Genomic DNA, 72,089 nt, shown 5'->3' with positions numbered 1-72,089 from the left:
CTCATTATTGATTACTTAGACGGAAAATTCTTAATAACATTAAGATAATTTTTCCAAATATAGATATTCTTATCTACCTTCTTAATATATATATTTTAACCCAATGGTATGTTCTTGAATTAACGAGGACATCCATGCGACAAAATCCATGAAAATGTTACTTGAGTTTACTCCCCGCCATCCATAAAATTTCAAATGAGACTATCAAAGGCCTAAAATCTATGACCATCATTTCCCAAACCCCTTTTTTCCATTCAAACAAACAAGAGGAGAATTTCTTCACCTCTTCACCTAAAAAGCAACCAAAAAAGAAAAAAACAAAAAATATCGACAATCCCATCCATAAACAAAGGCAAGTGGGATTAAGATGAAATGAAGAAGTTAAACAATGGCACTGGGCTCAATGCTTTAATCAGTATCAAGCTTTTGAAGAAGGGTCTCAAACCAAGAACCTAAAACACGAGGATCAAAATTTAGAAGTCTCATTAATTTCTACTTGATCATGCTTCTATCTCAAACCTTGAACACTTGATGGAGCCAATGGAAATGTCAATCTCAATCAAGTTCTCTTCCTCATTCACTTCATGAATCTCCGCTAAGAGTTCCTCCAGGCCTTGTTGCTGCAGAATGGACTCCGGCAAGTAATCCGGCAGATTTGACTGAGGCTTTTGCTTTGGCTCTTCTTTGGAGTAAGCAGACTGCTGGCCTGGGAGGGCAATTTCAATGAGGCTATCTTCATCATCCGAGATTGAACAATCAGAGGTGGCTGGGCTCTGACCCTCAAACTCTTCACTTGTGATCGATTCTGGTTCAGTGCTTTCAGACCCAGAATCCAGGGTTTCAACTGCATTCTCTTGAAGCACACCTCCAACTTCAATGGGCTGGGCAGCATTGATCTTCTGTTTTGCATTCTCACCTTGTATTGATCTTTCATTTGGAATCACTCTTCTCTTTGTAAATGTGACTATGGAAACAGTTGATAGAACCAAAACTGAAAATGTAAGAAGCAAAGGAGAGAGCCCTGGGCTCAAGAAACAAGTAAGAGCTAGAGAAGGAATTATTACAGCAGCCCAAAGAAGAGAGGTTCTAGAGAAATATAAAGCGTAGCAGATTTGATTTTCAGCTGAGCTTTCCATGTTCAGAGATCAGAAAGATAACCAAAGACACATGAGAAATGGGTTGGACTACAAGAAGGGGATCTGCCAAAAAGACTATAGTGGATCTAGAAAGTAACAAGAAGGATTCAGTGGTTGCAGAAGAGATTTATAGAGCAAAAAAAATTCCCAGAAAGTTTCTGCATATTCTCATGGTTAAGTGCAAGCAAGAACTCTAGAAAAGAGGAAGAAAGTTGGGTGTATATTAAATTTGAAGAAGGACAAGAACAGAAACCAAACAAATGTCAAGAAATTCACTTGCCTCTTTCTCTCTAACTCAGCTTTACTAAAAGAACTGTGTCTCCTGTTTTCTCCAAGAACAAACAGTTGAATTTCTATCTGCAACCGATTCTCTTGACAAAAGCAAAATTTGATTTTCCTAAGAGTTTTTTTTTTCCACAGTCTCAAAGCTATAAAATGGCAAAATCCATGTGCAAACATCTGAGCTCACCACATGGCACTTTCCCAATTGCAACCCAACTTTCACGCAGAACCCATCAAACTATTACCAATTATACTCAAAAAGGGCCTTTTTCTTTTCTTTTTTTTCTTTTTTTTTCCTTGAAATTTCATCTGCTTTTCCCCCCAAACACCAAAACCCAATGGCCAATACTACAAATTTCTCCCAAGTTCACCTTTTCTTGTTTTTTTCTATCCCATCAAACAAGCATAGTCTCTGACCAAAAAACCAAATGACTTTGCGGCCAAGTTTGAGGAAAGGTGAATTAGATCCAATGCATCTGATAAAAAAAAAAAAAAAAAAAATTGATGCAATTTGTCGGAGACCCAACACTCAAAAAAGAAGGTCTTGAGTCATCATGACCCATTTTCTGTTGTCTGCAATAAAAGCAATAAAACTGTGATGATATCAGTCCATTTTCAATTCCTCCATGTTTTCATGGAAGCCCATTACCTTCAACAAGATCTTTTGGGCAGTAATGTCAGGTACCCCATTCCTTTTCTGTTCTCAGAAGCAAACATAACCGCTAAAAAGGGGCAAGAACAGAGTAATGGACTTGCAAAGCAGAAGCCATGAGCAACCAGCACCCGTTTGAAAAATGTTATTTGAAAAAAAGAACAGTTTCTTAACTCAGAAAATATATGCTACAGATTAAAAACGAAAAACATTTTTTTTTTAGAAATTTGTTTTAAAATAGACTTTTTTTTAAAGTACAAATCGAGCATTTTTAAGTGTTTTGAATAATAATTAAAAATATAAAAAAATTTAAACTTTTTCATTACAAAACTAGTAAACCATGGATTATTTTGTGAAAGAATTTTTGGCCCTATAAAAAGTGGAATTTATGCTTGTAGAAATTATTAAGTAATTGAAGATGAAAAAGATGATCCAAAAATTTGTGTCGAATTTATTCCGATAGAAGATATCAAATGGACTACATCAAATTGGCATGCCCGATAAGACATGGGTGGTATTCGAAACGTCTTCCTATTTATATTGCAAATCTTTTAGATAAATCTTTTAAAGAATTATAAGACATATTATATTGTGATGTATGGTTTGATTTTATAGATTCAAAATGAGAAACTGTCATTCCATTCAATTCGATTGGGATGCATCGACTCTATAATTTTTATAAAGAATAAATTAAGAAAACTAATTTCATATTTAAATTTTCAAACAAAATTTTATTTTTAAAAATAATTCAACTCTATACTCTTAAAAATTATTTTAAAGGATTATCTAAGAGATAGTAGAGTTTATTGGCAATTAAGATTTTATATGTTTGGATGATAATGTGGAACTCCATTCAGTGTGCATTCCAAGAATGGATGATAATTTGGAAGTTCAATCAATGTCTAGTCTTCGAATGAGCTTCACTTGTCCCTTAGATTTAAAATTTTGATGATAAGTGGCATATTTCACCTCAAAATTCATAGTAGGGTTTGCAACAAGAAATCCAATTAAAAAAAAAAATTCTTAAATTTAGGTTAAAAAAACTTAATTTAAACTAATATTAGGTACAAACGAATATCTTTCACAAAACTTAATATTCATTATTTAACGATTTATGTTGACTTTAAGTTTAATTATTCATAAGTTGTTAGTTTAAAATTTATTATTTATTTATTTACGATAAGTATTAAAATTATTTGGTAAAATTAATTTAAATTTTATTCTAAATCATCAAATGGATGTATTTATCCTCATTAATTTTAACTAATATTTATATTTTTACTAATTTTAAGTAATGAACTAATTTGTTAAACATTCATATTTAAAGTATTGTAAAAATAGAAGATAACTATAAAAATATTTACTACAAAAGTGAATTATGACAGTAAAATTATAGTTATAAAATATATTTTTATTTAATATGAGTAAATAAAGTAAAAGAGTTTTGAAATTAATAATAAGTTAATTATTTTGATTTAATACTTAAAATTATTTTTTACTTTAAGTTATGATATTAAGTTATTTTATCAAACACGCTTAATCTACTTAATGACTTAAATTAATTATTAAATCATATTAAGTCATTAAATTGACTTACGAAACACCCACTAGTTGATTTTACCCCCTTAAATAGTTGGCCTAATGTAACCGTTTACACATATTTTCTACTAATCCAATCATAATAGTTTGTCATATCCATGCAACAAATTTGAATTTATCATAAATTATTTATGATTTTGATATTTTTACTAATGGTAGATATTTTTATTGCATATAATATATGAATAATAAAAAAATAGATGAATTGAAATATGGAGTGGAAAAAATTAATCAACCTTGGAAATAATTATAAACTTGAAAGCAAATTTTATTTCATATTGACATCAATTTTTTTTTTCTATTTTATAAAATTAGGATTATGTTAATGCAAATGTTACAAATTTTAGTGCCATATTATAATGTATTTTAACTTACATTTAAACTTGCATTATTTTGTAAAATTTATCATTTTTATGTAGAAATTTATTGATTATGTAATTCATGTTATGTTACAATAAATATAGAGCATTAATTATTTATTAAACTTGTCTAACTTGAAAATTTTGTTTGAAGTACGACAAAATAAGTTTTGAGCTGAAATTTCTAAGATAAGCTGAAGTTAGGTTTAGGGGGTATTTGGTTTTTATTTATTTATTTAATTCTAAATATAACTTAAAACTAAATAGTGTTAAATATTGAGTTGTTTGTTTTTGTAATATTATATATATATATATATATATTAAAAAATAAAGAAAAATCAAAATGCTATTTTTTTCTATTTAGAAAAGCTAAATATTTTGGTTTTTTTCTATTCAACAAAAAATTTATAATAAGTCATAAAAAAAAGTAAAAAAAAAACAACTTAAGGTCTGTTTGGTTGCTATTTTTGAAAAAATGTTATGGAAAATAGTTTCTAAGAACAATTTTTTTTGTTGTCAGAAAAAAAAATTGTGTTTGGGAACTGAATTCTGGAAAACAGTTTTTGTTCTAAAAAAAAACATGTTTGGTTGAGTTAATAAAAAAAATTTTTAGAATAAGTAAAACGAAAAACATGTTTGAAAGTTATTTTTTTAATTAATAAAGTGTTTTCTTCCATTAACTTGATATTATAAATATATAAATAATTTTCATATGTACAATTCATTTAAATTAAAAAAAAAATATTCAATTTTGATATTTTTACACCAGTTATAATTTTCTTAAACAAATGATGACTTTGTCACCATGTGTAGGTATATTAATTTCAATAATTTAAGGAAAAATAAAAGGGTTTGTGGGTGAGGGTATAGTGGTTGGGTGGAGCTCACTTTTGTGGAAATACAAAAAATAGCTAAGAAAACACAAAAAGAAGGAAGAGAAAACACGAAAAACAATCTATTCTTTGAACAGTGAAAAACAATGATAATATATTTTTATTGTTCTAAAAAAAATGGTTTTTGAGAACATAAAAAACACAAAAAACAAAAACACAACTCCTTTCCCAAACAAGTTTTTTGTGTTTTTTGTTTTCAAGAACAAAAAACAGTTTTTGAAAACAGGAACCAAACATGCCCTTAAAGTTTGAAAATAAATTGCTTTTGACAAAAAGCTAAAATAACAAACACCCTCTTAAATTAGTTCCCAACCCAATCAATGGGCTCAGGTTTTGCGACACAAAAATGAAGAGTAAACAAGGAATAATGTAGGAAAATATGGAGGGAAAAAAGAAAAAAAAAAGGCAAAGAAAATTCATTATTGTGGATATTGTTCAATGCACCATGGGTGCCTTCAAATAAAACTTAGAAATTTTTTTATGTAATAATCACCATTAAGATGTGTAAATGGAGGGGGAAAAAAGAAATTTAATTGTGTGACACTCTCTCTTAGATGTCCATTACATTGAAAAAAATGTCTCACCAAAATCCTATTTGAAAAAATTTAGCAAAGAAGAAAAAAAGTAAAATATTCTTGTAACTTTTTTTTTTTTATCTTGGTCTTGGTTTGTTAAGGGTGTCTCGTTAAAAGTCTTGTTAGTAAAACTCAATAAGACAAAATCTGGGTAAAAGGGAAAAAAAAAACATAATACACTAATATTTTATTATTAATATACTCCCTCTCATGTTGATATAAATATGATTATTCTATTAAATCATCATGAAAGATCTTTCAACTGACACATTTATGAATAAACATTTTGAATTATCCTTTAAATGTATTGTCTTGAACATCAACATAAATGTTGTAATTGATTTAACCATCTTTAATATAACCTTCTTTAATTTGTACAAATCATGCAATATTTTCTTCATATAATAGTGTTGCATTGTCAAATTGAGGAAATCCACATTATTCTCAAATATATTGGATCATAACTATTTTCATTCATGACTTGTTTTATGGATTGTAAGTATCATTGAATGATCGGAAGAAATAACAATAATTATTTGTTTTACATATCTCCATGATATAATAATGTTGTTTTATAAGTAAATATATATCTTGTCTAAGATCGAGCTTTATAAAGTTTCAAAAGATAAACCGCTTTTTCATATCCAAGTAATTGTGATTTTGAATTTTTTGAATAAAATAAACTCACATGAATTGTTCTGCAAAGATATCACAATAAATTCTTAACATAATTTCAATGTCTTCTTGTTTGAGTGAAATTGTACTAGTAAATGGATATAAAATGCAATATTTGGTTTGTATACAATTTTCAAGATACATAAGTGAACAAAATTGTACTAAGACATGATATTTTGGGTTTTAATGAATTCTACTTACCTTCAAGAAGGTATTTTTGGTAGTAATGTTGATACCCCACTCCTTGTCTATTTTCAAAAGCAAACATAACTTTCAAACGGGACAAGACCAAGCCAGTGAACTTGTAAAGTAGAACCTGAGCAAATATCGCTAGTTTGAAAATAGTTTTATGTTATAAGATTAAAAAAAAAAAAAAAAAAAGGCTTTTTAACCTATAAAATATATTTGATACATTTTAAAAAATAATTTTTTAAAGAATGTGTTCTATTTTTGTTAACTTAGAAAATATATTTAGTAGATTTTATATATATAAGAATTTGTTCTGAAAATGGATTATATTTTAGAATCAATGTGAATAGTTCAATTGTTTTTTTAGAATATCGAGCAACAATTACAAATATAAGAATATTTTAAAAACATTTCCATTGTAAGTACATATACAATCCTTTACGGAAGATAAGTCAAATAATTTTATATTTGAGTTCCCCACAAAACTTATTTTTAAAAATTCATAATACTGTTTGGTTAATAAGTAAAATGTTATATGCATTCAATGTGTAAATGATAAAATGAAACTCCATTAAATGTGAAATAACCTCCTGTGCATTCCAAGTTTGGATGACAATTTGGAACTCCAATCAATGTATATATGCACATCTTCAAATGAGCTTCACTTGTCAATTAGATCCAAAATTTTGCTGGTAAGTCCTAGGCATATTTCACATCAAAGTTGGTTGCTTGGTTGCATCATGGATGGATAGAGTATAGTCTAGAGTAGAGTCTAAGAAAATGCAAATCCAACCCCCCAAAATCATAAATTTTAGGTTAAACAAACTTAATTTGAACTAAGGTTAGGACTATAAATATGTTACCATTTCACACATTTTTTGTTCATCTAACCATAATAGTTTGTTACACATGAAGCAAATTTGAAGTTATTATAAAGTACTTATGATTTTTTATTTTTTATACTAGTGGTAGATCTATATTTTATTACTTTTATTGCATAAAATATATGAATTAATAAAAAATAATAATAAATGAAGTAAAATATGAAGTGGAAAAATTAATCAACCTTGGAAGTAATTATCAACTTGATAGCAAATTTTATTTCATATTCACATCATTTTTTTTATTTATAAAATTAGGATTATGTTAATGTGGATGTTATAAGCTTCATTGTTATATTTCAACTTACATCCAAACATGCATTATTATGTAAATTTTTTTATCATTTTATAAATTTATTGATAATGTAATCGTTTTATATGCATGTAATTCAGAAAAAATTATTCGAAGTACGACCAAAATCAACTTTGAGTTGAAAGTTTAAGGTAAATGAAGGGTTCTTCCTACATGTCCTAGTTTTGTCATCATAAACTACCAAAAGAAAAAAAAAAAGGAATAGAAGATTGTTAGCCCAAGAATTTTCTAATCAATTTTTTATGATAACAACATGAAATTAATGACACTAATGATTTTATCAAGCTTATCATTTCAGATTCTAAGAAATTAAGCCCAATTAAGTACCAAGATAGGATAAACCATATTAATGAAGACTTGGACATTTTAAAGACCCTAGGAACCTTGTGTAAGATTAGTATATAGTATACTAGGGTTATATGCACTTAACATTTTTAAAGTCATTCATATCATGCCTTAATTTGATTTTAATTTCTCAAAAATGGAGAAATTCATATTTTTCTCAAAACCTAGGCTTAAATATTCTCAAAAACATGTTTAAAGGGTTTATAAAAGGTTTTGGAAGCTTTCTTGTTATTCCCCAACTTTGATTTAGTCTCAAATCTTACAAATTGCTTCAACTAGTTAAGTTGTAAGAAAGCTGGTTGATCTAATTAGGCTCAATTGATTGAGAGGGTTAAATGCTCCTTGGTTGACAAAATGTTTTTCTAATTGGTTGAGGTAGAAGCCTTAACCAATTGAGGACTAGTTGAACCAGTTCCTTGACTGGTCGAGCCCTTGGACCCTAATGGTCACCTATCAAAGCTCAACTAGTGAATTAGTTCACCAATCAATCGAACTTAAATTGTGCATATCGGGTATTTTAAGCCTAATCCATAGGGAATATATGATCACTTTAAGATCTTACTCATAGGTTAAAGTCACTGCTAATTTTCGTACAAACTCAATATTCTCTCAAGGTTGAGAGATAATACCATGCAGCAACTTGGTAAAGTCATGACTACTTGGTAGCCTTATGTCATGACTCACCATAGGTCTTATCTAATTTGTAACTACACAAGCTAGTACACTCACCATGGTAAACTCTTCCTGATGGCCAAACCCAACCATCCTTCCAATTAAGAGGTAGTGCACTATAATCTCTAGTGAATTACTTAAGTTTATGAACTCGGTACGATCAAATCATCTTCTACTTGCAAGGAACCCATGACTTAGATCTTTCGTGCAATTCTTAATGCACCCAAGTCATGTACAATGTAAGAGATGTAGGTAAGAGTGCTCAAAAGGTGTAATACATGGAATAATGATAGATTAAATTGGAAATTTATTAATAAATAATATACTTCAAGTTTGTTACATTATTTCATGACTTTAAGGACTTTATCCTAACAAAATTGACCATCATCTAATTCACTCATTTTCTTAGGTGATTACTTCTATTTGGATTAACTTGATTTCATATGCTAAACTTTTAATTCACATTGATTATTATGATGATAAAAATGAAACAATGTTGGTGCATTTCAAGAAAATTCTTGTATAACTAGTTTTTCTTTGCTTAATGGTAAGAAATTAGTCTTATTAAAATGACAATTTGTAAAGAATGTTGTAAAAACATTACCTATAGGAGGTTTAAGATACCTTATTTTAGATGGAATTATAACCTACAAAAATTTCAAGTCTTTATTGAGGACTCATTTAAGTGCATTGTGTAGGTGCAATTAATCAAAGGTTTGTAAATGCAAAGTATTTGGTTGTTTTTCATTTACGAGTTATGGAAGGTAGTATTCATGGAATGTTGTAGGTTGAATGCAGATTATAGTCACAATAGGCATGATAACATGTACATAGATAGAAGTTGTTGAGAATTCCAAATTATTCCATTCCTTAACCTTGGATCATATAGGTACATGCTTTCTCTATCCTAGGCTTCTTTAGAAACTATTGTAGTGGAAACAATGGCTTCAAAACCATAAAACATAGATTTAGAGAAGTAAAAACCATACCTTTGAATTGGATGATCCTAGACCAATTCCAAGTCAATGGAGATGTCGTAAAAGATTCCATAACCATAGAAAACTTTTAAAAAAATCATTTACCCGGTGCTCTTCTACTCGATCGATACTCACAAGGGTCTGGACAAGAGAAAATGGTGGACTTTTCTTTTTAGAGGAAGACTAGGGTTTCTCTCTTGGAGGCTGTTTGAAATATGATCGAAAAAAGTTGGAGCCTTAACCCTTAAATGGGTATATATAGAGCTCTTTGTGGGCGTAAGTGACTTAAGCCCAAATTAGGCTTGAGTCACCAAATCCTATCCGTCAATTAGATCTAGTGAAACCTTGCATTTTTACGAAAATGCCGTTATGTACACTTATGAACTTGAAACCCAAAATCTTAAAAAAAAAAAAAAAAAAAAAAAAAAAAAAAAAAAAAAAAAAGTGCTTCTTTGATTTAAGAGTTTGAGCAAGGACCATTAGAACCCATAGGAAAATAATAGCTCCCTTAGAATCTAATTTTGAAGTTGACTCAACACTCTATTAAAAAGAATCAACCGTATTCCAGTATCTTATGTAATTACAATAAAGTGAATGCTCGGGTTATTGACTTACTATTTACTGCATGTAGACTCCCTATGAATTGATATTCATAATATAATAAGGTAGTGCTATCACCTATCAAGATTACTTCTCTAAGCCTTGAGTCATAGATTTCACTTATTATGTGATCAATTGACATACTCTAACTTTAATGAGCATATGTCAAATTTTCACAAAAAGAAATGCTATGACCATGACAGAGACCTGAAGCTTACCATGTATTGGCCATTCAAAGTGATTCTAAGGGATTTAAAGCAAAACTTTGGATTTAAAAGCCATTTATGAACTCCAACTACCTGAATTTAATGCACGAGAGTTTTCCACCTTTGCATTTGGACTTTTCACCTAGCTTCCTTCACTCCAAGAAACCAAAAGTTTAGCCTCTCATCCTCTGAGAAAACATCCTCAGAGGTTGTTTGGCTTCCAAGAAAAAAAAATAGTAGAGAGAAAAGGGAAAACGAGAGAGCTCTGTATTTCACTAAGTGTAAAACATAACACATATGATAGATGTCTTCGAGAGGTGATTTCCACCCCTTATATAGTCTTTACAAAAGCAAAGCTTGTGATTGGCTTGTTACAAGGATAAGAAAGGAAATTACATCAAAAAATACATAAGAAAAGATCTAAAGTGGAGTCAGAAAAAACAGAGGAAAATTCGCACCATGCATGGGCTGTGCGAATTTGGAAGGGGGTGTGCGAATTTCGCGCACCGTTCACACAAGCTGAAGGTGTTGTGCGAATTTCACACAAGCCTGGAGCAGTTATCTTCCGAAGGCCATATCTTCCTCATTTCAGCTCCAAATCATACACGATTTGAAGCGTTAGATTCTTGACTTCCTGAGCTTTGAAATGGTATATAGCATGTAGAAAATGGACTTCGGAAAGTGCTCAAAAAGTGCTAAAGAAGACTGGAGTTGTTGTCTTCTATTTTCCTCTTTGCTTCTCTTTGCTTTTCTCCTTTGGTTGGCTTGTCTTAATGATCCAAAAAGCTGTCAAAACACTAAAACTAGCCACAAATATGATTAGAAGTCATTGCTAGGTCCTTAACATGCCAATTGGAATAAAGATGGAGAATTACTACACAAAAGTGCTTAAAATATAATGACTTAAAGGTGTAAAATAACACTTTTTGGGTAGTAATCAACCATGGTCTTCTAGATCACATGTCCTTTAGATCACCTAAAAAGATAGACTGTCTCATTCTCATGAGATACATGGTGTCTCTATTGAAAATACATGTTACCACCAAACTCCATCAATGATGATTCAATCTATGGGATATATGATGATATTAGGGTCTCACCCATAGGTTAAAGTCTCATGTTGATTTCGACACATGCTCACTATCCTCTCAAGGTTGAGAGTCAATGCAATATAGTAGTTTGATGAATCATGATAATCGCTAGCCTTATGACAGGATGCACCATATCATGTTTAGTCTAATGTGTAACCATCATAGGAAATGTTGGAAACCTTGGATTACTTCGTTCTTAAGCCTTGGATTGTTAAGGTACATGAAATCCTATTCTAGTCTTCTCTAAAACTATTGCAGTGGAAAAATACAACTTAAAAAAAAATCATACATCTAGAGATTAGTGCCATACTTGCGACCCAGATGTTCCTGGATCGAATCCTGTTGGTGTAGAATACTTTAAAGCTGTAACAGATCTCATAAACACATTAATTTTCTACACAATGACTTTTGCTTAAGCCTAGGCACTAAGAGGATGGAAATCTTAAGATTGGAGGCTAGAGTTCTCTCTTTGGACTTTAGAGAGAGAATGACAAAACCTTAACTTGAAACCCTAACCCTTAAGAGGGGTGTTTATAGGCTTCCTATTGAGCTTAAGTGACTTAAACCTATTATGGGTTTGAGTCACTTAATCTAGCCCAAAAAGGTTGCTAATTAGTTAATTAACTCAATAGGGTCCAATTAATCTATTAGCTTAGTTTAGAGATACCGCTAACTTATTTCTATGCAATCTTGCGTAATCATCAAAATGCCTTTATGTACATAGGATAGTACTAGCTCTCTTATAATTCAATTCTGAAGTTGACTCAAAATCCCATTACAGAAAGCCAATATATATATACATATATATATATCTTACAACGATACACCAAATGCTTAGGTTCGTAACCTACTATCTACTATATATAGTTTCCTTATGAATTGGTCGATCATAATCTAACAAAGTGAAAACTATTAGCTTTTCAAGACGATCTCTACAATCCTTAAGTTATAGATCTTCTTATTATATGATCTAATGACATACTCTAGCTCATTGAGAGTATATGTCAAATTCCACTAAAGAAATTATTATGGGCCCACGAATTTCATGATCACCCATCTTTAGGACTACCCAAAGGGACATACCATCTCAAAGTCTATGAGATATCATGGTGCCTCTATTGAGAATACTTGTTACTACCGATTTCCATCAACAATGACCCAATTTATAGGAAATATATAATCAACTTACGATCTCACTTGTAGGTCAAAGCCATTGCTAACTTTTGCACAAGCTTAATATTCTCTCAAGGTTGAGAGATGATGCAATATAGAAACTTGGTGAAATCATGACTGCTTGATAATTTTATGTTATGACTCACTATAAGTCCTATCCAATGTGTAAACATACATACTATTGTACTCACCATGGGAACCTCATCCTGATGGTCAAGATCAACCATTTCTCTAATTAGGAGGTGGTGCACTATAACCTTAAATGAATTGCCTAAGTTCATAAATTGATTATAAACAAACCATATATCATCTAGTTTTAATAAACCCTTAATGCACTCAAGTCATATACAATGTAAGAGATGTTAGGTCAAAATACTCATAAAATATAATGCATGAAATAAGAATAAATAAAAGTGAACCTGGAATATCATTAAATGAATAATAAATTCCAAACTATTGCATCATGTTATACTTTTAAGGGCTCTTATTCTAATAGGGAACCTATCTCGATGACTAAGACAACTCATCCCTTCAATTAGGATGTAATATACTACATTCTCTATTGGATTGTCCAAGTCTATGAACTAACTATAAGCAACTTATCTATTTACAAGGAATCCATGACTTTTATCCTCTATGCAACTCTTAATGTACTTAAGTCATGTACAATATAAGAGATATTGATATGTATGCTTAAATAACAAATTAATGCAAATGGGATAATAAAGAGAAACCAATAAACATAAATAAATAAACAAATTTATAAATAAATCTCAAACTGTTACATCATGTTAAAATTTCTAGGACTCGATCCCAAATGGAATTGGTTTGCGTAAGGGTGGAGGCATTTCATGAGAGATTTTGCTTAGCCATTATGGGTATAAGGTGAGAAATAAGATGCTCAACATCAATTACAATTGACATACAATAGTCCATAAACATTTTGTATTTAAATTCACCAAAACTATTAAGAGATAATATCTTAATTGGGTGATCTAGGATTAAGCCCATAATCAGATTATTTAAGTAAGGAGTTTGGAAAATGAAACATTATTTGAGTTAGAATTAAGCCTATACAATATAATTTTTATTTTAATTATTGAAAAATAATATATATTCCATTTTATTTTTTTATTCGTTTTATAAACTAAATATAAACATAATATAATATATCTTATTGGATATGCTATCTTAAAATATCATGTCCACTGGATATAATATTCAAGGATATTATATTCCATTGGAATCAAATGGAATATGATATTGTAGGATATACATATCTTATCCTACCCTATCTTATCTTATTTTGCTAACCAAATGTAGGCTAAGGGATTTATATAGGCTTGCTTGTAGGATTAAGTGACTTGAGTTTGTCTTGGGTTTGAGTTACTTAATTTAACTCATTGAGTCATAATTAATTAATTATCTCTATTGGGTTCTAATGAATTAATCAACCAAATCCAAAAAGACTATTTCTAAGCTTTTATGCAACCTTGTGTTTTTACCAAAAGGCCTTTATGCACACTCATGAATAAGAAACTCACTTATCCCTCAAATGGTGTACCACCAAGGAATGTGAGCTCGAGTAGGGATTGTTGGGACACAGGGAAATATTGGCTCTCTTAGAATCTACTTTTGAAGTTGACTTGACATTCCATTGTAAAGAGTACCAACATTACCACCAAACAACTCTGTATCTGAATCCTACCAAACATTACCACCCACAATACGAATGACTCTCACAACACCTTGTTAGGATCAATTGCTTTTGAATGCGATTACTAGTTCATTGTCTCTTATGATAATTCATTCATTGTCTCAAGTGAAAATTCATTTATTTCATAAGAAAAAACTACATAAGAAGCATGGATAATTTTAGCCACCACATATACCAGTCATCTTGAGGACAAATCAAACAAGTTAAAACCTAACTCAAGAGTCTTACTAAGGGACCTATGAAAGTCACCAAATTCCTTTATACCATCAAAGCTATAGTTGATGAACTTGTAATTCTTGGTGCATTAGTTGACAATGAGGATTTCATAGAAAAAAAAATTATAAATGGTCTTGGAAAAGACTACAAAAAGCTAGTTCGTGTAGTTCAAGCTAGAGATAATCTCATTTCCTGTGAGGAATTGCATGAAAAGTTTTTCAACTTTGAAGCATCTCTCCATGGTACTAAACCCGATTATTCATATTTCCTTATTATTTCTAATCCATCAAGTCTCACCAATAAGAATGGCATAACTTGTTCAACTCTAGTCATACCTCAAGACACACCAACAATAGCTAACATTCATTTTCAACCATTGGTAGTAATAATACGGGTTGTCTCCCATCACCTACCTTTGGTATTTGTTTTCCCACATCAACAAATGTCAAGCCTAACACATCTCACACAACCCGTAATTCTCCATAACCTTATCTTGGCTACTGTCAAATATGTTGAATTGAATAACATACTGCCAAGCGCTACCCCTCATTTTGTCTAACACCTCTAATGCACAAAGGCCACTTGTGAGTGTTTAGCTAGGTTGGCAATTTTGGAAAAAATTCCTAAGTGTCCCCTAACTCGGCTTTCCAATTCCTCTTCGGACTACTTAACTTTGAAGACTAAGACTTTGCTAAGAGGCTGATTTATGTAGCCGAGGGTGTGGTGATTGAATGTGAATCAACCCTGTTTTTAATCTTTAAATGTGTTAGAAAGCTGGGAGAAATGGTTTTTGGTGCAATGCCTTTTATTCCCCTGTTTTTGGATTGATCCAGGTGCAAGGGCAGATTGATTAAACTAATTTGTTTTTAAGATCAAATCTCAACCATTAGATTAAGGGCTTCTTTTCACACTTTAAAAAACAATATTCTCTCATTTTCTAAGTAGAGACTATAGAAAATGTGGAGAAAGTTGCAGCCACTCCATGTGTTCTTCATTTTCTGATATATTTTCCTAATTTTGAGGTTTTTGATTGTAAAGAAAATTCACTTCTCTTAATGCTTTCCAAACTAGTTTTTAATGGATTTTCTTGAGCAATAAATAGGTTGATTCATTCCTTCATTCATATCTCAATCTCTCATTCTATTTGGGTTTGTGCAAAAACCCATTTTCTTCTTGTGTGGATTCAAGAAGAGGTCGAGATTGAGCTTGGTGAGGACTCCAAGTGTGCTTCGGAAGATAAAGGTGAGAGACTGAAAGTGAAGGTACTAGTCAAGTGGTCCGGGAAGGATTGGTTGGCTTAAGCTAGGTGAAACCTTGTACTCAGTTTTTATTCTCCATAGTGGAGTTTTTCAATCGGTGGTAGGCACGTGGTTTTTGATCTCTTTGGAAGTTTTCCACGTTAAAATCCGATGTTAATTGTCTATTTCTCTCACTCTACACTTTGATTTAATTTATGTTTTTGGTCTCATTGATTACTTGGGCAAACATGTTGAATGGAAGAAATATGAGGTGATATAAGTGTGATGATCCATGGAATATCCTTAATAATTTTTCTGCTCATTTTGGTTAATGATATCATGAAGTAAATTGATATGAGTTGAAGAGATATTTGTTTTTTTATATTTATTTTTGAGGATTGTTGAAGCCTTTGCATGTGTACTGCATTTATAAATTGTTGGGAGAGTGTTGGTGCATACATTATTGCTAATGGATATTATGCTTTGTTGAATAATTGTTGGAAGAGAAGTTTCTTGACATTAAAAAAGTCTAAGGTTAGGTAATCTTTGTTGGGAGAATTTTTAAATTGTTCTACAACACCTATTCACCTCCTTCTAGGTGTAGTCCATTATTGAGATTCACCTTTTCAATTGGTATCAGAGTAGGTTTTTAAAGAAAAAAAAATCATTTTTGGTCCTTGAATCTCAATCATGGAACCTCATCAAGAGAGAGCTTCCATTTGGAGACCACCATTTTTAACTGGCGAAAATTATTCTCATTGGAAAATGAAAATGCAATATTTTCTCAAAATGCAAAGTGAAAAAGTTTGGAATGTTGTTGAATTTGGTTGGTCTCCACCTAAGGTGTTGGATAGAGAAAGTAGACCAACTAATGTTATCAAGCCTAAATTGGAATGAGATAGAAGTGAAAATGAAGCAAGTAAGAATAATGTTAGAGTCATGTACTCCATCTTCAATGACATTAGTACAGATGAATTCAGTAGGATTGCTACATGTACTTCGGCTAAGAAGGCTTGGGATATCCTCCAAGTGACTCATGAAGGAACAAATGCCATGAAAGTGTCCAAGTTTCAAATGTTGACATTTAAGTTTGAGACCATTAGGATGGATGATCATGAAACTTTTGGAGAATTTCATGCAAAACTGATGGACATTGTGAATTCTAGCTTCAATCTAAGTGAGCCCATCTCTAACTCTAAGGTGGTTAGAAAAATTTTAAGATCTCTTCCGAAGAGATTTAGAGCTAAGGTCACCGTCATTGAAGAGTCTAAGGATGTGGATTCCTTGAAGATAGATGAACTTGTAGGTTCCCTCCAAACCTTTGAGATGATTCTTGTATCACCTAGAAAAGATAAGGGAATTGCTTTAAAAGCTATTAAAGAAGAGTCCCTAAGTTCCGAAAGTGAGGATGATGAGAAAATGTCGAAGGGTGAGCTTACTAAGTTTGCTAAAAAAATTCAAGAAGTACATGAGATTCAGAAAAGCCAAGAAATAATCAAATAATGGTAAAAAAAAATGGAGGAACTCAATTGGAAAAGAGAAAAAAATGGAGAAATGTGTGAAAAATGAGTTGAAAATTGAGTGCTTTAAATGTGGGGGAAATGGTCACTATGCATTTGAATGTCACTCAAAGAAAAAAGATAAGAAGATACAAGTTTCTTAGAGTGACTCTGAGTCTAATCAATCAAGTGAAAAAGAATCCAATGGAAGTGAGGAATGCACTAACTTCATAGCCTTTGTTGCAAGTGTCAATGAGGAACATCTTTTAAAAGAAGCTTCAAGTGAGTTAAGTGAGTCAAGTGACTCCAATGATGATGACATGAGTTTTGACACAACATATGAGACTTTGTATAAGGAGTGTTTGAGCCTTAAACAAGAACAAGTCAAGTGGAAGACTTCTAAGAAAATTTTAACCAATGAGGATGATGTTTTAAAGGGAAAAAAGAAAGCCTTACTTGATAAAATTGCATTTCTTGAAAATGAACATTTGGAAGTGAAGGAAAAATGTGATGTGTTGAAAAGTGAAAATCAAATGTTCAAGGATGAGTTAAGTCTTAGGAAGGAAGAGTTACATCCTAACTCTTAAAGACTTAATGAGTTGATTAATTTAGGGTGTAAATCTTTTGAAAAAAGAGGCTTAGGATTTCTTGGAGGAAATGCTACTCGAAGTAGTAGTAAAAAAATTTTGTTAAGCCTTATGAAAAAAAATTTCCTAAGAAAACTCAGTCTCAAATCAAGTTTCATTGCAATCATTATGGAAAAATGGGACACACTTTTGATAGATGTTATGCAAGATTGTTTGATAATTTTCAAAGGAAGTTGACCAACCTAATGAATGAAGGTCATGCTTTGAAGAATAGGTTGTTGAATGACAATAAGAGAGTGTCCAAGAAGAGCTCAAAGATCTCTCATAATGGTGAGTTGAAAGGAAGCACTTTGAATGAAAAGACAAAAGTTTCAAATGTTAAACAAATTTGGGTGAAAAAGAATGAGTTGAAGTGTTTTGTTGTCCATACATCACTTAGAGCTAGTGAGTCACACTCATGGTATCTTGATAGTGAATGTTCACATCATATGATTAGAAATAAATCTTTGTTCACTTCATTCACTGAATTTGATGGTAGTTAGGGGGAGATTCTTGTATCTTATATATTTTTTTGGATGTTGATATGAATACTTGATTTTTGGGTATTTGTTTTTTGTTGAAATGTGGATGTTAGTTGATTTGGATGTGAGATATTCTGCTATTGAATTGTCATCCATTTGTTTTTTTTTTTCTTGGATATAAAGGGAGAGATTATGACCTTTTGTCTATTTCTGGGACAAAAAGGGGAAAAGACATTGCAATTATTATTTTGGTGATTGGATATCCACATGTTGATGATTATTTTGGATATTGGATGTTTTGAGATACATGTTGATATGTGATCTTGTCTTATTTGGATTTAAATATACATGAGACTTTTTCTATATACTTGATATATTATGTATATTAAGTTGTTTTACACAGGTGCTACTAATAGTTGCTTCAATTGTAGGTTTTGTAGTACCTATGTTGTGGTTTTAAGTGAGTGAGTGGCCTTGTATGAGAGTTGGGTGGGGTTTACTTGCACTCATTCGTGTTGTAAAGGGTTTTGCCCCAGATTTGCCAAAGGGGGAGATTGTGAGTGTTTAGCTAAGTTAGCAATTCTAAACAAAATTCCTAAGTGTCCCTTAACTCGGCTTTCCAATTCCTTTTCGGACTACTTGACTTTGAAGACTAAGACTTTGCTAAGAGGCCGATGTATGTAGCTGAGTGTGTGGTGATTGAATGTGAATCAACCCTATTTTTAATCTTTAAATGTGTTAGAAAGCTGAGAAAAATGGTTTTTGATGCAAGACTTTTATTCCCTTATTTCTGGATTGGTTGGCTTAAGCTAGGTGAAACTTTGTACTCAGTTTTTATTCTTCATAGTGGAGTTTTTCAATTGGTGGCAGGCCCGTGGTTTTTGATATCTTCTGAGGTTTTCCACATTAAAATCCAGTGTTAATTGTCTATTTCTTTCACTCTACACTTTGATTTAATTTATGTTTTTGATATCATTGATTACTTGGGCAAACATGTTGAATGGAAGAAATATGAGGTGATATAAGTGTGATGATCCATGGAATATCTTTAATAATTTTTCTGCTCATTTTGGTTAATGATATCATGAAGTAAATTGATATGCGTTGAGGAGATATTCGTTTTTTTGATTTATTTTTGAGGATTGTTGAAGCATTTGCATGTGTATTGCATTTATAAATTGTTGGGAGAGTGTTGGTGCATACATTCTTACTTGTGGATGTTATGCTTTGTTGAATAGTTGTTGGAAGAGAAGTTTCTTGACATTGAGAAAGTCTAAGGTTAGGTAATTTTTGTTGCCCCCCTCCCCCCTCTAGGTGTAGTCCATTATTGAGATTCACCTTTTCACCACCCTCTCCAAGGCAACCATGAGCTTATTTCGCTACTAACAATCCAAAATGCCAAAATGACTTTTAGACAATGGTGTTTCTCATCACGTCACCTTCGACTTGAGCAATCTACCACTTCATGTACCATAGAGAGACTCTAATGACATTATAATTGGAGATGGCACATGAGTATTCCAACAACTTACATTGGTTTCATATCTCTCAAAACTCTTAATGCTTAATTTACACTAAATAATGCTCTTCATGTACCTAACAGGAAAAAAAAACTTGATTTCAATTTCCAATTGTTGCATTTCCAACAATGCTTTCATTGAATTTTTATTGTATTCTTTTCTTGTAAAGGAACTTCATATGGGGGGCAACGCTTTTGAAGGGCCAAATTAAGGATGGTGAATATGAGTGACTAATATCCACACCACTCTCACCACTATTTGCTTTCTCAAGTGTCAAAACCACTTTATCTGGGTGGCATCACAAATTAGGACATCCGACCTTTCCTATTTTAAAGTATATTGTTTCTAGTTACAATTTAAATTTATCAACTTCCATGACCTCATATTTTTCATGTAATGCAAGTCATTGCAACAAGAGTCACAAACTCTCTTTTCCACTTCTACTCTTGTTTCTACTTAACCCCTTCAAATAATTTTCTTTGATGTATAGACTTCTCTGGTTATTTCTCATGATGACTTTACATATTATGTTATTTTTGTTGATCATTTTACCAGGTATGTTTGGTTTTATCCCCTCAAACAAAAATCAGACACTAAAGAAATCTTTATTAGATTCAAAGTAATAATGAAAAAATATTTCAATCAAAACATCAACACCTTATATTCCGATAATGGTGGTGAATATGTTGCACTTGTTAATTTTCTTGCTTTTAATGGTATATTTCATCTTACTACACCCCACACACTTGAGCATAATGGTTTCTTCAAGCTATGTCATCTTCACATTGTCGAAACATGTCTCATTTTACTCTCTTATGCCTCTATTCCATTAACTTATTAATTTAATGATTTTGTTACTGTAGTGTATTTGATTAATAGTATGCTAACTCTAATAGTACAACTCATTTCTCTTTATGAAAAGGTTTTTGGTGTTCCTCCTAATTATTCAAAATTCAAAATTCAAAATATTTGATTGCACGTGCTATTCTTGGTTTCGCTCATATACTTCACACAAATTTGACTAACACTCCAAATCATGCATTTTTACTCTTTAACTCAAAGTGCTTATTTTTGTTATGTTCCATTGTCAACAAAAATCTTTGTTTCTAGACATGTGAAGTTCATTGAGTCAATTTGTCCTTTTGCAACCTTATTTACTCAAGCTCCACGTTCAAAGTCTACAACTATTTCTACTTGGTTCCACTAATAAAACTCAATAACTCTCCAACATCTCTCGTGACACCATCTGAAGTTGGTCCTCCATAGGAACTTCAATGTGCAACTCCAACACAATCACCTACCTCAACCAACCAAGTAGACAACCCCAACCAACCCACAATGATTCCCAAACCCAACTATTCTCAATGACCTCCACTACAAATCCCTCACAAATCATCACTCAACCAATCGAGACACGCCCAAACCAACCCATCCAATGCGAACTACGACTAAATCCAACATTCATAAACCTATATAAAAGCTAAACCTTCACACCTAACTATCCCAATCCTTTGACCTTGAGCCCACAACATTGACCCAAGCTCTCAAAGATCTAAAATGACATCGGGTCATATCTCAAGAATATGATGCCTTTATTTGGAATGAGACTTAGGACCTAGTATCATCTAATTTTTGTCACAATGTTGTTGGTTGTAAATGGATTTTTTGTATTAAGCGTAATTTTGATGGTTCCATTGACAGGTTTAAGACCTAATTGGTTGTGAAGGGTTTTTACCAACAAGAAGGAGTTGATTATCATGACATTTTTAGTCTTGTAGTTAAACCTAACATCGTTTAACTTGTTCTTAGTTTTGCAATAAGTTGTGTAAGTCCTTCTCAATGAGCATGTGTATATGAGTCAACTACTGAGATTCATTAATTGACATTTTCCTTCATATGTATGTAAGCTATAAAAAGCTATTTATGGGCTAAAGTAAGCCCCTTGAGCCTGCTATCAAGAACTACATACATTCTTACTTCACTCCAATTTCAAAAATTCACATGCCGATAGATCTTTCTTTGTCTTTAACTTTGGTGGACATATCTTGTATTTGCTTGTCTATGTTGATGATCTAATCATTACTAGGAATAATGCAACAATTGTGAATCAGTTTGTTCATTTATTAGTCAACTGATTTTCTCTTAAGGACCTTGGCTTGCTCTTTTATTTTCTTGGTGTAGAGATTATTCCTAATGAGCATGGTTTTTTGCTTTCTCAACGTTGCTATATGTTAGACCTTCTTGCTCGCACTCACATGTCCGATGCTAAACCAGTGCAAACACCTTTATTGATCAGTTACTTCCTTTCACTACATTATGGGGCTCCTTTATTTGATCCTACAAAATTTCGCATAGTTGTGGGTAGTCTACAAATATCTCCTACTTAACCACCTTGACATAACCTTTGGCATTAATAAGTTGTCTCAGTATATGCATAAGCCAACCACTGACCACTAGGCTTTTGTCAAACGTCTACTAAGATATCTTTGTGGCACTCTTAGTCATGGTCTCCAACGCTTCCGTGAGTCTCCCATATCTTTGCATGCATTCTCCGATACAAATTAGGTAAGAACCATTGATGGTTTATCCTCTATTGGTGCTATTATCCTCTATCTTGGTTGTACCCCTATCTCTTGAAGTTCCAAGAAACAACAAATAGTAACTTGTTCCTTTATCAAGACAAAATACCATTCCATCACTAATATTACTACCAAAATAAATTAGGTGTGCTTCATATTAATTGATCTTATACTTCAAATTTTTGCATGGCCAGTGATTTATTGTGGTGATATTAGAGCAAATCAGTTGTGCTTTAATCCTATTTTTCACTTAAGGATGAAGCACGTTGCTATCAACTTCTATTTCATTACTAACTAGGTATAAAATGAGACTCTCTGGACTGCTCATTTATCCTCTATTGATCAACTCACTGATATCCTAAAAAAGCCACTTCCTTGATCTCGTTTTCTATTTCTTTTGAACAAGATTGGACTCTCTTGTAGAATATCATCTTGAGGGGGCATAATGAAGGACTTCTCTTTCAACTATTTTAGGATTACTATTTCGGGATTTCTTTTTCAAATTCTAGTTCTAATAAGATTTGTTTCTTTTATATTTTAAATTTCTTTGACTTTATCTTCTAGCTACTTCTTGTAGGAGTCTTCCAATTATTCCTTATTTATGACACTTAGTTTAGTTCTGTTGGTTATCTTCTCAACAATTTTATACACACACACACACACGTATCATTTCAATGAAAAATATTTTCCAAAACATCATACCCTGCTAGTGGGTACATGATGGAGAATCCATGCATGTCTGAATAGTGGTGTTTGGTCTTGTGCAAGCCTTTACTACTATGGAAGGCCTAGGACAACCTATGTAATATTTGAATTGTAATATTCAAAAAGTCATAAACTTGGTTGAAGGGGCTGGTAAAGAATATGTGGGCCCACATATTGTGGACCCTTTCAAACATTAATAACTTTATTATTCTGAAGGGTTTTTCATTATATGGTTCATATATTATGTGACATGAATGTTATAAAGGAAGGGTAATGCAAACAAAGCATTAGTAAAAATATAAAAACTGTGTATAATTTATTGTACCTTTAAATTTTTTCATATTTAATAAAAACATTAATATATATAACATAGAACATATAGTTACATGAAATCAATTTAGATATTTAGTTTTGTTTTTTTTCTTACCTAATTCTAAATAGAAAATGGTATTTGTTTTTTTTTTTTAATTTTTTATTGAAAATAATTTATTTTTATATTTTACGTAAGTTATTTTTAATTTTTTTTTAATTTATTATTTATTTTTAAATTTTTTTTAATTGAATAGAAAAAATTAAAATATTTTATTTTGTTTAAATACTAAAAGTGAGCCCCTAGCTATGAGTATAATAGCCTGTCAGACACTCAAAGAGTCACAATCATATTCCCCCACCATAGATCTTAAAAAAAGGGACAATATCATGACTGGACCCACTTGATCAGACCCCAGCATCCATAATGAAGCAAAATCTACGGCCACGATTTCCTCTACACATTATAGATCTCACCTACACACCTACCATATCAAAATCCTCAAATTCGCTCTTCTAAAATGACAAAACTACCCTCAAACTCTCGGAGACCAGAAAGGGTATTTTCGTCATCTAAAAATCACATGCCCTTTGAAATCTCCCTCTGACCGCCCTAGGGTTAGGGTTTTTCCCTGCACTCTCTCCTACAAAGTTTTTAGACATAAAACGCTACGTTTCAGTCTTTTTGATAACTTGAATCACAAAAGTTTTGGTTTTGAGCGGTGGTTATTCGTCAAGTTCTGGGCTTTTGCGCCCGTGGTCGTTCAAATCCATGATCATCTGCATCCCATGGATCAGTCTCCTGGCCAAACCACTCCTCCGATTGAAGAAGACGAGTGGGGTATGATATTTTTCTCATTTTTTCCAACACATGTCTGTTTATTCCTGAGAAAATCGAGAAAAAGAGACAACTTTGATTCTCTGAGGGGGTCCAAGTAGTTAATTCTTTTACAGCGACACTAGGTAAATTTGACCTATTTAGTCATGTATTATGTGGCGTTTCTCTCATTTTCCCCATCAATCCTGTTTGGTTCCCGGGAAAACTAAGGAGACATGGGGTGTGGCATTACCTTCTGTTTGGTTCCTGAGAAAACCGAGGAAATAAACAATTTCTGTTAATCTAGGTCCGTGTTGTTTAAATTTATTCTCTTTTTGTTCTTTTGAAGCTTTTCTGAGCAGCCAAGCTAAGGTTTAATTTCTATATAAAGAGGATTATAGCATCTCTCTTATATTGCACTAACCGTCTGTTTGGTTTCTGGGAAAACAGAGAGAAAGATGGGGATTTATTTTCTCCGATCCTGGATAACTGAAATTTCTTTTCTTTTCATCATTTTACTGAGCAGCCATAAGAAGTGTGAAGTTGTTCTACTAGGATATGGGTTGTTGATGCTTTGATTGAATGAATCTGCAGATTCATTCAATCAAAGCATCAACAAACTATGCATGACACTTTATCAAAAAAAGAGAAAAAATAAAATCTGTAAATCACATGAATGCCACTTTACTGGACAATAATTTTTATGGGTATTTTTGGTATATTAATTGTGATTTGCTTTTATGTTTTCATTATTAATAGAGGTTTTTTTTTTTAATTCCAATAAATCTGTTGTGATGATTATAAATGTGTGGAGATCCTGATTAGGAAATCTTTTGTTAAATGGTTTCATTTTTGCTTTTTGACTTGGGTCACTGTCTTCCAACACATCATTGGTTGGACTTCTAGAAAAATAGAGAACTCGTGTAAATTAAGCCAACGGTTTTCGTTGACACCAACGGAGAAAATTCAATGCTTTCCCATGCTGACATTCTATATCATTTAGAGAGGGTTAGGCTTGACCTTGAAGTAGTGGGGACAACTTTTTAGAGGAAAGAATTGAATTTAGAAACGCAAGTTTTGAGTCAGAAATTGAGAAGAAACTTGAGATGGATCGTGGGCAGTAATAATGGATCATAGTTATTAAAGGTACACCTAGGCCCAAGATGTAGTGACCCCCAGCTATGATGCCTAATTGGACAGGAGGGCCTCATCTTTTGAGACAGAGATTGGGAAGAGACTCAGGATGGATCATGGCCAGTAATAAGGGGTCATAGCTGTTAAAGGTAGACCTACGCCCAAGGTGTGGCAACCCCCCAGCTACGATGCCTTGTTGAAGAGGGGCACCTCATCTTTTGATACAGAGATTGGGAAGAAACTTTAGATGAATCGTGGCCAGGAATAATGGATTAAAGGTACACCTAGGCCCAAGGTGTAGCAACCCCAACTATGATGCCTTTGGGGAGATTTATATATGTTGTGTGCACGCGCGCCTGTGTGTGTGTCAAAACACTGTAATGTTGCCCCTTTTTAAAACCATTTTACCCCTTTGAAAGCAAAAATGGTTATTCCTGTGACGCGTTGAAAAATGCCAACATCCAAAAAAGTGTTTATACTTCTGCCTGATTTATGAATTATGCAGCACTCAGACTGATTTTTGAGTTACTTAGCCCCCAAACAGTGAAAAATAGAAGGGTTTTTCCTCTCTTTTTCCCCTCTCTCTCTCTCTCTCTCTCTTTAAATTTCTGAATGTATTTGAAATTTCATATCGTTGCCTTATTTTTGTACTTGGGATCATTGCATATTGGGCATGGAGTTTTTTCTTGTTCTGGGGTGGGTGTGGGAGGAGGGGGGAAAGTGTAGCAGAGAAAGGACGTGTAGAAAAAGGGTCAGATAGGGAAAAGGCGAGAAGGGCCAAACAGAACAATAGGTTGCAAAGTCAATCGAGATTCTTCCTTGCATGTGAACCAGCTGGGGAGCACTTGAGGAAAGTGGTATGTGCCTATTGTGTGGCAGGGGCCAAGAATCTCAATTTTTATGTGATATGTAACTGATTAAGTTGATTTTTCAGCCCTTGGGGTTTAGAATTAATGGAACCAAACTCTTTTACCTACCAAAAGCACTATATACTTGCCTTATGACAACTTACTTTTTTTTCTAGTATTGAAGGAAAATTATAGTTCTTTTAGCATACATTATTTAGTTTTCATGTAGCAAAACCTGTAAATTTTAGTGGATTTGGTGTTGTTCCATTGTATAACATGTATGTGGAAGTTATTCAAGTATTCAAACATTTTGACATTGTTGTGGTCTGATATGATTTATTAGACAATGATGACTTCGTGATTCCAAGCTTGGGAATAGGAGACCCAGATCACAGTAAAACTGATGTTTCAGAAGTAGAAGTTTCAAAACCATCTTCCCCAAAGGTTAGCTGCAGAACTTTATTTTGTTGACATGAAGAGGATTTATTTATTTATTTATTTTAATTTTAATTTTTTAGTCATCTGCAGATGCTGGACTACTAATACTTTGAAGCTTTTATCCTTTCTTGTTGACATGCTTGTTGTACTTGGACAGGCTAAAAAAGAGGAGAATATTTACCTGGGACCCCACGGAGCTCCTCCATCACAATCAAAGCAGCAAGAGCTGAGCTCTTCCAGTCGTAAGCAGCGGTTCAAGCAGAAACTGAAGGAAGCCGACAGCAGGATCAGTGGGACGGGAAGAGAGAATAAGTTGGAGAATCTGAGAGAACTTGTGGGTGGTGGAAAAGCAGGTGTCAACATGTCAAAGGATTCTACCAAGGATTGGCTAGACCCACATTGTCACGAGGCTCAGTTTGAGAAGTGGTACAACCATTAGGTGGAGTATCTTAGAGCTTAACCTTTATAAAGTCTTTTCTATTTCTCTCAAGGTGGAATATATTTATTAAGGTTATGTATCTTGACAATAAGCCTCTGGTTGGACCTATTGGTATTGCTACTATTGCAGAAGATGCTGTGTTGATGAAATTTATGTCATGTTTGCTATTTCTATATTCCTTTCCGCAATGGCACAACGGTTTTGGTTGCTTGCTCAGAATTGGCTTCACAGCCAACAATATATAGTGATCTTTACTTTATAGTAGGCTTTGGGTCCTGGAATCCCATTTGCCCTCTACTTCGTGCGGCTGGTGCGCAGCTGGATTGTTGACAAGGTTCCTTTCACCAGCTCCCTAACTACATTTTTAGCCTTTTTTTCCCCTGTTGGTTCCATCCATCTTCAGTTTGAAAAGCGATGTTTGCTATAAAAGCTTGAGCCAAAAAGTATACTCTGGAGCTGTGAGACTAGGCATGAGAACAGGCCTTTGCCGAACTCTCTTCCGTTGTTGACATTGATACTTTTTTACGTCAATTCTGTGATTTGGTAGTATGGCAACCGATGTTTTAAAGACTGAATGAGCCGGTTGGGTCGTGGACCAGCAGCCTCTCCAGTCCGGTTGAGTGAAATGGACTGTTTATGGGTTGGGCTGTCGTCCAACTGTTTGAACTCTGTAACTACGTCCAGTTTCCTATGTAGTTGGAGCTGTAAGATTAGGCATGAGAATAGGCCTTGTTGAACCGTTTACAATTGTTGACATTATGGCTCTTTTTCTATGTGAATTCTGTGATTTGATAATATGACAACCAATGTTTTAAAACCCAGACCAAGGATCATCAATCGGTAGCCTCTCCGATCTGATCCGATTGAGTGAAATGAACCGATTATGAGTTGGGCCGTTGTCAAACTGTTTGAACTGTGTCTGGTTTCCTTTGGAGTTCAGCTACAAGACTATGGAGCTGTAAGACTAGGCCTTTGTCGAGCTCTCCATTTTTGACACTGGACACTATGGCACTTTTTTATTGTCTATTTCGTGATAACCGATATTTTAAAAATTGGATCGTCTGGTCCAATCGGCCCGGTTGAGTGAAATGGACCATTTATAAGTTGGGCCGTCGTCAAACCGTTTGAACACTGTCTGGTTTCCTATGAAGTAGTCAACTTTTGTTTGTCCAAAACATTGATGGATTTCCTCTTCTGGCCCAAAGTTTCTTACTACCAAGCTCACCAACCTATAGGCTATGTTTGATTCCCGGAAAATTGAGGGAAAATGTGAGGGAAAGAAAATACAAAGGAAAAGTAGAAGGAAAGAAAAAGTGAAGGAAAATAAAAAAATAGATTAAAAGTTGATAAATTATTTTTTTTGTTATTTCAAACTCATTTTATTTATTTTAACTCATCAATATAAAGATTAAATAATTTAAAAATACATAAGTTTTTAATTAATTTTAATTATATTTGATTTTCTTTTATATTTTTCATAGGATAATCAAACATGAGAAAATCATTTTCCTTAACATTTTTTTTCTTTCTTTTGTACTTTCCGGGACCAAACATATGTGGGATTGGTAATCGGCTATAAAGGAAAAGAAACTCGGTAGACACTGTAGCTAGGGGCCTGCAATTGACAAAATGAACAAGGGCCCACCGAGCTGTACAACTCCTTGGGTGTAAATATTATGGTAAATTTTTATATATTAATGTTATTTTCAAATTGTTATCATATAAAATTATAAAACATTTATGCAGGTATAAATATTTGCATACACATTTATGTATAATATAATATAAATTAATTGATATAATAATTTTTACAATAATAAAATACATATAAAATAAAATTAAATATTATAATTTTCTTCACTTTAAATATATCTTTATAGTTAAATATTACACATATTCTATTTAATAAAATTTAATAATATTACATTTATATTTATTTTTATCATTTGATTTTATATATCCAATATATATAAAAAAATTTATTAAAATTTTTAATTTCTTAAAACTAATGTTAATTTAAAAAAAATAAATAAATTATATATTTATAATGTAACCATTTCGATCCTGATGCAATCATCGGCTGTATTTTTAAAACATTGGTGACAACTCAAACAATGAATATGTAAATGCAAATGGTAGGCATGAAAACCCGTGTAGGGCCAATAATTCATTGCTGAACTCCTGATCCCAAAATCAATCACTACAAGAACGCTCATAATCCCAAAATTGATCTCTAGAGCAACTCACAAGGCGACTTGATTTATTGATTTTTCATAGAAAAATGATAATGAACTTTGTATGCACTTCTCTATGTGGAAGTATGAATGTCCTAGCCCTTACCAGTTACAAATATGGGTCTCTCTGCATCCGCACCATTGCCTTGGTTCAAAAATCAGACCATGGCTTCAGAGGTAGGTGAGAGTTTCACACTCGATCTCACATGAGATGCTTTCTAGTGAGCAGCCAGATCGTGCTACTCCAACTTTAGTAAAACATCTTGCAGCTCAAACTTGGGTCAATAATGTTCAGACATCAAAGAGTTGAATGAGACTGATACCTTTTGGCCAGAAACAAATCTCAGCTGATGCCAAGGAACTCTAACCCGGTTGCTGTGGGTGTCAAACCATGCTGAGACAGATACTGGGAATCGTAAAATTTGCTCAGATGCCTCATCCCACTGTCACACAGAATTGTTACAATTGTGTGACCAGGGCCGATCGACTGTGCCACTCTGACAGCTCCAACGCAGTTCATGGCTGAAGAACTCCCGACAAATAGCCCATCATTCTTGAGAAGATACCTGATGAAAGTTTAAATGGGAACATAGAATAAGAGCCAATTGTCACAGGATGCTTCAAATGACCCTCCCCATGGGCTTATATAGGAGGAGGGAAGCTTCTGGAGACTCCTGGAGCCATCTACACTAAGCCATTGGTGGGAAGAGTGTGGAAGGTTCTAGAAATGCCTAGAGATGTCCACACATCTCTACACTATGGTGGAAGGCATGAGAGAAGTCCAGAGTTTTTTAGAGAATTCTAGAGATTTCTTGTACATAAGGATGTACATAGATTAGTGTAGGGAGTTCTAGAATATTCTTGATTTGTAAGGAACCCTCCAAGGTTCTAGAGAGTTCCCTTGGTGCCTATAAATAGGTGAGGGCCTCATTTGGCCAAGGCACCACCCAAATCACTTCCTAACCAAGCAAGTGAGCATCCAAGCACTTGTAAAAGCTTCTTTGAGTAATAAAGAGCTTCCATTCTTTCAAGGGTTGCCTACCAAGCTTCTTAAGCTTCCGAGTCGCGAGTGTCTTAGCCGAGCAAGCTAAGCATTGGGGATCAAGGCTGACTTAGCAAGATCAAGCATCTTGACTTGCCTAAGTGCCGCACGAGCTTAGTGAACGACTAAGTCCGTGACAAGTGGTATCAGAGCACGGTTAAGAGGTGGGCATATCAAAGGAAGCATGTCGGGCTCTAACGTGGAGGAGAGTAGCGAGCAAACCCGTGGGAGGGAGACCGAGCCTACTGCACGGGGCAGGGGCAAGAAGGATAAATCTCGTGATGCCGTTGCCAACATGGAGGCAAGGCTAGCCAAGGTGGAGCTAGCCATGGCGGACACTCGAGAGGGGTTGGACTTGATCGAGCAAGGCATGGAGAAGGGCTTAGAGGATCTAAGGGAGCAGATCCAAGACCTTCGTGAGGGGGTGCAAGTCTCACAAGTTCAGCCAGTGTCACACGAGGAGTTCATGTCCTTCCAAGGAAAGGTCTTGAGCATGCTTGCTAGCATGGAGTCAAGGATAGAGGCCTTGGCCACTCGGATGGAGTCCCGAGACCAGGAAGTTAGGCAGGAGTTGGCCATCTACAAGGCCGCTGTGTCGGCACGGGTCATGGCCACACATGAGGCATCTAGGGTGGAGGTGTCGAAGCCACATGGGTTTAGTGGCAAACGGGATGCCAAAGAGTTGGATAACTTCTTATGGCATATGGAGCGATACTTCGAAGCTATCGCATTGACGGATGAGGCGACTAAGGTGAGAACTGCAACCCTCTACCTTACTGACACAGCTACTCTATGGTGGCGTCGAAGGTTTGCCGATATGGAGAAAGGCATTTGCACCATAGAGACGTGGGAGGACTTCAAGAGGGAGATCAAGAGGCAGTTCTACCCCGAGGACGTGGCTTACCTGGCTAGGAAAAACATGAGGCGTCTCAAGCACACAGGCTCAATACGCGACTATGTCAAGGAATTCTCTTCACTCATGCTTGAGATTCCTAACATAACTGGGGAGGAATTGCTATTCAACTTCATGGACAACCTGCAAAGCTGGGCCGAGCAAGAGTTGAGGAGGCGTGGTGTCCAAGACCTAGCCACGACCATAGCAGTAGCCGAGTCCTTGGTGGATTATAGAAGGAGAGACTCCTCCAAGGATGAGCCTTTCGAGGGTAGCCACGCCATGGGTGGGGGAGACGAGGTTCCAAGGGACCACAATGCTCCTAAAAAGGGATCAGGCAAGGCGCCTAACGTCCAAGAAGGAAGGGGTAAGGCGGAAAGGAAGGAGTTCACGCCTAAAATCAAATGCTTCCTATGTGACGGACCACATTGGGCACAGGATTGTCCAAAGAGGAAGGCGCTTAGTGCCATGATCGAGGAGAGGGAGCAGGAGGACAAAGCACATATGGGCTCAATGCAGCTACTAGGTGCCCTCCAATTCAACCCGAAGCCTAGTACGCCTAAGACCTCCTTACTAGCAGGGGTGCAAGTAAAGGAGGAAAAAGGGGAGCGAGCTGAGGTAGCCCGCACACACATGGAAGAGGTCACCAAGGGAAAGGTGAACTCAATGGGTAAGAGGAAGCAGCACTCTAAGCATCGAAAGTGCACGGGTCTGCATCCATCTGGAGCCTCACGGGAGAAGGAGGTGAAGAATATCCTGGCTGAATGGGTCACCAGGAGACAAGGGGTCCCTCCTGTGATAGAGTATCTAGTCCGATGGAAAGGACTACCCAAGAGGTAGGTAAGCTGGGAACATGCGGATGCCTTGAGAAAGTTCTGGAAACACATCGAGAGGTTTCAGAACGAGACAACGACGAGGACGTCGACGGCATCGGTGGGGGAGAGTGTCACAGGATGCTTCAAATGACCCTCCCCATGGGCTTATATAGGAGGAGGGAAGCTTCTGGAGACTCCTGGAGCCATCTACACTAAGCCATTGGTGGGAAGAGTGTGGAAGGTTCTAGAAATGCCTAGAGATGTCCACACATCTCTACACTATGGTGGAAGGCATGAGAGAAGTCCAGAGTTTTTTAGAGAATTCTAGAGATTTCTTGTACATAAGGATGTACATAGATTAGTGTAGGGAGTTCTAGAATATTCTTGATTTGTAAGGAACCCTCCAAGGTTCTAGAGAGTTCCCTTGGTGCCTATAAATAGGTGAGGGCCTCATTTGGCCAAGGCACCACCCAAATCACTTCCTAACCAAGCAAGTGAGCATCCAAGCACTTGTAAAAGCTTCTTTGAGTAATAAAGAGCTTCCATTCTTTCAAGGGTTGCCTACCAAGCTTCTTAAGCTTCCGAGTCGCGAGTGTCTTAGCCGAGCAAGCTAAGCATTGGGGATCAAGGCTGACTTAGCAAGATCAAGCATCTTGACTTGCCTAAGTGCCGCACGAGCTTAGTGAACGACTAAGTCCGTGACACAATGCTCAAGAAAAATACAACTATTAAAGATGTTCTTCAGGGTGGCCAAGAAATTTTAGAATTTTACATTTTTCACCATTTGGTTACCACTTCCCTTTCTTGGAGGCTCCCTTTCTTTCATAGAAAGGGTAGAGAAAGAAGCATGTGCCACCATATCATTCCGATGGGATTTTACTTTTTCTTTTTTCTCTAGATTTAGACAACCGCACAGCAATATGAAGAAATACACAAAGGGGGCAAAGTTTGGACCAACCTGGACATTTCAACAGCTTCCATATCTGTGCCGCGGAAAGCCCCATCAAGTTCTGCCATCAAAAAATTCTGGGTCAACCGGTTGATTCCAATGCCTTCAGTAATAGTATCAAATGGATTCTTCAGTCTCCGTCCTTCAGCCTCCTCTCTAGTGTACATTACTCCCCTTGTTATCTTATTGAACAAGCCAGAACCAGGAGGATCAATCAGAAAGCATTTGATATTTGGACTTTTTTCCTGTTGAACATGTAATGACTACAGTGACTTTCCGTGCACAATTGAAGTGCAGAAAAAAGGTTTGATAAAAAGATGGAGAGGAAAAATGACCTGGAGAGACCGGGAAACACCAGCCAGAGTGCCACCAGTTCCTGCAGCTGCCACGAAAGCATGCAGATCACCACCGGTCTGCTCCCATATCTCAGGCCCAGTACCCTCATAGTGAGCTCGGAAATTTGCCAGGTTTTCAAACTGATCTGCAAAGAAACCACCTTTACAATTGCTTGAGAAAACTGAATTTTGTTTCTCTTCCTCAGATATATGACCATTGGCTTGCACTAGGCCATCAGCATCCATTCCTATATATTTTCCATGCTTTGATGCTAATTCATTTGCCTCCAAAGCTCTCCTCCTTGCAACATTGACATAGTGGTCTTTATGTGTAATTGAAACTGGTCTTACTCTTTCAACTGTAGCTCCAAGGGCTTCAAGAATTTGAGACTGAGAAAAGTTGCACAAGTAATTTTTTTTTTAAATGAAATAAAAATAAATAAATAAATAAAAGCGGGGAATTAAAAAGGAAACAAAAAACCTTAATAGTACCTAAACTAGATAATTTCCTTTTTCTTTGGAAGAAGAGAAAAGAGTGCATAATGGTTAATTGGCTATACAAGTCCAGTAAAAGTTTCCAAACTCAACAAGCACAGCTATGAGGTTTACAGAAGAATAAAGTTCATACATACTTTCTCAATGGCAACATCATCTGGGATAACAACATGACATTTGCATCCATATGCAGGAGCCACAGTAGCAAGGCTAATGGCAGTGCTACCAGCACTGCCCTCTGTCACTACTCCACCTGGAGCTAGCTGGCCAGATTCCAGAGCCTTTATATGGCCACAGGTAACAATGAGCAACAAAGAAAACAGAATAGTTAACAAGGACAGCACAAAACAACTAAGAGACTAGGCATGGAATTATCAAAAAACAAAGTACATGAAATATCAAGGGCAAATGAGCCACCAACACTTACCCACATCCTTCAATATTCTTTTAGAATCTAATATTTGCATATTGGGTGATGTAGGACAACCCTTGGATGGTTGTTTACAACCAGATAAGATGGCATTGGCCTTCAATATTTTAAGATTTAAAAAGAGCAATGGAGAATAAAATTATACCAACATGAAAAAGAAAATAAAAGATTGACAGAAAAGAGGAAAAGGATAGAGAAGAAAAGATAGGATAAAACCTTAAAAATTCACTAAGATTTTCTAGGAGTCTCATCTAGAAGGAAAGCATCAGATTCTTACCATTGAAAATTGCAAGGCTTGAAAAAAAATTTCATATTATTCATTATCATTCATCCATTTATAGCAATTAACCTTATTTATAGTCTTTAAAAAAACCTTATTAACTGAATAAAACCATGAAAAAAAGAAACTAAATGTACATAGAACTAATAAGAACTAAATCTCCAAAATCTACCAAATAATGGAGTTAACTTTTTTTTTTTTTTTTTTGGGAATTAGAAACATAAAGAACTTTTTGGAAACTTATTTGTAATAAGAGTTCCTGATAAAGAAGATATTCTAGAAACTTTCTAAATTCCAAATAATATCAACGACAACTAAACTTGACTCTAGAAAACTTGAATCGGTAAAATTTTCTCTCCTTTTTCCTTTTCTTGGATAGATCTTGGAGACTTGTATCCATTGCTAGGTTTATAGTAGTACCAATATAGCAGTATGATTAGATTCTCAAGCATCACAACATAATGAAGCAATCTACAAGTGCTGCTTGACTTTGAGGGGGATGTTTTGTATTTTCCTAGATATAAATAACAAGTATTATCAATTTACAAAATTTATTATAGAATGCCATTCTGATCGTTTAGTATGGCCGTAATTGCTTTGATGTACAAAATGAATTATAGCCTTCAAAGAATATGGAAACAAATAAACTAATTTAATTTCCACAGGACTTGTGTCCTTAGCTAATTCTGTATCCTGTTGGTGACTGATCATGATCACTCAATTTTTCGCAATGCTTGAACACATAGATGACTGATTCCCACTGGACTATATTTATCTGATGGTTGATTTGTATGCCTATAAGGACGGATTCCTTAACATTTAGAGCATATTCAATTTTAAAGAAACCGAATGGCCCACAGCGTTCTGTAGAATTAAGAATTTCAGATGTAGAGATGCCTCATCCTATCCCTTAGAAAAAAAGGGTTCTGTAAGAAATGATTGTAAACTATTAGTAGCCCTAGAAAGAAAACACAAAACTGGTCCCAGAAATCTACTTTCATAAAGACAATCTCTCCCATACAAACATCAAATATGAAGAGTGAAATCAAGGGAATAAAGATGATTGATAGCCATTTGATACCCTAATGTGTTCCATTTTGTTATAAAGAATTGAAAATACAAGACAGGAATCGGATCAACAATGAAAGGAGGAAAGACAAAGTAGTGGGCCACTTCAATGATATTGCATAGGAACATTTGAAAGATGAGAAAAAGAAGTGTTATGCATCTTGTGACAATGCTTAAGATTCATAATCAATCCCTCCTTGTAATTACTAGCATCAACACTATATTGACTTCCATTTCTTTTTACTCATCAATGCAGCCCGATAAGAACTAATCACCCAATAGGGATAAAACTTTAAATCACATACAAAACAAAGAATCAATTCATGAAAACAGGGTAACTTATGTTTTGTTTGGATATACTTCCTCTTTTATATTTTTAAAAAGCAGAAAACAGAAATATTTTTAAGAAGCAATATTTTCCTCACATCCATATTAAGCTATAAACTCTTTTAAGTAATAAGCTATAAACTCTTTAAATAAAATTGGAGCCTCAAAGCTCTTAATTCAGCTTAAAAAGGAGCTTTTGCCTTCTCTAGAGTAAATCTAACCAGGGCCTTAAACACAAGGAAACTCCCCCCCCCCCACAATGTGACTCCTATAAGACAACTCTACTTAGTTGAATCCACTTTTCGATTCCTGTTTCAAAGAGCATAAAACTCTAAAATTTCCTTCTACCGGTAAAAATGACTCACCTCTTCAATGATTTTCACTGCTACTCTATCTTTCACACTCCCTCCTGGATTCAGAAACTCAGCCTTCCCAAGAATCTGCACAAACAGGCAAAAGAAGAAGCATAAATAAATTAACAATAAAATGTAGGACACAGATAACAAAACTGGAAATTTGAAAGGATCCAAGTCAAAAATTTAAATAAAAAAAAAAGAAAAAAGAAAAAAGAAAAAAAAAAGAAATGCAAGATTGAAGAGGAAGACTGAAATTGCCAATAAATTTACAAAGACCCAGATCACAAAATCAGAAAAGGATGAAAACTTGAAGCAATAAAGATTAAAATGACCTCGCACCCAGTGGCTTCAGAGAGGCTATTGATTCGAATCAAAGGGGTGTTGCCAATGGCGTCAATAAGTCCTCTTCTTGGCTTCTTTTTCGATATCGGTTTGTGGGTTTTTCTGGATCGAGAATTGCAGAGGAGATAGGAGAGTACAGCGATGGAGAGAGCAGCAAAAACAGGCCCTGTGACCTTCACAGGCGCCATTGTTGTGGTGACTCGAACTCGAGACCTTCGGAATTCGGAACAATCAGCAAATGGCCTTTCCAGGGTACGAGTCTCCTTACAGGTAATGGCGGCGTTCCACCTTCCGCCTTCATGCTTAAGAGAATTATGTAAATATACACCCGTTAAAAAATAAAAAAATAATAATAAAAAGGAAAAAAGAAAAATTACTGCATAGATTCGGTTGTTAGAAATAAGCAATGTTTTCATTATCGTATGGATGATTTGAATTAAAAAAGTTATCGATTCACCGACAAGTTGGGCTGCAGGTCGTGATATTATAAATAATAATTTATATATTATATAAAATTTTAAATAATTATAATAAATTAAAATTATATATAATTAAATTTTTTAATAATATTTCATTTTTATATTTTACATATCTAATTAAATGATGAAAAGAAATATGAATATATTAATGTTTTAAATTATATTAAATAGAACATTTATTATATTTAAATATAAAAATATATTTAAAATAAAAAAATTGTAATATTTATTTTTATTTGTATGTCTTTTGTATTTTATTATTTTGAAATTATTATATTAATTAATTTATATTATTTTTAATTACATTATATAATTATTATAAAAATAAATGTGAAAGTGTTTTATACTTTTATACAATAAAAATTTTGGCTTCAATTTTTACACTTGAAGGTCCTAACTCAAGCTCTCCAACTCTCAAAATTTTTTTCTTCTCACTAACTAATTCCATATAAAAAATTGATAAAAAATAAAATAAAAAATATGTATGGATTATGGGGTATAAACGACATGCAAGAATCATTAACTTGTAAGACTAAAAACTTATAGGGCTTGATGACAAATGGCTTGGATGGGCTCCTCATACAGTGATTCGGTTCCCTTATGAAATGTTGTCGTTTTGGTGCAAAATGCATTAAAATGTTTTTTTTAGCTTAAAAAGAAAAAATATTGAATTGTCCAATTTGGAGAGAAACGACTAGTTCATCGATCTGACAGTCGGTTCAATCAATTTGATTCAATTCAATCCTTGGCAGACCCATTTAGTCAGACCGAATAGGAACTGTGATCTGGTCGGCAATCGAACCGACTGGTCCAATCCAGTTTTTAAAACCATGGAAATAAGAGAAGAAACCACAATCAAACTTTAATTTCTATCGTTTCTATTTTTTTTTCTTGTCTTGGTTATTATCCTCTTTCATAAATCACAATCTAGAGAAGTTTTAAAATATTCTTCTTCAAAAGGTATCTTAACATATTTTCTTAGGTAGACATTTTTATTTTTGTTTAAGAGTTTACTTTTACGGTGATTTTAATTTCTAGGGTTCTATTCTAAATATACAAGAATTCTCTTTATAGGGACTTTAATTCCTAGAGTTTCATTTTGAGTACCGAAGAAATCTCATTTCCTTAAGATCCATTACAAAATCGAGATTGAATTTTTAGGGTTTCGATTTGAATATCTTAGAAATTTCATTTTCTTAAAGTTACATGACAAAACCAAAGTAATCTAACTAAAAAAATTTCAATTTTGAATCTCAAAGCTTAGAGTTTTATGACTCAAACTTCAAATTTTTACATGAATAGATATAATGTCTTCTATTTCATGATTTTTGCTATATTATATTGTTATTGCTATTGTCATTTTCATTCTTATTTTTTCTTATTGTTTTTGTAGTTAATTCTTTTTCATGCATCCTTAGAGATCTCTTTGGATTTTAACTTTGTTCTTTTCATTTAGGTATACACACATCTAAATTTTAGTTTTTTTTAATTATTTTTTTATGGTTTAATTAATGTCTTTGTCTTATTTTTCAATTTGTGGTTTCTGTTGAGATATTAGGAATGTTTAGATATTAGGAATGTTGAGATATTAGGATATTAGTTGTTCTTTCCTTATATCAGTCATTCCTTGTATCATTCTTTCCCTTTTTTAGAATGGTGATTACCTTTTATATATACTATGTACATGAACGAATGAAATAATCAATGAAAAACTACCATTCATCAATTTGAAGTTGTTATTAGAGCCATGGAACTGAAACCTAGATATTTTGTCGAAAAGGCCAGCCATCGCCCCTCCTTTGCAATAAATAAAAAAAATGTGAAAAAAATACTATTGTTTTTCAATCTGAAGGTACTTTTTATCCAGTAATTATTTTGACTGAATCAAACTATGACGTTTGGTCACAACTCATGGAGATGCATATTGCTAAACAGGAAAAACTTTCCTACATTCGAGGTAAGACAAATCCACCAAAAGAGTCAGAAGATGGATATGAAAAATGGGATGCTGAGAATCAAAAGGTGAAGAGATGGTTGTTAATGTCCATGAGTCAAGAAATTTGGAGTGCATTATCAAAGGCCTTCGATGATGGAAGTGATGAATTACAAGTTTTCACTTTGAATAAAAAATCCTTCACTGCCAAACAAAGTGGCAAGTCTCTTTCTGAATATTATGGAGAATTAACTGAATTTTTTTGCGAATTGGATCATCGAGATAAGGTAGTCATGAAAGACCTTGAGGACATTGCAGTATACCAGAAATCCATTGACCGACAACGGGTGCACATCTTTCTTGCTAGATTGGATGGTGACTTTGAGCAAGTTCGAGGAGAGATTCTACGCAAAGATCCTCTTCTCGATTTGGAAGAATGCTATGCACTAATTCGACGAGAGGTAGTGCATCATGCTAGTATGAAGCAGAATCTGACAACCCTGACACCTCGGCTATGGTAGTCCGACAGGGATCAACCTAGAATTGGTAGGACAAATCCAAGACCAACCATCCTAAGACAAACCCTAATATCGATAAGTCAACCTTCAAATGCACTCACTGCAATAAGACTGGTCATACCAAGGGTCGTTGCTTTGAAATTGTGGGATATCCAAACTGGTGGGATCATAATCGTGATCAACAAAAGAAGGATTCCAAGAAACCTCGATTGTAGTTGTTGCCGAAATAAAAACAGAGGCTAATGTTGATGAAAAAGCCTTTGCATTGGTAGCCGCTATAGATTATGGTGGTAAGTTTTTAAATACTTCTACACCTGTTATTAATAGTGCATGGATAATTGATTCTGGTACTACAAATCATATGACTTTTGATTCTAGACAGGTCTCACCCCTTAGACCTTCCTCACAAAAAATTGTTTCCATAGCAAATGGTAACACAACCCCAGTCATTGGGAAAGGATCCTTAACTCCACACCGTCATAATAGAGGTATTCCTAAACCCACATATGAACCTGAATTGTCTACCAAAGTCAAATATCTCATTAGCAATTATGTGTCTAACCATCGTTTGTCTAAATCAAATAAGTCATTTGTAAATCAATTATCTAATGTACCTATTCCTAACAGTGTGCAGGAAGCCTTAGCTGATCCAAGGTGGAAAGCAACCATGAATGAAGAGATGAAATCATTGCAAAAGAATGAAACATGGGAACTTGTAGTATGTCCACCGAGAAAGAAGCCAGTTGGGTGTTGTTGGATCTATGCTATGAAGTACAAGGCAGATGGTAGTATTGAATGATTTAAAGCAAAACTGGTAGCAAAATGGTACACTCAAACTTATGGAATTGACTACACAGAGACATTTGCACCTGTAGCTAAGATCAACACAGTTCGAGTATTATTGTCTTTAGCTGCAAACCTGCATTGACCATTACAATAGTTCAATGTGAAAAATGTCTTTCTACATGGCGAGTTATCTAAATAAGTATATATGGATCTTCCACCATGATGCATGGTGTCAGAAAAGCAATGTCAAAAGGTGTGCAAATTGAAGAAGTCATTGTATGAGTTGAAGCAATCCCCAAGAGTATGGTTTGGAAGGTTCACAAAGTCGATGAGAGCTTTTGGTTATCGTCAAAGTAATTCAGATCACACTTTATTCCTGAAAAAGCAACATGGTAAGATTACAACAGTCATCGTATATGTGGATGACATGGTAGTTACAGAAAATGATCCTGAAGAAAGAAAAGCTCTACAAAATTATCTATTTAGAGAATTCGAAATGAAAGATCTAGGTTCTCTGAAATACTTTCTTGGGATTGAAGTTTCTTGATCAAGTGAAGGAATTTTTCTGTCTTAAAGAAAGTATGTCTTAGATCTTTTACAGAAGACTAGAATGTTGGGATGTCAACCTGTTAATACACCAATAGAAGAAGGTCTAAAATTGTGTGTTGAGCCTAATCAAGTATCAACCGATAAGGGAAGATACCAGAGACTTGTGGGGAGATTAATGTACTTAGCTCATACAAGACCAGATCTTGCTTATGCATTGAGTGTAGTAAGTTAATACATGCATAATCCTGGAGAACAACATACGAATGCAGTCATGCGTATTTTGAGGTATTTGAAGAATGATCTTGGGAAGGGAAATTTGTTCACTAAAAATGTTGATCATCAGAGTATAGAAGTATATACTGATGCTGATTAAACTGGTGCAGTGGATGATAGGCGATCTACATCTAGTTACTTTACCTTTCTAGGTGGTAATCTTGTGACATGGAAAAGTAAGAAGCAGAATGTCGTCTTTCGTTCAAGTGCAGAAGCGGAATTTAGGGGTATGACTCTAGGACTTTGTGAGGCATTATGGCTAAGACTCCTCTTACAGGATTTAGGTTACCTATCTAGGCAACCAATCTGAATGTTTTGTGACAATAAAGTCGCATGTGATATTGCTCATAATCCAGTACAATATGATCGTACAAAGCATGTCGAGGTAGATAGATTCTTCATTAAGGAGAAGTTGGATGATAAGATTGTGGAATTGCCTAAGATTCAATCATAAGATCAATTGACTGATATCCTCACCAAATCTGCAGTCTCAAGTCGAGTGTTCTAAAAAAATTTAGACAAGTTGGGCATGTGTGACATCTATGCACCAACTTGAGGGGGAGTGTTGAGATATTAAGAATGTTTAGATATTAGGAAAATTGAGATATTATGAATGTTGAGATAATAGGATATTAGTTGTTCTTTCCTTATATCATTCCTTCATTGTATCATTCTTTCCCTTTCTTAGAATGGTGATTACCCTCTATATATACTCTGTACATGAACGAATGAAATAATCAATGAAAAACTACCATTCATCAATTTGAAGTTCTGTATTAAGTTTATTGAATTCACAATTGGATAATTTTTTTTCTCTAAACTAGGATTTTTTGTTGATGTCCTCAAAGCTCTATTTTTTTCAATAGGAAATGGTTCCCTTTCAAGAATTTTTTTTCCTATCAAACCTTGGGAAAAGAAATTTATCATGCCTTTTCATAAGCATTACGAATAAAATATGTGTTTAAGCTTGAAATTTGTTTATACATTTATTTACATATGTTTTTTTTTTAGTTAAGGTCGTCAAAGATATATTTTTTTTAATAGAAAATAATTCCATGATTTTTTTTTTCACTTATAACTTCATTTATAAAACCTAGGGAAAAAAAATATTTCATTCCTTTTTAGTAGTTCTCAAAATCAAATACGCATCTAAGCTTGAAATTTGTTTATATATTTATTGATATTGGTTTTTCCCTATTTTTTGTTAACGTCCTCAAAGATATTTTTGTTTTAACATAAAATAGTTAATTGAAATTTTTCTAAGATTTTTTTTTTCATTTAAGGCTCTATTTATAAAAATTAAGGAAAAGAAATTTGACATGTCTTGTAGTATATTTAAAAGTAATTTTTTTTAATATGATGATAATTTATCGAAGGAAAAAAAAAACATAAAATAGTTGCTTCATAAAGTACTTGGTGCTTTGTTGGTAGAATTTCATTGGTACATGGCTTGGTACTCAAATTAGTTGCAAGCTTACAATGTGACCTTAAAATCCTATACTACTTATTTTTGGTGAATAAATAATATGAATTATCAATAATTAGTATTGCAATGATGTTACCACATATCAAGTTTTTAACCTAAGTCAATGCTCGTATTTTCCAAAATATACTATTGTAGAATAATAAATGATCGCATGAGAGTGCTTAATGATATTGACATATGACATCATTTGTATTCATTATTGTATTTGCATTCGATTGAGGTTACTTTATATATTTAATGACTATTAGTCCATTTAATGTATGTTTGGGTTACTTTACATACTGATTTTTGTTTTATTTTTAATAAAATATGGGTATGACATAAATGTACTATACTTTTAATATACATATACTAATATTACAATACACTATAATAAGACTTGATTCGAAACTTTTGATGTGTTTACAAAATTGACAATAATGGGTTATTGTGCTATGCTCCATAACATGCTTGATGTTATAAACAAACCTTAGAAGTTAAATATAATATCAATTTGAAGTCACAAGACTTATAATATTTTTAATAAAAATTATTAAGTAATAAATTAATGCATTAAGTGGATGGTGGTCATACACTAGAGTGCTATGTTGGATGCCAATAGGTACACAAAAACATCTTTAACATTGTTACTTTTATTATAAAAGCTTAGTATGATAAAATTCATTACACTTGCAACATAAAAACACTCACATTACGATACATTACAACTTAATTTATAAAGTTTTGAATGTTTTTACGATACCGCCAATTATAGGTTATCACACTATACTCCCTACCATGCTTTATACCATAAGCCAACCTTAGAAATTAAATAAAATGCCACTTTAAATTCACAAGATATATAAGTTTTTTTATTTATTTAAAGAAACCATTGTGTATTTTATCAAAAAAAAATATTGATTGATAATAACATTGAAATATTTCCTTATAAGTTCTAAGAGAAGATGACAAAATAAAGGGTAAAACTTTTGACACAACTTCTAATATTAGATGATAATGAAGTTTGGGAGACCATTTACCAATGCATAGTGTTAAACCAAAGTTTGGTTAATCTTGATTTTGTTTATAATAAAACAAGATTTAAAACTAATGATTTACTCTAAGTTTGTTTAGGTAAGAAGATTTTCAAGTGACAATCATAAACATAAATCAAGCCAAAAGAAAATTAAGAAAAATGAGAAGAGCTTTCAAGTCTCATTTGTTTAAGATCTCTTTGTAAGGTCGTTACTGCACTAAGATTATGTATTTTATTTTTGCATAACAAAATTATCCAAGTTCTAAATTGTTTTTAAAATTTTTTATCATTAGATAATTTCACAATGTCAATTAAAAAATTAAGCCAAATCCTTTCTAAACTTGTCTTAAAAGGCTTTAAGAAGCTAAACATAAGTTGTTGGAGGTTTTAGACTTCAAGTCGGGTTGTTTAAGCACTTTACAATGCAACCAGTTAAGGATTCAAGGAATCAGTTGAGCTTGTTGGGCTCAACCAATCGAGGTGCATTTTGTACCCCTCATTTTTCAGTAGCATATGTCTAGTTGGTTGAGGCAAAGCCTTGAACGATCAAGGACCAATCATGGACCGATCAAGGATCAATTAATGTTCTGACCTCCAACAGTCACTTACCAAAGCATTAAATGTTCAACAATTAGTGAATCGATTGAACCGATTGCTTGATCAATCAAACCTAAACTGTGTCTAACGACTTGTTTGGGCTTCCAAACCCTATTTAAAGCTCTAAACTTCTTTGTTTTTGTAAGGGTGCTAAATCTTTTATGACTATTATTTGAGCCTTGGGGGAGTGTTTTTTCAAACTTGCATATTAATTGGTGTACCTCAGTCCTTGTTTATCTTGTATTATTGGAACTTAGATTTCATATTAGGATTTTTTGAGAATATTTCTTATCATTTCTTGTAACTTTTGTGAGGTGAGCTCAAGTATAAGTATCACTTGAGGAAAGAGTTTGGAGACTTGTCTTGAAATGTCTTGTTGTAAATGATGTTTGGAGTAATAACTCCAAGAGAGAGTTTGGAGCCAAAAGTCTAAGAGGGTTGATTGGAACCATAAATCAATTATAAAGCTTGGAGGCTTGTGTTGGAAGCCTTAAATTAATGGAATCCTTACTCAATTAAGAACTTAAGGAGAGTAGTCGTAGGTCGAGTTTCGTTGAACAATTATAAAATCTTGAGTTTACAATCTCTCTTCTTTGCTTTGCTTATTTTAGATGCAATTGCTTTTCTATTTTATTTGTTATTTATTTGCATATATTTGTCACTTGCATTCATATAGTTTAAATTTGTAAAAAGTGATCATTACCCTATTTACTCCCCTTCTACGGTGATTATCTTAGGTTGTTTTAACTAGAATCTTAAAAAACACAAGAATGTTAAAACAATTTGCATGTAAATGAATTCGTTGTACTCCATTTATATGTCGTTAATTTTTTTTTCTTTTTTTCTCTCTCATTCAATGGGTAATCCATTAATATATTGTATCTTCAAAGAAAGAAGTTAGTATAAAATGATTATCATACTAGAAATTCAAATACTTAGGTAAAGTAGAATTTAGTTATTTTAATATTTATGATATATATTTATTTTTCAATGTAATATGATACTTAATAGATGCTAGACATTTTATTCAAAAAATTCATGAGTATTGTTCAATACAAGCTAGAAGTTTTTGTTTACTATCTTGTTACAAATTTTTTATACATATTTTCCTAGTTGAATATGAATCAAGGTTACTTATGTATACCTCATTATTTGGATATTGTTGGAAATTTCACTTACTTATGATGATTTAGGTTGCTCCACATTTGTGTCAATTCAATGAACATTATTCCTTGTATCATCCATGTAACAACTTTTTGTAAGGAAAGTGTCTGTTTGAAATAAAAAAGATTGAGTAGATTTTGATCATGCCATAATGTATCATATTTGTAGTATTTTTACATTGTAATGTTAGTAGATTTATATCATAATTTTAATCTAATAGGCTAAAAACCTTCACACTGTATTACTATTAACAATATACAACATACATACATGAGTTAAATATAAAGCTTCAGTACATAGATCTCTAACTACACATTATAGTGTATTACATCAACTCATGAATGAAAATGTCAGGAAATTTTGTTGAAATATTGACGAAATTTAGGATATTGGGAGTAGTCGATACAAAATTGGGCATCGATTATCGATCAAGTAAAAAATTGTCGAAAAATTGAAAAAATTGCTAATATGTTGACAATATTTCAACATTTTTCAATTTTTTAGGGAATTCCCACACTCCAGCTTCACTTGGGCATAGCACGCTCCAGCTAGTCAACTCAGTCAAAGCACACAAATGATAAAACTTATACAAAGGAAAAAAGATTCAAACCCAGGTTAAAAGGTTCAAATTGAACCCTTAGCAACTACTAAGCCAACTTTTCTCTTTGTTGTATATGAACAAACATTACTCTATTAAATATATTATAGTTGTGTTTACATATATTTTTATCCTTAACCATACATGTATAAATTATACCTACAAAATAACTTTAACATGTATTCATTTGAGATTGTAATGCACTACTTTCTAATGGGAGGGTGTTGAGATAGAACCCTTAAAAGTAAGACATAATGTAACAAAGTTAAACTCGAGTTCCCACTTATCTATCCATCATTTGCATTGATATTGATTTGAGCATTCAAGCTTGCATCACTTGCACTGTACATCACTTGGGTGCATTAGGAGTTTCACGAAAGATTGAAGTCATGGGTTCCTTGCAAGATTAATAAGTTCATAGTTGGTTTATAGACTTAGGCAATCTATATGAGGTTGTGGTGTACTACTTCCTAATTTGAAAAATGAATTCTCTTGGTCATTGGGATGAGTTTCCCATGGTGAGTGCACTGGTATATATGATCACACATTGGACAAAACTTACGATGAATCATGACATTGACTATCGGGTAGTCATAATTTATCAAACTATTACACTAGATGAACTCTCAATTTTGAGAGGATGGTGAGCCTGTACTGAAGTCATCATGAGGCTTTGACCTATGGGTGAGACTTTAAGGTGGTCATATATTCTCTATCGATTAGGTCATTATTGATAGAAACTGGTGATAATGAGTATTCTCAATAGAGACACCATGATATCTCATGAGATTGAGACAGTGCATCCACTTAGGTGATCTTAAGGACTTATGTTCATGAAATCTGTGGCATTGCAATAATTCTTTTAGTGAAATTTGACACATACTCTTCATAAGTTAGGGTATGTCATTTGATCACATAATAGGAGGATCTGTAACTAAAGAATTTGAGAGGTAATCTTGAGAGCTTAATAACACATATCTCATTAGATTATAGACACTAATTCAAGGGAAGTCTATATGCAGTGGATAATGGGTCACAAACTTGAGTTCTATCTCTTTGTAATATACATATGATATTAGAGTGCAATTGACTCTTTATAATAGAATGTTGAGTCAACTTTAGAATTGGATTGTGAAGGACTCAGTATTTTCCTATGAGTCCTAATGGTCCCCACTTGAGTTTCAAATTCATGGTGACATAGTTTTGAGGGTATTTTTTGGGTTTTTAATTTATATATGTGCATAAAGGTGTTTTGGTAAAAATATAAGGTTGCATTAGATCATATGAATGGTATTTTTGGATTGGACTAATTAATTAATTAAAACCCAAATGGACTAGATTAAATGACCCAAGCCCAAGTTGAACTTAAGTCACTTAAGCACATAAGGAAACCTATATAACCCTCTTTAAAGGTTTAGGGCTTCAAATTTTCACTCTATTTTTAGAGATTCCAAAGAGAAAACCTTTCCCCTCTAGAGAGAAGGAAACCCTTATCTTGTACCAAGATCAATGAAAGAGTGATTAGGTGAAAGATTATTGAGTTTATGATATTTACAACACCTATAGAGTCTCTTCATCTTATTGGATTTGATTTAGAAACAACCAGGTCATAAGTATGATATCTAAACTCTCTAGTTCTATGTTTTTAATGGTTTTTATTGCCATGTTTATCCATTGTATTAGATCTAAAGAGTCCTAGGAATAGATTGCATGTACTTTAAAAGATCCAAGGCTGGGAATGGAGATATCCAAGTTTCCTTAGATAGATGGATGATTGGTCTTGGTCCTTGGGATGGTTTTCTTATGGTGAATGTACTAGTATGTATGGTTATGTATTGAACAAGACTTATGGTGAGTCATGATGTGAGACTATTGAGTAGTCATGACCTTACCAAGCTATTATATTGTAGGGTCTCTCAACCTTGAGAGAATGTTAAGCTTGTGCTTAAGTTTGAAGTAGTTTTAACCTATAGGTAAGACCCTAAGGTGACCAACATATTCCTTATAGACTATTGATGGAATTTGATGACAATAACCTATAAAGTGCAATTAACTCTCTATAATGAGATGTTGAGTCAACTTTAGAATTGGATTTTGAGAGAGCCAGTATTCGCTTATGGGTCTTAGTGGTCCCTACTTGAGCTTGTACTCCTTGAAGACATAGTTTATGAGGGTTGTTCGAATTCTTTTGTTCACTTGTATGCATAAAGGCATTTTGGTTAATACATAAAGTTGCATAGGAGCTAGTGAATGGTTTACCTAAACTAAGGTAATTAATTAATTGAAGCCTAATAGGGTTAATTAATCAACTAAGACCCAAATGGGCTAGTTTAAGTGACCTAAGCCCAAGATGAGCTTAAGTCACTTAAGAATACTTGGAGCCTATATATATATATATATATATATATATCCCTCTTTAAGGTTAAGGCTTTAGTCTTTTGACAATCTTCTTGTTCACTTAGAAAGAGAGAAAGAACTATAGCTACCAACATTAAAGAGAGGATTCCACCCCTTTAGTACTGAGATTCAAGCAAAGAGTTATCATAACGAAATATCGTTAGGTCTACACTACCTGTTGCATTCTTCAACATCTTTTCATTAACAAGATTAGATCTATGAACATGCAAATCTCATGTATGCCACTAAACACTAGATTCTAGAATTTTTATTTTTATTTTATATCTATTACTTTCATTACTAGAATCTACAACCCTAGGAAGAATACCATACATCTAACTATTTTTTGGATAAAGAATGGAGTAATTTAAGGTTTCCTACACAACTAAGCTTAATGAGTTATACACACAATTACATATTGGTGTAGTGATTTTGATGATATTGGCTAACCATTAGTTTTTGCATCTACTTAAGAAAACATATTATGTCTTGATGCTCTAATGAGCAACACATAGTCTTTAGGCTAGTATCGAGATTGAAAGCAAAAGTTTAGAAATTGTATTCTTAGAAATCTTGTGGTAGCAATTCATTTCTAGATAAGTTGAAAATTAAACAACCAAGAATACCTATCATTTTGTTTAAGAATCTTCGCACTATTGCAATGACTCCTAATCTAATTTTTTCATTTAAGAACTAAAGATTTTGAGTGGATCATTATTTTGTAAGAGATAATGTGCTTGATTAAAATCCAATAGTTAATCATGTACTACCTCTAAATCAAATAGCAAACGTGTTATTAAACGTATCATAATACACAAGTATACAAAAGCTATAAAATATAAAAGCAAAAAAAAAAAAAAGATAAATAAATAAAAGTCCCCATTGCAATCAAGGAGTGATCAAGATCAAAATAGTCACAAAATGATATATACCTCAAATCAGTCCACAAAAGAGACATAATCAATGAAGAACAACTATACAATCATCATATGAGATCATTTCATAGCATGTGAATGAAGTGACAATCAAGGCCATCTTGAATTTGACCAACAAAGTATGTACATGCCATCAAAGAGTCGAGTATGGTCATCAAAGGGTCAAGAAAAGCAACTCATGGTAACAATCAAGAGTATGGTCAGCATACATAATCAAGAGCATTAGATACCAAACTTCAAATTTTTTATAAGAGTACGACAATTTTAAAAAATAATTCTTAAATTACTGTAGTGGGAAAAATAATTCCAAATCTACCATAGTTTTTGCTAGGTAGGAGAGAGACATTTTTTTTTTAAATCGCCTCTTCAAAAGATAATTTATGACCTTTTAAAAAAATTATATAAAAAAAAAATCATCTTTCCAAGACACGATTTCTAAAATTCCATTTTTTATATGAGAAATCGTCTTTTAAAGATATGATTTGGGCCAATTTTTATTATTATTATTATTATTATTTTGAGAAATCGTTTCTTGAAGAGACGATTTCCAAAAAAAAACAAAATAAAATAAAATAAAGAAGTGATAAATTTAATACAATTATTTATCTATATATTATAAAAAAATAATATAATTTAATATAAATATATATTATAAATCCAGTTTGGAATTAAAAAATTAATTATACTCATACAATTATTTACAATAATACAATTGTTATAAATATATATCATAAAATTAATTAATTTTATTTACTAAATTTAATATATAAATAATATACTAAATTTAATATAAGATAAATAATATTTATCTATTTTTTTTTCTTTGACTTTGGAATTCCAAAAAAAAAAAACTATTATCAATTTTATGTGAAAACTGAGTTTAAAAAAAAAAAGTTATTAATTTATTTAAAAAAAAAAAAGTGAGAAATTGTCTCTTCAAGATATGATTTTCACAAAAAAAGAAAAAAAACTTCAAAAATTCATTTTTCCATTCCCTATTATGTGTATACAATAATACAATTATTACAAATATATATTATAAAATTAATTAATTTTATTTACTAAATTTAATATTAGATAAATAATATTTATCTATTATTATTTTTTCTTTCATTTTGCAATTAAAAAAACTATTATCAATTTATGTGAAAAAATGAGTTTAAAAAAACAAATTTATTATTAATTTATTAAATAATTATTTACAAAAAAAAATTTTTGTTTTAATTTTTAAATTAATTTTATTATATAAATTTTAAGATTAAAAATATTAATCTTTAATTTAAAATTTCATTGTAAAAGGAATAATTTCACCAGTTTTTTTAGGAGAATTTAACTTACCACAAAGCCTCCACTACACGTTTTATTTCCCCAAGTCTAATAGCGCACTACACCCATAGCCCACAGGAGAATCTTACCTACCACACCCCATCACTTCACATACTATTACACTACAATTCTATTGCAACACTCAACCAATTTGAAGACCGTTTGAGGTGTTGTCATTTCTTCTGAAATGTTGAAATACTCCACCAATTTGATTGTTTTATGTCATTTCTTCTAAAACATTCAAACGTTCACCCCCTATCCTACACACTACACCCATCCTACATTTTCCCAACTTTACTTACAAAATAAATCGGCTTCAAACTTCTTCATCCGCATTTTTTCCTTCTTCCCTATTTGAAACTCAATTTTTCCCTTTTCATCGCTTCTATCTATATCCTTCATTTCTCTCTGAGGAACTTCTTAGCATATCTTCTCTCTTTTCTTTCAACACTCACATTGCTTATAAGGTAATATTTTTGTTTTTTGTTTTTTATTTTTTATTTTTTATTTTTTTTGAGTTATTTTGTAATGTATAGTTTTTATCATTATATAAATTTTTAAATTTATTTGGATTATGTAATATTTGTTTGAATAATATTTATTGAAAATTATTATTTTTAATAGATTAAATCATTCAAAAAAAATAAAAGTTATATTATTTTATTCCTAGGTAATATTTTTGTCTTTGTTTCATATTTATTTTGAACTGCATGATAGATATTTATTGTTATATATATTTTTTAATTTATTGGATTTATGGTAATTTTTTTAGAATATTATTTGTTGTAAATTATCATTATATAGAGATGAATGGATTAAATCATTCAAAAAATAAAAGTGATATTAGTTTATTTAATTAATATGAAATAATAGGATTATTGTTTATGTTTATCAATCAAATAATATGTTTTATAAAATATTAAAAATTAAAAATAAAATAAAATATTAGTAAAATGAGAATGAAAAATAATAATGATAATAGAATAATTATATATCTATATATTTGCATAATATATGATTTAAAAAATATTAAAATCTAAAAAATAGAAATACAACATTATCCGAAATTATGAATTTTTCCTATATATTTTTTTTAAATTAATGTTAGTCTTAAGTCATTGAAAAAATTGTTTTAAAATAGTGAGCTGTAAAAATATAAATATAAATAAAAGTAGAAATAAAACTAAAATGTTATTTGATTTATTTAAATGAATATTTAAATGTATAATATATATATATATATATATATATATATATATATATAAAATAATTGTGTATAATATAAAATAGTAACCATGAATATTAAATATATTGTAAATGTACATTTAAAATGTTAAATAATAATGGTATATTTAAATGTATATAATACATATTTAAATATTAAATGTATATAATATATAAATTTACATTTAAAATGTTATATTATATACATTCAAATATCGATTTTAAAAAGAAAAGAAAGATATAGTTGTAAAATGTTAGAGTATATAATAAAATAAAATAAATTTAGTAATAGTTGTTAGTATTAAATTATTATTTTTTTCATATAATATTATTTAAAAAATATTAAAATGTAATAAATATAAATAGAATATTATCCGAAATTATGAATTTATCTTATATATTTAATATTAGTCTTAAATTGTTGAAAAAATTCTTGTAAGATATTGAGAGCTCAAAATAAAAATATAAATAAAACTAAAAATAAAACTAAAATATTATTTGATTTATTTAAATGTAAATAATATAACAATATAAATAATAGCCGTGCATTCTTATTTTTGAAAAATATGACTTTTAAAAAATAGATTTAGTAATAGACAATGCATCATAATATTAGTAAAATAGATTTTCAAAATACATATTGTATATCAATCATTATCATAAAGTTTATTGATGATGATACTTCTTTGTTGATATTTTAAATAGGTTTGATAATGGATGACTACACCACAGTGTTTTGTTATACTAGTGGTGAAATTATTGATTGTGAATTTGGGGTATGTTATAATCGTCCTCCTAAGAAAGGTGTTTCAATTAATAGTATGATAACATTTGACGAGTTAGAAACAAAATTATGTCATGCTCTGAATATTAATTGTACTTACACTAAGTTAAATATGGTGTTTCGATATCCAATTCCCTTTCCAAATGGAAATGGTACTATTAGTTATGTCACTTTGCCTATTCAAGATGATGGTGATGTGAGCATAATGTTTAATGTTATTGCACAATCTCCTCCTCCAAATGAAATATATTGTCAAACTTCTTCAATTGATCATCACTTTATGCCAAGTAGTTTTACTACTCCAATGAATATTGAAGGTGTAGGTCCAAGTCAACAAATGGTAGAAGAGAACACCTCTTCCCCTATGTATATGCAAAGTTATGATAATGACATGCAACCTATAGTTAGGGTAGATTTGGCAGGGGTCACTAATTCAATTGTAATGACAGTTGAAAATTATGTTGATATTTTACCTGGAAATGATGATGACAATGTGGAGTTCTTTAATGAAGATGATGGTAATGAGGATATTATAGACATGGAGGATAATGAAAATAAAAAAAAATGATGCATCATTGCTAGGTGATGGTGAACATGATGTCCCTTCCCCAATATTTAGAGAATTGAATTGGGATGTAATTAACTCCATGACTGACAAGGATTTGACAGCATGCACTGGATTATGGAATGAATCAGATGAATTGTTTAAGGGTTTGCAGTTTGAGAGTAAGGTAGACTTACAATGTGTTGTTAAACGTTATTCCATATGTAGGAATCAATATTTGATTGGTATTGAATCTGAGCCAAATATGTGGGTTGTAAAGTGTAAAAAGTGGTATGAGGGTTGTAATTGGAGGGTTTGTGCATGTCATTGTAAATATCATGGTCTGTTTGAGATAACAAAGTACACAAGTCCTCATACTTGCATTTACCCCAAACTATCACAAGACCACTTACAATTAGACTCTACATTGATTGCACGAGAAGTTCAAAATGTAGTCCAAAGTGATCACACAATTTCAATTGTTGCATTACATCAAATTGTGAAAGATAAATTTGGTTATAATGTTCATTACAAGAGGATTTGGGAAGCAAAGAGGAAAACAATCATAAGGATATTTGGTGATTAGGATGAATCTTACCAAGCTTTACCTAGGTGGATGAATTTCGTTAACCTAACTAACCCTAGGATTGAGGTTGTTTGGAAGACATCAGTACTAGCAAGTTACAATGGGAATGTACATTTTATGCGCGTGTTTTAGGCTTTTGGGGCATGTGTTGAAGTATTTAAGCATTATAGACCAGTAATACAAATAGATGGTACTTTTTTATATGAAAAATACATAGGGAAACTTCTGATTGCAACATCAATTGATGTTGATGGTCATATTTTCCCTCTTGCATTTGCAATAGTTGAAGATGAATCATTGGATAGTTGGTCTTGGTTTCTTTATACATTAAGGAGTTAGGTCACGTAAAGAGAAGAAATATGTCTCATTTCTGATCGTCATGCAGGAATACAAGCCAACTTTAGGGATCCTAGTGTTGGATGGAACTCGCCTTATGCACACCATCAATATTGTCTTAAGCATGTGACAAACAACTTCAATGATAAATATAGAAGTAAGATGTTAAAAGACTTAGTGTATAGAGTGGGTCTCAACATCAACCATGAAAGTATGAATCATGTATGACTAAGTTAAAACGATTAGATGAGAAATGCTTAGAATGGTTTAACAGGTTGAACACAAAGAAATGGACTTTGGCACATGATGAAAGACATCGATATGAGTGGATGACTACAAATATTGTTGAATGCAAAAATGAAGTGCTTAAGGGGACTAGAATGTTTCTTATCACTACTCTTGTTCGATTAACTTTCTATCGTTGTGTTTCATATTTCGAGACTCGTCGAACAGAGATACAAACTCGAATTGCAAATGGAGATTTGTACACTTCCTATGCCATTAACAAAATAACAAAATATGAGTCAAGGGCTAGTGGACACATTGTCAAAATCTTTCATTGTTCAAAAAAGATATTTGAAGTGACAACTGTTCTCCATGGGTTTCATATGGATAAAGGAAACAATATACAAATTGTGAAGTTGAAATAAGGAACATGTACTTGTCATAAATGGAAATCATTTGGTATCCCATGTTCACATGTGCTAGCTGTATGTGCACGTGCAAGGATTGATAGTTGGCAATTTGTTAACAAACATTATAGGATGGATGTATATGTTTGTTGTTATACACCACAATTCAATCCAATTCTACATCAATCCTATTGGTTAGAACCTAATTTTGCAATTGTTCATCCTAATCCAACTCTAGTACGTGATAAAGGAAAACCAAGATCTTCAAGGATTAGGATGAAATGGATTGGAGATAATTAAGTGTCAAAGTTCGATGTGGGCTTTGTAAACCGGAGGGTCACAATTGTCAAAAATGTCGTAATATAGGGGAGTCTTCTAACACAATCACTCAATGATATTGTAAGTTCAAGTTGAAAAGTTTACTATTTAAATGAAAGTTTTTTGTAACATTAAATATGAACATTGAGTTATTTCCACATAATGTCATTGCAATGTCTTGTAATAAACTAATGAAATTATTTAAATGATGCAAAAAATACATTCTCATGGATCCTGAACTTATAGATCGTTCTATTCTATATAACTAGGAAGTACACCGATCTTCACTTATATGGGCAGGAAATGATCCGAGAGAGCCCCATTGTCGACGTCGTGAAGCCAGTTTCTATCCTAATAGTGTTTTAGATGCACCCATTATTCCATATCTGCAACAATTTGGATTCTACGGTGTTGCCCCATTAGGTTTCATTTCATTGGATTGACACCTTATTACAACATTTATAGAGAGATGACGCCTTGAGACCCACACTTTCCATGTACCTTAGGAAGAGTGTACCATTACACTTCAGGAAGCTAACTTATTTTAGGCTTACCGATTGATGGTGTTGCAGTTAGCGGTAGCACATGCTTGGATTGTAGAGAGGTGTGTGCTACATTGTTAGGAGTGGTGCTTGAAGATAGAGATATATCTAGACAAAGACTTTGTTTGACTTGGTTGACAGAACATTTTCCTTCATTGACACCTGATGCTGATGTGGAGTCCGTGCGATGCTATGCTAAGGCATTCATCTTACAGTTGATTGGAGGTTTTTTTTTTTTTTTTTTTGTTGGTAAATCAAACAATAGGGTACATTTAATGTTTTTACCACTACTTAAGGATTTTGGAGTTATTGGTACTTATAGTTGGGGTAGTTCTTGTCTAGCTTAGTTCTATCGAGAGATGTTTTCAGCATCCCATATTGATGCACATGATGTATTAGGTCCTCTCATTTTGTTACAATTATGGATATGGGATAGATTTCCCTTTATAGCACCTATGCGCTTACTTTCGATCCTACATGATAGAGTACTACCACAACCACCTTTAGGCATGTGGTATGTATTTCAACCTTAGTTATAGCATATGTAAAGACATATATACATAAATAAACAATTATACAAATTTCTAATATATATTTTTTGTAATTGGAGATATGAGTTTTGTACTACTTCAACGTCTATGCATGTGTTACCCCAATATAGGTATCGATTTGATTGACTTATGTCAAAGTAGATGAGAAATTCATTATTTTGAATCATTTTTTTTAAAAAAATTTGTAATCAAAATATTATTAAATAATGTGAGTCACATACTGATGATGTCATCTCTAGACTCCCAAATGTACTATTGTCTCTGACTTGTGGTTGACTATTTCACCCCTTATCTGTTTCCACGTAGTATGGAGTGGCATAGACCTGATCGTGTTTTGAGGTAGTTTGGGCTACTACAAGATATTCCCAAGTAGTGCAATACAAAGTTGGGATTATATAAATATGATTTGAGGGGTCGACATGATTTGGATTGGATGACTATTCATCACCACTATATTCAAAGATGGGAGGCCAGGTACGATCATCTTGCCAAAACTAAGGCAACATCTACTTCTTTCACATATAACCACCTATATATGGTGTGGTATCGTTCTATCACTTGTCTTTTTGTTACTACACATGGATCTTCATGGGCCAGGTAACTTTTATTCTTAATTCTTACAGAATCACAATTTGCAACAAATACATCTTTGAATTGGTCCAAATACTTTAAATATAGGTTATCGCGGTGAAATTCGTCAATTATGTGCAACCACTTTAGATACACGAAGCTGATAGGTTGCTTATTCCCCCATAATGTCGTTGATATAAAGAGAAAATCATTGGATGAAGATATAGTGGGGTATGGACTAAAGGTGGTAGGATACAGACTAGAGGTAGTGGGGTACAAACCAGAGGTGATGGGGTATAGACTAGAAGTGGAGGTGTACGAACTAGAGGTGGAGGTGTACAAACACGTGAATGACATATTTTTGATGATCCACACTTTCTTGTTGAAGATCCTTTGCTAGATTTTCCATCATCATGGCCTCTACAACATACTGCCTTCACTTTTTCTACACCACTTGACTAGTCACTACCTCTTTCATCAGTTCAATCCATTAATGAGGAGGTGATACAGGAAGATGTTGGGACATCATTCATCTTGGAGCTATTGCATTCTCATAGTGATGGACCTTATTTTCATATACCTATGTCGTCTAGTATCGAGGTGTCATTTGCTCCACCTACAGCACCACTCATTACTTTGTCACCACAATCATTAAGACATTTATTTAGCGATGATGTGGTGATGCAAATGCAATACTTTCCTACACCACTTGTTGAACAACATGAACAAGACCAGGTTCAAGATCAAGGATGTGGACAAGGACGAGGAAATGGAGCAACATTAGATGGTCCCTTAGATCAATCGGAGTTGGAAAGATGTCACCAACGCCCACAACGAGGAAAAAAGCCACCGTCATGTGGCACACATTGATGACTTTTATATCTTTTATTGAACATAAATTGATGATACATGTTGCTCTTTTATTGCTTGTTGGTTTATTGGTATTAATGATGCATGCTAACTTTTATTGGTTGTTAGTTTATTAGTGACGTATGTTAATTTATTGTCTGCTAATATTGAAGTTGACATCTAGTAATGCTGAATTTTAATATTTTAGCTTTGTTGGTATTCATCATTATTATTTTGTTAGTTGTTAGGATGTTCGTTGGTTTATTAGTTTATATATATATGGACAAGTATTAGTTTTTTTTTTATTCATAATAGTAGTTGAACTTTAATCATTTAGTATTTGAATACGTTTAATTGTTTAGGGATTGAACATATTAATACAGGTTGTCGATTACTTAGGATTAAAATATTCATACAAGTTATTGGTTGATATATATACAAGGTTATTGGTTTTTTGCATTCATGATAATAATTGATTTTTTATTATGATTGATATTTTATTAATTGTTGGGCTGCTTGTTGATTTTTTAGCATTTACATGAACAATGTTATTGGTTTTTTATAATCATGATAGTATGTGGCTTTAATTCTTTAATATTAAAATCATTTGATAATTAAGGAAGACAGTGGTGTTTATATTTATGATATAGTGTATTTGAATTTCAAGGATTTTATTTGGTTATATAATTTTTGAAAAAATGATTTCTTCATTTTTTTTTTTATTCTTTTTTATCTAATTGATTTCTTGGAACCTATGACATTAAAAATTGAAAAAAGATGAAAAATTTTATGTAACCAAAAAATATTTTATTTTGCTCAAATTTTTCTTAATAAAAAATAGTTAATCATTTCTAATTTTAAATGTATTAAATTATTTTTAAAGAAATATTTTATTATTTTTCAAATTACTTTAGTTGTTTATCATTTATAATTATTAAATAAAATATTTTAATATACAAATGATTACTATTTCTTTTTAAATTTATTAATACTAAAAAAATATATATCTCTTAATGCTGAAATTTTTATTGAATTTTTTTTTATTCCTTTTACAATGAAATTTTAACTTAAAGATTAATATTTTTAATCTTAAAATTTACATAATAAAATTAATTTAAAAATTAAAACAAAAAAAAATTATTTTATTTTGTAAATAATTATTTAAAAATTAATAACAAAATTATTTTTTTAAACTCATTTTTTTCACATAAATTGGTAATAGTTTTTTTTTAATTTCAAAGTGAAGGAAAAAAAATAATAGATAAATATTATTTATTTTATATTAAATTTAGTAAATAAAATTAATTAATTTTATAATATATATTTATAATAATTGTATTATTGTATTAGTATAATAGGGAATGAAAAAAATGAATGTTTGAAGTTTTTTTTTTTTTTGTGAAAATCGTCTCCTGAAGAGACAATTTCTTACTTTTTCTTTTTTTTTTTTTTCATTTTTTAAATAAATTAATAACAATTTAAACTCAATTTTCACATAAAATTGATGATAGTTTTTTTTTTCTTTTAAAATTCCAAAGTCAAAAAAAAAAAAAAAAGATAAATATCATTTATCTTATATTAAATTTAGTAAATAAAATTAATTAATTTTATAATATATTTATAATAATTGTATGAGTATAATTAAATTTTTTAATTCCAAATTGGATTTATAATATATATTTATATTAAATTGAATTTTTTTTATAATATATAGATAAATAATTGTATTAAAATTTTCACTTCTTTATTTATTTTTATTTTTTTTTGTGGAAATTGTTTCTTCAAGATACGATTTCTCACTTCTTAATTTTTTTTTTTTTTTAAATCGTCTCTTTAAGAGACCATTTCTCTTTTTTTTTTTTTTTTTTTTTTTTTTTTTTTGCCCAAATCGTATTTTCAAAAGATGATTTTTCATATAAAAAATGAAATTTTAGAAATCGTATCTTGGAAATACGATTTTTTTTATAATTTTTTTAAAAATGTCATAAATCTATCTTTTGAAAAGACGATTTAAAAAAAACTACGGTATATATGAAATTATTTTTTCTACTACGATAATTTAAGAATTATTTTTTTAAACTGTTGTACTCTTATAAAAAATCCACCAAACAAAAGAACATCATCGAAGATCTTTAAAGTCGACAAAATTTGAAATTTATAAGCATGATGGCAACATTTAAAATGAGGTTACAACCAAGTTTAAATACGTCCAAAACCACCTCATGAGCATGGCAAAATAACATTATAAAATATGCTCCAATAGAGTGATTACATGAGCTTGTGCAAGGTGTGAAAGATTCCAAATGTATTCTCACATCTTCCAATGATCAAGTCAGGCATAAAACTTGAGTCAAAATGCATATCAACACCAAAAAGAACAAGGAGAAAGGACAATCAAAATGGACAAATTTGAGGCAAAATCAACTTTTGAGTTCAAATCGTGCTACAAAATTCAAATTTTTACCAATTTCTTCAATAAAATTCCTTCGATTTGCATTCATAAAACATTCCCGACCTCAAAAGCACATCTAATCAGATTCTAAACATGAGGATTACATCAATCAAAATTCAATTAAGTATGAAAAAAAACATCATATTTGAAAATCAAAATGATCTATTCAAGTTCATTTCAACCAACAACAATCTTCAATTGAAATCAAATCCTTTTTAACCATATTTTGAGCACTCATTCTCATTCACCTAGACCATAATTTAGCTACCAAAATGATTCAAAATGTACCACCAATGAAGCATACAAGATAGTTCTTTAAAACACATTTGAAAACCACTCTAGAACATTACTCAACCAAACTCATATACAAGCATGATTATGAATGTTTATTGACAAAATTAATCCATGTTCCACTTCATGGATACTCATCTTTGACTATTTTAAGCCTGGAACGAACACAAAGTCAAATTCAAACTACTATGAATTTTATTTTAAAATCGGATTTGTGAAGGAACACTCAAATCGGATTTGTGAAGGAACACTCAAAGTTATGTAAAAGTACGTTTGACAATGTTTTTTACTCAAAACATTTTTATTAGAAATATTTTTTAAAAAAAGTATTTTGAAAAAAATTACTTATCAAATATTTATCCATAAAATACTACAAGTGATTTTTCTAATTTTTAAGAATATTTTCTAAATTTTCCTAAACACTTTATTATTCTTAAAAAAATAATTTTTAGGATAAAAGTGTTTCTTTAAAAACACTAACAAATGACTTTTAATATGAAATCAATGGGTTCTCAATTGAAAAAACATATATTTTTGCTTTTGTTTAACCTTCTAAAAAAAAATATATGCCACATGTGTGAAATTCAAAGCTCTCTTAAATGTTTACATCTCCTCTAGATCAATTACCCTCAATTCCACTCTTTCCTTTTACCCCACTTCTTTTTCTTGTCACATTTACCAAATCAAGCATTTATATTTATTCACAAGCTTTGTGATTATTGCCATGAAAAAAGGAATATTCCAGAGTGTTTTCTTGTACTCTTTGAACTTACTATATTCATAAAAATACCAAAGGATGGTAAATTAAATCAATTTCAAAAGATCCCAAAATTTGAATAAGAGATCACTCTTTTCAATTGCTATAAAGGCTAAAATTGACCCATTTTAGTTTCTATACTAATTATAATAGCAATGAAATTACTACCCATCAATTAAACATCTCACTTTCCCAAGAAAAAGCTTTCAATTTGTCCACCCATTCAAGGCTTCATTTTCCACTTAAAAGTTCAACCCATTAGGTGATGAGTAACCTTCAACCTTAATTAGATGAAATTATTTTTTTCCCTAACAAGTTAAAAAAAATTAAAAAAAAAAATATTACAAAAAGTAATAAAAATAAGAACCAAACCTAAAGAGAATTTTGTTTTTTTGTTTTTTTTTCATATCTTAATACAAATGGGACACACTCAAAAGCTACTAAACCTACAATGGGATGGAATTATTCCCATTGGGAATAACTTTTTTTGGGCCTTGGATCAATGTAACATGCATGCAAGCTGGATCTTATCTATTCCCATAACCAAACAAAAAATTGGCTACCACTAAGAGACAGTCACTTTGGAAAAATAATAAGTAGCCGACAGTTTTTCAGTGAAAGGACTGAGGTTTTGTGTGTAAAAAGGCTCTGCTTTTCAGGTACCCACTAACCCCTTTTGTCTTTATCTAATCACCCACTTCCCTTGTTCACATGATCAGGAAGTTGGCAACCATTGTCTTCAAAATGAAAAATAATTATATTGGAAAGTGGTGACATTGTTTTTTCAAATCTAAGCTCAAAGTGGTTTTGAAATTTGAGACATAAAATGGAGGAAATTTGGCTTTTGCCCATATTTCAAATTGAGGATCAATTCAGGGGTTGGTAAGACTTTCTAAGCTGATTTTGAATTTAATTTCCTTCTATTTTTTTAATCATTTCAAGTTTGATAAATAAATTTATTATTTAATATTCATGACATTTTTATTATTATTTTTTATTAAATTAAAAATTAAAGTTGAAATCAAAATCAAGATTATTATAAAATAATATTAATATTATAAAAGTTTTATTAAATATCGAAACTTAAGAAGGTAAATTAGGTTGACCATCAAAACCCGAATACACAACAAAAATCAAAGAGAAAAATATAGTGTATGTACCCACAATATTAAGATAAAGCAAAAGCTGAGGCTTACGAGGTTGAAATACCTATTGTATATGTGGGTCCCTTACTATACTGCATGCTGCTGGCCTGTCCTCCTCCAGTCTTCTTCATCATTCCCCCATTTTGTCCTTGTTGAATACCCCACTGGTAGAAAGCATGCCACTCAGTAGTAATATTTCTGGTCAAAATTAATTTCGATATAGGGTTGAAAATAAGTGATAATTATCTCTTTATTTTGCTTCTACATTAGTCATTTTCTTGATTGATATACTCATCCTCTTTAGAAGAGTTGGTGTTGTCTAGCATCATTCTTTTTATTGGTGGTGAAGTCTTTTTTTTTTTTTTCCCCTCTTTTTTCTAGCTAATGACATACATCCGCTTTAGATTACTTGACATGATACCTTCGTGGAATTAAACCATGACATGATAATTAATTGATTAGATTAATGACGCTTTCCATTATGCATTCTATCTATTTGAGCCAGTTCACAGAGCCTATAACTAGAGCTACAATCTAGTCCTTTCTATCATCTCATGTCAAAGCTTCGCTTCTCTCTTCTTCTCTCCTACTGTGAAACCTAGAGAGCTTTCTTTTGGGTTTTAGACTACTGATTCTACTCTTCATTACTGTTCTTCTCAAATCCCTTGAGGAATAAAACCATCTAAGGCAGTCATCTCAACTCTGTTGAGAAATATATATACCTTTGTAAGCACTACCAACTATTAAATCTTAGAAGTGGAATGTCCACTTTTGTCTTGCTACATTGACATACATATTTATTGGAGGATCAAATTGCTTTAAGGATACTGTCATGTCAAGCCTAAGCCAAATCCCAATAAATCATCTGTGTTTTATTTTCATAGCGAGGTATCAGTCTTTGAGGTGTCACCTATGGTGTCAACTAGGGAGGCCTCCATATCAAAACTACTTTAAGGTTTGTACTTGTAATCCTCTCTCTCTCTCTCTCTCTCTCTCTCTCTTTCCCTCTCTCCCTCCCTTGTATTTCCAACAATCTTAATGTAGTTCCGATATGGAAGCATCCCTAGTACTTCATACCAAATCTAACACCTAAAAAAGTGATCCTTTCAATGGGACATTTTTCGAAGGTTGACAAGAAATTATTTTCCCGACCATTGAGAGCTTAAGACATTTTGACGGATCCTAAAACCAAGAATTTTAAAATTTTGCATGCATGGGAAAATGGAAATAAGTAAGTTCATCATGTGATGTTGAGCATTTTGTCAAATGAATTATTTGATGTGTATTAAACTATTAGGCATGCTAAAAAAATATGGGACAAGATGAATAAGAAATACATCTTGGAAGATGTTACGACTAAAAATATGTTATAATAAAATTTAAAAATTTCCTAATAATTGAGGATAGAGATGCATCATCTTAAATCCATGACTACCATATATTAATTAATAATATAACTAATGAACATATTGAACTTCCTAAATTTTTGTGGCTAATCGGACTGTTGAAAAATTTATAAAAATAATATGAAGCATAAGAGGAATCAAATATCCCTTGAAGATGTCATCAATAGGTCCATTTGAATTAAGGAAAAGAGTAAAACAAGGGATAAGGCTGAAAAGGCCAATGAGCTATTCTCTAAGGCAAACCTAGTAGAGAAAAGGGTTAAATCAAACAAGAACAACGTACAATTCAAAAAAATAAAACTTCAAGCCCAACCTAATGAACAATGTCTAAAACCCTAGAATAAAGAAAAAATGGACTAGGTTGTTGATGTTGGGCTACCAAACACATCTATGGAAGAAAAGTGCATTTATCTTCTACGCTATATTAGAAAAAAAAAATTGAGGAATAGGTATTTATGGGTGGCTCAAGGTCATATGAAAGACCTTTAGAAGAAAAATGCATTTATCTTGTACACTATAGGGATAATACATATGTCATCATCTACTTGTATATAAATGATATGCTAATTATTGGAATAGAATAAATCATGTTTATGAGACCAAGAGATTCCTATCATCTAACTTTAATACGAAAGACTTGGGAGAGGCAAAAGTGATTCTAGGAATCAAGATAACTAGAATACCTAATGAACTTAAACTTTCTTACGAGTGGTATATGGAAAAAATACTATGGAAGTTTGAATGCTTTGATTCTAAGTATGTCTCAACACCTTATGATCCTAAGTCATAATTGAAGAATGATAGTGAACATAGTGTTGCCCAATTAAAGTGTTCTCATATCATTGGTAACTTGATGTATTTAACTAACTATAATAGTCTTGATATTGTTTGTGTAGTGGGTAGATTGAGTTGTTACCCAAAGTCCTAACTAAGACCATTGGAATACCATCTACGGTGTACTTAAGTACTTGAGAGGCATTGTTGACCATATTTTGTGGTATGGTGGATTTCCAAATGTACTTAAAGGGTGCAATGATGTTAATGGAATCTCTTATAAAGATGATATAAAATCCACTAATAGGTATGTCTTTATCTTTGATGGAAGAGCAGTTTCTTGGAAGTCTTTCAAGTAAACTTGCATCACTTGATCTACTATGGAAGACAAATTTATTACCTTAGAGAAAGCAAGTTTTAAGGTTGAGTGGCTTTAAAATCCCTTAATAGATGTCTCTTTATGGGCAAGATCAATAACATTTGTGTTTATGCATTGTAATAGCTAGGTAGCAATAGCCATGATTAAAAATAAGATGTTTAATAGAAAAATAGGCATGTTTGACAAAGACATAACATTTTGTAGAAGTTGCTTGAAATAAGGATCACATCCATAGACTTTGTTAGGTTAGAGTTAAATTTGACTAATCCTCTTATCAAATCATTAAGTATGAAATTAGTGGAAGAAACATTCATGGTGATAAGACTTATGTTTAATACAAAGGTCAGGAGTGATGGTAACTCAACTTACATGAATGAAGATCTCAAAAAGTAAGTTCATGTACGAAATAACAAGTTACTTATGGACTTTTGAAATGCTATATCAATTACTTATATCTAAGAGTCCACCCCTAAAGTATAGATGGAGCATGTTCCACAATGATTAAGGCTAAGTATATACTCATCCCTTATGAGTGATATGTATAACTGTAGGATACACCATGGATTCACTTATATGAGAGTATATACAAACTCGCTATATACAACTTTGAGTTAGAAACTAATATGAAGAATGGTTTTCTTATGTGTTTCACATAAAAATAAAAAAATAAAAAATCTAGATTTATTGAAAATTTAATTTTTACCAAGTTTTTATGACTCACAACCTACTTGTCTTAAGGTTGCTTCATAACCCAAGACATAAGTCCTAATGTATTGGAATCTAGTATATTGATCTTCTAGTCATCCTCCATTATTTCCTCGAATTGTGTGCATTCAGTAGGGGATTAAGGGGCTACTTCCCCTTATTATTTATATTTACATATGCTATATTTAAGTAACCCTTATAATATCTATGCATAAAATTAAATATTAAAATAAAACTTTAACCTTGATATATTTATGCATAAATTTAAATATTAAAAGAAAATTTCAATACATAAATTAAATTATTTTTTATTTTAAAATTTGGTTTAGTTTATTTTTAAAAATATAAAACCATTATAATAATATTTTTACAGGTCTTTTTATATCTTATGTATAGTAATTAAATACAAAGAAATTATAAGAGTGTACATAAAATTATAAATATTTTTAAATAAAAAATAATTATATATATGTATATGTATATTATTTTTTTATATCATTGAATATCATCATTTTAATATTCAAGTTCTTCAAATTATTATTGAATTCCATAAATGTTATCATACATACATACATGTTTCTTCAATAAAACAACTTCATCATGCATATCATTTATTCATCTTGTGATGTAAGTTAACACTCCTTGATTGACCCCAAACATCTTATTGCATTTTCCAATTAAAATGGAATATTATTATTGTTGGTACACGACCAACAAGAGTGTAACCCGTCAAGCTACTAAGATATAAACAGAGGATTGACTTACACAAAGGAATGTCCGGACGGGTTGTTCAGGCATGCCCCTTCAAAGCTTAAGTCAGATAGAGAAGACTTGAGAAGGGAAGATTCTTGGAAAAGAATCAGCATGCCTTTCTTGTGGTCATGAGCGACTATTTATCTTTGCTCAAGTGAATGTCTCCTTAAGCACTTTAATGGTGCTTTCATTGTGCTTGATTGTGCGTTACTACCTTTAATGTTAATGATTATCAACGCATAGCGGTTGTCATGCCTTAAAGACTGACATTTTAACCTCGTAATGGTTGCGTCAATCAAGACACCTAATGTCTGTTACAGTTAATGCTTTCAAACATGTTAGACATCACATTCTTACCCGATTAGTTGGATGTCTGTCTACTACCTTTGGGCTAGACGAACAAACCATTTAGCCTTATGTCATCAAATCATGATCCAGACAACTATAGGGGATGGTTGCAAGTGCCCACAATTACAAAAATTGAATTATACATCCAACGTAACCCTAAGAAGATGTAATCCCATGCTTATACTCGACATGTACTTTTTCATCCAAGTCCATCACAAGGGAAATGAAACCAAAAGTTTGCGTTATCTAGTATCAAATGAGAGCTATGAGAAAATAGAATACTATTATTTCTCTAATTTTCCCTTATATTTAATTTTATAAGTTCTTATACTTTTCATTCCACTAATAATTTTTCATTGAAATTTTTATTCACTATTTTTGTAAAATCTAATCAATACTTTTATAATTTTTTATAATTTAATCCTTATGTGATAAAAGATATAAAATTCATTTATTTTTTTAATCAATATTAAATATATTTTACCTTCTCAATCTTTACCTTATTTTACACTTTTCCCCTCACATTCAAAATTTAGCATTTTGCTCTCCAAATTTGTTAAAATGTAATAATTTGTCTCCTTAACTTATTAAAAAGTTAATAAATAATTCGCTAAGTAAAGAGTGGTTGAAATGTAAAGAAAAATGTCTATTGTCTAAGTTTGAAATTATCACACTTCGCAACTACATGTGAAAATCACGAATAGTCATACAAATATTTCTCTAAAATAAAAAATCAATATTAATAACGCATTTGAGAAATACCACTTTTTAAGGTTGTTGATTAAAAGTTAGTTTTACCAATTTTATACTAAGTTTATAATTTGATAAAGGGATTGGAATTGAAAGCAAAATGTTAGTATTTAATAAGTTTATGGGATAAAATGTCGGTATTTAAATATAAGGAATAAAGTGTGAAACATGCCAAAAGTTGAGAAAGTAAAGTATATTTAATCCTAAATTTATATATTTTAATCTAAAGAATATAAAATCTATTTATTTATTTTTTTAAGAACTATATATTTCAGACAATATTTTCAATATCTTAAAGAAAAGAATATGCTGGTTTTGCATTGTTTTTAACAAACAAAATTAATAAAATAATAATAATAATAATAATAATAATAACGGAGGCTCAGATGCTCACATCAGAATCAAGATTTTGAAATGCTTAGGTCCTGGCTCTTAACACCCCATTGGTCACCACAGAATGACCCAAGCCCCCCAAATTTTACTGCAGAAGGGTAAAAAAAAAAAGGCAAACCAAAACAAAAAAAAAAAACTAAAAAAAGAGAAAACACATCTCCAGAGAATCTCTGCGCAGAGAGACAATAACCTCACACAGCACCACTCTCTCTCTCCAAAATAACTCATCTATCTCTAATACCGATTTCTCTACATAAACTCATCTTTCCTTTACCGTTTCTCAGCATAAACTCATCTCTGACTCTCTCACTCATGGAGATCTCAGAAAAGCTACTCAAGTTCAAATTCCCCATCCTCTTCGCCTTTGTTCTCTTCCTCCTCATCTCCTGCCTCTTCATCTTAGCCCCCAGCTTCGTCACCATCATCGCCTATTTTTGGCCCCTCCTTCTCTCCACTGCCCTCTTTCTCGTCGCCGTCCTCGTATTCGCCCGCACCTCCCCTCCAGATATTGACTCATCCGTCGACAAGGCCGGGGAAGGCCTCCTCGACTTCGTTGCTGGCAAGCCGGAGCCCCAACCAGATCTAGAGTCAGAGCCCGAACCCGAACCCGATCCGGAACCGGAACTGGAACTGGAACCGGAACCGGTACCCGCCGGAGAGAGCTTGAAGTCTGAGTAACCACATCGCCTCATGTAACCCTAACTTTCTCTCTCTTGACTCCTTTTTTTTTTTTTTTTCTCTCTCTCTCTCTCTCTTTACTTTCTCTCTCAACGTGAGATGTAAATTCTGGAGGAATAATCTTGAAATTATCGACCTTATTGACCTTTCTTTTTCGTTTTTCATCCTCTGGTACCAATTTTAAGAATACAGACCTTGGTGGTGAAGCTTACGGTACGCTTGGTGCGGAGTGCGCACCCTTAGCAGTGATTACTTGTCAGTTGCCCATTTCTTTCTTTATTATTAATTTCATGCTCATCCACGTCAGCCCTCTTTAAAAGCTAAAATAATATTTACAAACATTCTTTTCCATTTCATCTTTGGTATCTGATTAAGCAAGAAGTCCACGTCTTAATTGCTCTTTTTATTTCTTGATTTTGCTTTAAGAAATATGCTAAATCCCATTAACATAATGCTCAGATTTGTTTCTCAGAGTATTATAAGGTATGAATATTTTAATTTGCATAGTGTGATGACGTCAAAAATAGAGTAGACATAGAGATCATTTTATTTGATAGGACTGAGAGGGACCGTTGGATGCATGATTAATGGGGGAATGATTTGATGGTACCGCACTAAGGAGAGGTGATCGTGGATGTATAGTTAAAAGTCATGTGATTAAGCAAGAACTGGTTTTGTGGGCCCCGGTAAACGAGGCTGCATGATTCGGGCGGTGGGATATGCAACCCCATCTATCGTGTTGACGTCACCCAAAATTATTGTATAATGTGATGATATACCTCCATTTGTCTGGTGTTAGGAAAAGTCTGTTTGGTACTTATTCTAGGTGTTGGTTCTACCATTTTTTTAACCCCTTCAAAATTTTCATCTTTAAAGGCTAGAAAAATCCTTGGGAGGTTAGAAACACTTATGGTGTAAAAAGTATAGTTTGAAAGAAAAAAATTTTCAAAATTTTAAAAATATTGTTTAAATTTTATCAAATATTAGGGCCCATTTTTTTTTCAAATTTGTTTTTAAAAATTGCTTTCAAAATGGAGAAAAAAAAACAGTTTTTAAAATTTTTTAAAAACAAGGGTGTTTGGCAAGGTATTTTAAAAAATAATTTTTTAAAACAAAGAACAAAAAACTTGTTTGGACAATTTGTATTGTTTTTAAAAATAATGTCTTTAACTTTTGTTTTATAAAAATTTTATAAACTTAATTTATAATAATATAAAAATTCAAGTTAAATCTTCTTAAGAAAATAAAAATTAAATATATGATTATATGTGATTTAAAGATAAATATTTTTTTAAAGTATATGTGTATTTCTATTATTTTTAAAAACCGGTAAAAATAATTTTTACTTGTTTTTTAAAAGTTGTTTTCAATTTCAATTTGTTCTTAAAAACTAAAAATAAAGAACAATAACCAAACAGTATAATAAGTTTTTTAAAATATTTTTTTATTTTTAAAAATAAAAAACGATTTTTAAAAACTCAGTAAAACATGCTCTTAGTTTTTTCAATAATATTTTTTAGATTACTATATAGTAATTTTAGAAAGTGTTTATTTATTTATTTTTTAAATTTGAAAGATTTTAAGTGTTAAAAATATTAAAAATATTTCATAAAATTATTAACAAAAATAGTTGTAAAATACATTTTTAATCCGCAATTCTCTTAAAAATACTTTCATAAACAATATTTTTACTGAAAATACTATGTAGCATATTTTTAATCGATGAAGTATATAATATCAACAAAGACATGGACTCTAATAATAATATATTAGTAATTTAATATTGTTATCCTTATAAAAATTATTAATTTTGGTTTAATGTGATGTAGATATTTTAATTTTATACAAATAATATTGTCTAATCAATGATATTTAAAAATACTATTTTATATAATATTTTACTGCATTGATATAAAATTTAAGAGATTATTTTAGCTTAGAATAATATAATGAGACGGACTGACAAGTAGTAGCCTCTTCATTAGGTTTATCAACATTCACATATGAGTTTCCATCTGTATCTCATTTCACCATTTATTTATATTCATCGTAATTTTCTACGGTTCAGATTTATTTTACGTTTTATCGTGTGATCAAAATGCCATGCATGGATGATAAGGTTTGAGGACCATTCTGCAACAGGGCAAGAGTTGTCTTGAATCTTTGTACTAGGAATCTACTCAACAATGCTAACGGTCAAAACACTTTGAATTATACACACACAAATATATTTTATAAAATATTGTGAAGGATGTGTTTCCTTTTGGAAAAAATGATTTTATTATCTTTGGTTTTATTATCGAAAATAGAAAAAAAATCAAATATAATTAAAATCATTTCGAGATTTATGTATAAAAATAATGTAATGTCTATAAATATAGGTAAGGTTTGGTTCTCATATTTTGGAATTGAGTATGATATATCAAATTATAGAGTTATTATGTTGATAGTGGGGCATAAAGTGAAAGTTTTTAAAATCGTAAAAGTGTACCATTTGAAAAATATGGATGAATTAAAAACTTAAAAAAATAGGTTTCATAGATACGGGAAAAAATAATCATTAAATCATGTATTAGAATAATAATTTTATGCATTCTTCCAATACGTCTCGTCATTCTTTTCTTTTTCTTTTTTTTTTCTTTTTTTCTTTTTTTTACTTGTTTTATTATCTTTTTGCTTTTAAAAGTCAACTCTTCCCATTCCACTTCTCTTTACTTTGTTGTATTTAAATTTTGATTTTTTTTAAAAATAATTCTCATAATTTTTCCCTATTTTTTAAAATCTACTAAATTAATAAAACAAAAATAAGGTTTAAGGCATTGTTTAGTAACTGTTTTTAAAAACAATTTTAAAAAATAGTTTTTAAAAACTATTTTTTGATGTTTTATAAAATAAAAGTTTATTTGAAAACTTGAAATGTTTTTAACTTATTTTTAATATTTTAAATATATTTTAATAATAATTTTTATGTCTATAACTTTTTTTTTTCTTTTTTTATTATTATACATATTTGTATAAATACTTTTTAAACAAATTTATAAAAATGAGTGAAAATAACTAAAAAAAAAAAAATGTTTATTGAAAATATCCCATTTTCTTGTTGCGAAACATATTTTTCAATATTTTTTCTAAAAAAATTAACTGGGAAAGTTGACAAACGAAGGACAATGATGTGACAACACAGAATTGCCTTTTACCGAATTTTTCCATTACGATCGTGTTGACAAAAATGCCATACAAGCATTATTAATGGTCCAAAAAATCCAAAAGATAGGCTTTGAATAAAAATAAAATAAATAAAAAATGTTGTACCCGCTTCCGATAATTATTATTATTATTATTTTTATGAATAGAGAGTACGTAACAGAATACCTAATCAAAATACTTAATCTCCAAAATTAAAATTTGTAATATCTTTAAAAAAAATTTGACTATCAAATGATTAATTATAAATTATAATTATTTTTTAGTTAAATAATATGTTGTTTTATCTACTTTTCTTTAAATGTGATGATA

General features: G+C 31.7%; 4 protein-coding genes across 6 annotated transcripts; 2 read left to right on the top strand and 2 right to left on the bottom strand.

Moving 5' to 3' along the window:
• Nucleotides 1-231: 231 nt before the first annotated feature.
• Nucleotides 232-1,732, bottom strand: LOC117909395. Its single transcript, XM_034823428.1, has one exon. The coding sequence runs from the start codon at nucleotides 1,134-1,136 to the stop codon at nucleotides 501-503; it is 636 nt and encodes a 211-aa protein (XP_034679319.1). The 5' UTR covers nucleotides 1,137-1,732; the 3' UTR covers nucleotides 232-500.
• A 22,392-nt stretch (nucleotides 1,733-24,124) lies between these two features.
• LOC117909656 lies at nucleotides 24,125-27,364 on the top strand. Its single transcript, XM_034823751.1, has 3 exons — nucleotides 24,125-24,350; nucleotides 26,652-26,752; nucleotides 26,904-27,364. The coding sequence occupies exons 1-3, from the start codon at nucleotides 24,299-24,301 to the stop codon at nucleotides 27,183-27,185; spliced, it is 435 nt and encodes a 144-aa protein (XP_034679642.1). The 5' UTR covers nucleotides 24,125-24,298; the 3' UTR covers nucleotides 27,186-27,364.
• A 1,956-nt stretch (nucleotides 27,365-29,320) lies between these two features.
• Nucleotides 29,321-37,026, bottom strand: LOC117908387 (cysteine synthase 2-like). 3 transcript variants are annotated; one of them, XM_034821962.1, is made up of 6 exons: nucleotides 36,741-37,026; nucleotides 36,418-36,492; nucleotides 34,085-34,228; nucleotides 33,453-33,842; nucleotides 33,127-33,362; nucleotides 29,321-29,985 (listed from the first exon to the last, which is right to left on the bottom strand). In XM_034821962.1, exons 1-6 carry the CDS (start codon nucleotides 36,936-36,938, stop codon nucleotides 29,763-29,765), a joined length of 1,266 nt encoding a protein of 421 aa, XP_034677853.1. In that variant the 5' UTR covers nucleotides 36,939-37,026; the 3' UTR covers nucleotides 29,321-29,762. The 3 variants fall into 3 exon arrangements, with proteins under 3 accessions (XP_034677853.1, XP_034677854.1, XP_034677855.1); XM_034821963.1 differs by having other exon boundaries at nucleotides 33,127-33,299; XM_034821964.1 differs by lacking the exon at nucleotides 34,085-34,228.
• Nucleotides 37,027-68,079: 31,053 nt separating this feature from the next.
• Nucleotides 68,080-69,025, top strand: LOC117908593 (procyclic form-specific polypeptide B1-alpha-like). Its single transcript, XM_034822244.1, has 2 exons — nucleotides 68,080-68,587; nucleotides 68,766-69,025. Exon 1 carries the CDS (start codon nucleotides 68,208-68,210, stop codon nucleotides 68,571-68,573), a length of 366 nt encoding a protein of 121 aa, XP_034678135.1. The 5' UTR covers nucleotides 68,080-68,207; the 3' UTR covers nucleotides 68,574-68,587; nucleotides 68,766-69,025.
• The last annotated feature ends 3,064 nt before the right edge of the window (nucleotides 69,026-72,089 follow it).

This window comes from Vitis riparia, chromosome 19, assembly GCF_004353265.1.
Source record: "Vitis riparia cultivar Riparia Gloire de Montpellier isolate 1030 chromosome 19, EGFV_Vit.rip_1.0, whole genome shotgun sequence".
NCBI classification, from domain to species: Eukaryota; Viridiplantae; Streptophyta; class Magnoliopsida; order Vitales; family Vitaceae; genus Vitis; species Vitis riparia.
This window is presented reverse-complemented; position numbering and strand designations above follow the sequence as displayed.

Excerpts from the sequence above, each read along its gene's own strand:
- LOC117908387 (XM_034821962.1), bottom strand. The coding sequence starts at position 36,938 with ATGGCGCCTGTGAAGGTCACAGGGCCTGTTTTTGCTGCTCTCTCCATC. Across the intron at positions 33,363-33,452 it reads GTGTTTCCCGGTCTCTCCAG|GAAAAAAGTCCAAATATCAA; the intron begins GTCATTTTTCCT and ends CATGTTCAACAG. Across the intron at positions 29,986-33,126 it reads GAAGCTGTTGAAATGTCCAG|GTATCTTCTCAAGAATGATG; the intron begins GTTGGTCCAAAC and ends AACTTTCATCAG.
- LOC117909395 (XM_034823428.1), bottom strand. The coding sequence starts at position 1,136 with ATGGAAAGCTCAGCTGAAAATCAAATCTGCTACGCTTTATATTTCTCT.
- LOC117909656 (XM_034823751.1), top strand. The coding sequence starts at position 24,299 with ATGGATCAGTCTCCTGGCCAAACCACTCCTCCGATTGAAGAAGACGAG. Across the intron at positions 24,351-26,651 it reads GATTGAAGAAGACGAGTGGG|ACAATGATGACTTCGTGATT; the intron begins GTATGATATTTT and ends ATGATTTATTAG. Across the intron at positions 26,753-26,903 it reads CAAAACCATCTTCCCCAAAG|GCTAAAAAAGAGGAGAATAT; the intron begins GTTAGCTGCAGA and ends GTACTTGGACAG.
- LOC117908593 (XM_034822244.1), top strand. The coding sequence starts at position 68,208 with ATGGAGATCTCAGAAAAGCTACTCAAGTTCAAATTCCCCATCCTCTTC.